General features: G+C 49.5%; 1 protein-coding gene across 1 annotated transcript; it reads left to right on the top strand.

Moving 5' to 3' along the window:
* The first annotated feature begins 6779 nt into the window (after window positions 1-6779).
* Window positions 6780-43108, top strand: USP31 (ubiquitin specific peptidase 31). Its single transcript, XM_058157714.1, has 16 exons — window positions 6780-7169; window positions 27040-27180; window positions 27570-27658; window positions 28214-28306; window positions 28471-28606; window positions 29297-29441; window positions 29668-29851; window positions 32495-32606; window positions 33491-33585; window positions 33858-33935; window positions 34541-34670; window positions 35054-35173; window positions 35298-35523; window positions 35800-35958; window positions 36251-36403; window positions 36604-43108. The coding sequence occupies exons 1-16, from the start codon at window positions 6780-6782 to the stop codon at window positions 38088-38090; spliced, it is 3738 nt and encodes a 1245-aa protein (XP_058013697.1). The 3' UTR covers window positions 38091-43108.
* Window positions 43109-63862: the final 20754 nt, after the last annotated feature.

Genomic DNA, 63862 nt, shown 5'->3' with positions numbered 1-63862 from the left:
TCAGGGGATACAACTGTTGGGCATCAGCAGCCTGTATGTGTGAGCAGAGCCCTGAGAACAAGGCTTCTTCTCCCCCTTCTTCTCTCCTTCCCTTCCTGGCGTTTCTCTTCGGTGTGTCTTTCCTTGCCATCAGCACCTGGTGGGCTTACATGGTGGCTGCCCCCTGACCCAGGAGCCTCCCAGCTGATTCTTGGGAGGAAACAGTCAACTTGTTGAGGGCTGTAAGAAACCTTGCAGGTCAACGTTAAGCTGCTGATTCAGTGGGACGCAAGTAAAGAAAAACAGACAATTCTCTAAAGATACCATAGAAAGTAATAGAAAAAGTAGAGTTATTTATAAATATCTATTATTCTTGTTTTATTTATTAAAAATTTGGACCATCATGGTACAATCAGAATGCTTCAAGGAAGATTGCTTATTCAGGGGTAAAATATATGGTATACTCCTGATGTAAAAATTAAGTAGGGAAATTTTTAACAGCTGAAAAATAAAGTATGTATGTATGCATGCATGTATGTATGTATTTATTTATCATGTTTCTAGACTGCCCATCTCCTTTAAGGAAGGGCTCTGGGCAGCAATGGTCATGGTAAACATTTTGAAAAGGAGGAAAAGTGAATAAAAGGCCAGACTGTGAGCAAGAGGGCTGAAGGTCAGAAGGAGCCTCAGGGCATGAGATGGGTAGCTCCAGAAGGATCTCCTGGCCAGAAGGTATCCTGAAAAAGGTCCACAGTAGCCAGAGGAGAAAGTGCCAGGCATGGAGGAAGGAAGACCACACAGGGAAGCCCAGAGGTGGCTCGAGAATGCAAATGATGGAAGGCTTCAAGCAGAAGAGAAACAAGAGCAACATGATGGGAAAGGCAGGTGTGAGTTCATAACTCCAGAAAAGGTGAGAGCAATGCTGGAGCCTGGAGGAGCTCAAGGTAGACGGTGCATGAAACCGCATCTCCATCTGATGGAGGGAGATGCTGCGGGGACCGTCTGAGGACTGATCCGATTGCTGAGACAGATTCAAAGAGGCTGTTTTCAAATGGGATCCCATTTCTTCAGGGAAAGATTTAAAACACGGATTAAAGAAAGTCAATATTTGGCACCCAGTTACTTCAGCCTCCATGGAAGTGGGCAGAACACAAAGAATTTAACTGGATCCTGTCTAGAAGAGTCTAGACAGTCACTTATCTGAAATAGTATGGGATTTCCTGCTTGAGCAGGACTAGAAGACCTCTGAGGTCCCTTCCAGCTCATTCGTTCTATTCATTTTAGAATCAAAAAAACATACAGTTGGGAATGATAGAGGTCAATAAGCCTCACCTCAGGGTAGGGATAAAAAACCCTTCTCTGAATTTGAACCACTTTAACAGTTCCTGGGCAGAATGTGACATCTGTATTTAAAAGAGAGATTAAAAAAGGATTTCTTTCTGGGAAAAATCAGAGAAATTATAACAGAAAGAAAGTCTAAACCAATAGAAACCAAGAGAAAAAATATACGTTAAACTGATAAACATCTAAAAGAAAAATTATCAGTGAATGAATGAATCATATTTAATAAACATAGAAAACTATACAGCTTGTTGTGTAAATTAAATAATGCATTATATATTAATGTTAAGACAAAAGCAATATAAGGCAGAGATTTGTCCAGAAATTTCTTGAGATGTCAGGGGTATTTGCAAGTTTTGGTAAAAAGAATTTTGTGTTATCATGTGTGACATGCACCTTGCATGAAGAGTTATTGCCAAAGATGCCAAGATTTGCCGAGTGAACAAAACAAAAAAGCACGACAGGTAATCTTCAACCTAACAACCTAAAGTCTCCTTTTTGTAGACTTTAGTTCAGCATTCAATACCATCATTCCAGACATTCTTCTAACTAAGCTAAACCAGCTACAGGTACCGGAACAGACTTGTAAGTGGATCACAAGCTTCCTAACAAACAGGAAGCAGCAGGTGAAGCTAAGCAAGATCACATCAAATACCTGTACAATTAGCACAGGGGCCCTCCAAGGCTGTGTGCTCTCTTCACTTCTCTCTGTATACCAATGACTGCATCTCCAATGATCCATCTGTTAAGCTACTGAAGTTCGCAGATGACACAACAATGATCAGTCTCATTCGAGACAATGGTTAATCAGCCTACAGAAGGGAGGTTGAACAACTAGCCTTGTGGTGAGACTGGAACAATCTGGAACTGAACATACTCAAAACCATAGAAATGGTGGTAGACTTTAGGAAAAACCCTTCCATACTTCCACCTCTCACAATACTAGACAACACAGTATCAACAGTAGAGATCTACAAATTTCTAGGTTCTACCATATCGCAAGATCTAAAATGGACAGCTAACATCAAAAACATCATCAAAAATGCACAACAAAGTATGTTTTTCCTGCGCCAACTCAATAAGCTCAAACTGCCCAAGGAGCTGCTGATCCAATTCTACAGAGGAATTATTGAGTCTGTCATTTGCACCTCTATAACTGTCTGGTTCAGTTCTGCAACCCAACAAGAAAAACACAGACTTCAGAGGATAATTAGAACTGCAGAAAAAATAATTGCTACCAACCTGCCTTCCATTGAGGACCTGTATACTGCACGAATCAAGAAGAGGGCCGTGAAAATATTTGCAGATCCCTCGCATCCTGGACATAAACTGTTTCAACTCCTACCCTCAAAACGACGCTATAGAGCACTGCACACCAGAACAACTAGACACAAGAACAGTTTTTTCCCGAAGGCCATCACTCTGCTAAACAAATAATTCCCTCAACATTGTCAGACTATTTACTGAATCTGCACTACTATTAATCTTCTCATAGTTCCCATCACCAATCTCTTTCCACTTATGACTGTATGATTATAACTTGTTGCTGGCAATCCTTATGATTTATATTGATATATTGACCCTCAATTGTGTTGTAAATGTTGTACCTTGATGAACGTATCTTTTCTTTTATGTACACTGAGAGCATATGCACCAAGACAAATTCCTTGTGTGTCCAATCACACTTGGCCAATAAAAAAAATTCTATTCTATTCTAACAACGGGTCATCTGGAAATCGTTCAAATTTACAAAGGCTCTGAAAAAGTGACATAACTGTTTTTCACTTATGACCACTGCAGCCTCCCTGCAGTCACATGATCAAAATTTGGATGCTTGGCAACTGATTCATACTTATGACCACTGCAGCATCCTGGGCTCATGTGATCTCCTTTTGCGACTTTCTGATAAGCAAAGTGAATGGGGAAGCCAGATTCACTTAACAACTGCACTGTCACTAAACAACTGCAGTGCTTCACTCAACAACTGTAGCAAGAAAGCTTGTAAAATGAGGCAAAATTTATTTAACAAATGTCTTGCTTAGCAACAGAAATTTTGGGCTCAGGTGTGGCTGCAAGTTGAGGACTACCTGTACCATTAAAACAACCTTCCCGAACCAGCAGACCAAATTGAACCTTTTTGAAAAGTAACCAGAAAGAGAGGAAAATGTATTCTATTCTGGCAGTGATTGATGGCATAAGTGGAGATGCACAACCAATGGCACCGACTCCTCTGGAATCCGAAGAAGCACCACTGAGTGCATTTTTTGCCTTTGTGTTTTCCTCATAATGGGCCGTGGTGGCCCAGTGGTTAGAATGCAGTACTGCAGGCTACTTCTGCTGACTGCCTGCAATTCGGCAGTTCGAATCTCACTGGCTCAAGGTTGACTCAGCCTTCCATCCTTCCGAGGCAGCGGTGGGTTGCTACCAGTTTGCCCCGGATTGGGTGAACTGGTAGTGGCAGCGGCGGGAGGCTCTGCCCACCTGCCCAGACGCTTCTGCGCATGTGCAGAAGCATTGCCCATGAGTGAACCGGTAGCAACGGGTTTTGAAACCTGCCCCTCTTCCGAGGTGGGTAAAATGAGGACCCAGATTGTTGGGGGCAAGAGGCTGACTCTGTAAGCCACTTAGAGAAGGCTGTAAAGCACTATGGAGTGGTATATAAGTCTAAGGGCTAGTGCTAGTGCTATAACCTAGATGGAAGAAGGTATGCAAAGTTGCGGGAAACACTTTGGCTTCTCCAGGTGGTTCATCCAGGCGGCTGCATGATAGAAACACAAAGTGGATTGTTGAGAATCCCAAGAACCAGGATGGAGAAGGGTAGCAAGGCCGGCATGTCCACTTGAGACACACCCAGACTGTTCCCACTTCAGTCGCCTCTATGGTGGAAGAAAATAATGCAACCACGTTCCTCAGTAAAAGAGTTGAGGAACAAATCTCTGAGAAAAAAGTAGCTATAATACAGTATGCATAAAAACTCGTTAGTTGAACAAATTCTGGACTGCCTTCAGGAACCTTAAAAAACTCTTAACAACTCAGGAATGATAAAGAGTTTTGAATTAAGGTTCATGTCATGGCAATTCTTCTTGAAATGACAGAATACTGCATTCATTCATGTATGTGTTGACTTGCAAGCTGCCTTTAAACCCATTAAAAAAAAACTCTAATGGGAAAAGTGAAATGTGTTCTTTGTTGAAGACTGAGTGGTGGTTACTTTAATACTAGTGTCATTTGCAGGTTTTGAAGTCCTGAATGGAGGATGTCAACAAAAGAAAAATGAGGAATTAATCAGCTCCGACGGGCAAAGACACGTTTCAACAAGAAATTATTTCTGGAAGTAGTTTAGCAACAAGAGAAGGGAGGGTTGATTTGTTCAGGGGCATAATTAATACAAGAAATGATGCGTTCCTCAGATCTCAGCCAGATAAGGCCAGTGGCAAAACAATGGCTTATAAGAGAGGGAGTGAAAGATATAGCAAAAGTGGTAAGGCCTTCACTCCTACCGTAGTTTTGGTGAATAAGCCAGACCAAAATATTCATTTCCTTGTAGATTGCAGGTGGTCGATGCTGCTGACTGGTTCCTGTGCCTAAGGCTTTGAATAGATGGGCTTATTAGCCACCAGGGAGGTGCAAAAGTTATTTCCATCTTTGCAAAGGGTCTTGGCAGATAGAAATCAGTTTAGAATCGACTGGAAAGACAGCGTGAGAATAACTTCTTATACTGATCGGAATGACAATAACCAAAACAGTGAGCAGATGCAGATTGCCCTTTCTTCAAAAAGATGCCAAGTTCCAGCCTGCTGCATACAAAGGAGCACCCTAAATTGTGTGCGTGGGTATATCTATGTATCATTGGGAAGTGGGGTACTCACTTGTGTTCTTCCTTCTAAGAAATGGTATTAAATCAGAGCTCTCTGGTTTGCAGACTGAGGGTGAGTCAGCCATGTTTGCTTTATAGAATGAGATGGGAGGCATATACATTTAAATAAATAAGTAACAGATTAACAGTGCTGGAAGGGACCTTATAGGCCATCTACTCCAACCCTCCCCACCCCCTCAAGTAGGAGACCCTACAGTGACTTTGCAGGAGAGCTCAATGGAACGTCAAGGCGCCTCGCGGAAGCTGAGCGTCCAGACCACGGAAGGGAACAGCTGCCCTGCCGGCCAGGCTCTGGGCACCAAAGGGATGCATTTCAGATCATCTGGAACTGGTCCAGGAAAGGGCAAGGAAGAAAACCAGAGATTAGAAACTCTGATGACCGGAGATGGAGGGAACCTTAAATGTTTATCCGTGAGAAGTGAAGGGCCAGGTAGCCAAATGACCCTCAAGACCCTCTTCCACCACTGTGTGTGTGTGTGTGTGTGTGTGTGTGTGTGTGTCAACAAACAAGGCTTTTTCAAAGTTTGCTCCCCCTCCCCCTCCCAGCCCAGCAACAAACATCTTTGCAGGAGCCCCAGCGGTGCCTGGAGACCCTCGCAGGGCTTCACATGGGCAGCCAAACTCTCCGTCTCTTTCCCAACCCCAGGCAGGCTGGCAGCCAGGAGGGGGGATGCTGGGGAGGGGGGGGCTGCCGGGGGATCCGTGCCTGGCGGAGGGGGGGATCGGGTCGGGGGATCCACCCAAGGAGGATCTGGCTGCGGCAGAGGCGGGCAGGGGCTCCTTCCCGAGAACCTCCAGGCTGCCGGGGGTTCCTGGGCCCAAAAGCCCCTCCTCGCACTCCTCCCCCCCCCCGACAGCCGATGCGAGTGCCCGCGGAGGGGGGGGTGGGGGCGTCTGTGGGAGGACCCAGGGTCGGCCATAGGAATGTGGGGGGCAGAGCGGCCGCGCGGGCCCTTTAAGGCCTGCCCGACTCCAAGATGGCGGACGCCCCGGCGGAGGGAGCGCGGCGCCCGGCCCCGGGATGGCGCGGCCGGCTTCGTGCGTGACGCCCCGCCGTGCGCGCCCCGCCCCGCCCCGCCCCTGCCGCCGCCGGAGCCCCCCCCCGCCTGCCCCGCCGGCCCGGTTGCGGCGCTGCCCCCCCTCCGCCCGCCGGGAGAGGCGCCATGGCGGGCCGGGTGAGCGGCGCGCCGGCCCCGGGCTGCCGGCGTCCGGGGCGGCGGGCGCGGGGCCGGCGGCGGCGGCGGCGGCCGGCAAGGAGAAGGAGAAGCGCTCGCTGGGGAAGCGGCTGCTCTTCCGCGGGCGCGGCGCGGGGGCTCCTCGCTGGGCGGGCTGGTGAGCCGCGTGCTGCGGACGCTCTCCACGCTCTCGCACCTGGGCGGCGAGCACGGGCCCCCGCGCCCCGCCGCCCCCGAGCAGCCGCCGCCGCAGCCGCAGCCTCAGCAGCCCCGGGCGCGCGGCGGGGAGGGCGGCCCGAGCAGGCGGCCCCCGCCGTCGGCGCCCCGCCGCGCCCTGCTGCCCCCCGTCCGGCGCGGCGCTGGTGCCCGGCGTGTCGGGGCTGCGCAACCACGGGAACACGTGCTTCATGAACGCCGTGCTGCAGTGCCTGAGCAACACGGAGCCGCTGGCCGAGTTCCTGGCGCTGGAGCAGTTCCGCGGGCCCGGCCCGCCCCCGCCGCCCCCCGAGCCCGAGCCCGAGCCCCGCGCCGGGGAGGTGACGGAGCAGCTGGCGCAGCTGGTTCGCGCCCTCTGGACCCTCCAGTACACGCCGCAGCACAGCCGCGAGTTCAAGGGGAGCCCGCCCGACGCCTCGGCCGGCCCCGCAGTGCGGAGAGCGCCTCCTGCCCTCCCGGCCGCCGCCGCCCCCGAGCCCGAGCCCGAGCCCCGCGCCGGGGAGGTGACGGAGCAGCTGGCGCAGCTGGTTCGCGCCCTCTGGACCCTCCAGTACACGCCGCAGCACAGCCGCGAGTTCAAGGTGAGCCCGCCCGACGCCTCGGCCGGCCCCGCAGTGCGGAGAGCGCCTCCTGCCCTCCCCGGCCGCCGCCGCCGCCGCCGCCGCCTCTGCCCTCGAAGCGCCTCGGAGCTGCCTGAGCGGCGCGGTTTGCGGGAGACGCTCCGTTGCCGGACTGGGAACCATCCTCGGTGCGGGGAATGCGGGGCTTTGCTGCCCGTTGATGTGCGGCCTTTTGCCCCGTGGTGGTTCTTTTCTCCTTGGTACCTCCTTCCTTGGGTCGGCGGCTTTGTCTGGGGTTAATCCCTGGCTCTCTGGGGGCTGGTAGCTGGCAAGGAGCGCTTCTGCTCTTTCTGTTGCCTTTTCAGCCGTTGCGTTGTCTCTTCTGAATAGCATCCAAGTGTGGTTTACCTCCCTGTGCCCGTTGATGGCTGAATTGGTCCGTGTGTCTCTGCCTCTCCGTCTCTGCCTTCCTTCCATCTGCTTCCCTTTTGAGGGGATTTTTCTGCAGCTCTTGTGGTTTCTTTGGTGGATGAGTCCAGCATAGGCTGAAAGGGATCCCATCTGGATCTGTTGCTCTGACTTTTTCTAAGGCTGCCCTTGTGCAAAGATAAACCAGGTTGCTAGGCCGCAGCAGCAGAAGATAGATGTGCTACGGGAGACTCTTCTGGCTGCCTTTTAATAAAATCCTAGTTTTGAGAGAGGCGGTCTGGGTCCCTGGGTTCGACCCCTTGCTCCGGGCGGGAATCCCAGGCAAAACAATCCAATAATGGCTGCACAAATCCCTCTGTTTTGAGCGCAGGATACAGAAAATGGGATTTAGCTGCAGATTCTGAGAAAACTTTAGAAAAAGCTTCCTGACAGCTCCTGCATTAGCACGTTTTTGAGAGATTTCAGCCAATTTCACGTCTGCAGTCTTCAATTTTTACCAGGTTTTGGGCTTTCCCCCTGAGATTTCTATATGCATTCTGAGATCTCACAAGATTTGGCAGTCTTTTGTGTAATGGACTGACAAAAGTGGTGCCATGATAGTGTGCCACAAATTCTGCCCCTTTGGAGCATGGTAATGTTTCTGATGAGATGTCACAATACACATAGAAGAGGATTAGGCTTCTGTTTATTGTGATGCTGCTGCTATCAGTCAGGCTCCCAAGGGTGGTCCTGTGAGGTTTGAAGCTTGGGAAATGGCATGGCATTGCAGGTGTCTGCCCGGCTGGCGAGAGAGTTTTCAGGCAGCAGCCAGTGAAAAACAAGATAAGAGCACATCTGTCTGTTGTACAAACAGAGGAGAGGTGGAAACAGGCCAGCTTGCCTGACAGTGGGTGTAGCCATGTCTGAACACTGTAATACGGAGGAATTTTCTGACAGAACCATCAACCGAAGGAACAGAAGTTGCCTTCAGAAGTTGTGGGAGCTTCATCCCTGGAAGCTTTCAAGAAGAGACTGGACTGCTATCTGTCAGAAATGGTGTAGGGTCTCCTGCTTGGGGGAGGGGATGGACTAGATGACCTTCAAAGCCCCTTCCAACTCTGTTAATCTGTTCTGGGCTTCCTAGTACACTTGTCATTTAGTTCCCGGATTACTTGTGAGCTCAAGTTGAGTGGTTCTAGTTGTGGTTGGGTGAAGGCTGGCCATTGAGTGAGCCAAGCTGTGCACTGAGTGAGCATTATGGAATGTGCAGATGGGAATGAACATGAATGCAGGTCTGTAGACCTCCATATAATGGGTTTCACACAATAGGTCACACAATGGGTTTCTTGGATTTCTTATGTCAATGACATGAGTAGGGGCAGACCTGCTGTTGGGGTCTGTATAAAGGTAAGGGCCACAATGGGGGAGGCTGCCTTCCAGCCCTTGGAATGCCTTATGCAATTGGCTTATGTTAGAAGTCTGGACAGGATGGAGAGAGTTCTGTGTGGTCAAGCTGCCTCGGCACAGCTCAGTGCCACTCTGAATGGGGTTTGGGCATCCATGGAGCAATGGTGAAATAGCGGAGCTCTACCGTTACGGGTCTCCCTGTGAGTAGTGCTTTTCTTGGTCCCATTGCAGCTCCTGCCTGATCTTCGGAAATAGTCCCAAAGAGAGACTGTTGCTGTGGGATGACACCTGAGCTTCTGCTGTGTAGGATGTAAGGATGGCTACCCACTCTTATCTCCTGGAGCCATCCGTCCGAATGGCCGGCACAGTCCTCCTTCCCTTAAGCCCATGGAACAGAGCAAGATAGTGGGATGTTGTGGCATTCAGTTGGAAGCCTTTCGTATCAAAAGGGGGGAATTGCTAACACCTTGGAAGGTAGACCCAAGATCCAGAAGGATCTTGGCAGACGTGAACACTGGGCCCTATACAATAACATTAAATTCAGTGGTGAGAAAAGCATGGTTTACATTTAGGTGAGAAAAACCAAATGCATATGTAATAGGTGGGACCTGGCTCAACAACAGCAACTGTGAGAGGGATCTAGGAGTCCTAGTGAACAATCAATTAAGTGTGAGCCAGTAGTGTGCAACAGCTGCCATAAAGGCCAGTGCAGTCCTGGGCTGCATCTACAGATGGATAGCATCAAGATCACACGAAGTGTTAGTACTGCTTTGTAATGCACTGGTAAGACCACATTTGGAACAATATGTCCAGTTCTGGTTACCACAATACCAATGTTGCAGTGAAAAGCAACAAAGATGATTAGGGGACGACTAAACTCTATGACGAACCGTTTGCAGGAACTGGCCCATGTCTAGCCCAGTGAAGACAAGGACTGAGAGTAACAAGATAACAGTCTTCAAATACTTGGGGAGCTGACACAGAGAAGAGGAGATCTAAAGTACTTGAGGGCAGGACAAAAAGTAACGGATGGAAGCTTATCAAAGAGAGATCCAACCTAGAATTAAGGAGAAATTTCCTGACACTGAGAACAATTTCATCAATGAAAAGGCTGTGGGTGCTTCATCACTGGAGGTTTTTAAGAAGAGACTGGATAGCCACTTATCTGAAATGGTACAAGGTTTCCTGCTTGAGCAGTGGGCTGGACTAGAAGACCTCCAAGGTCCCTTCCAACTGTTATTCTTTTATTCTGTTGAAAGTAGATACTAGTATTATGCAGGATTCAGAACTATTTTCCTTGCTTCATAAAAAACTCTTGGGGCCATTTTTAACAGTGTAATTGAAAATTATTTATCTTTGCAATAGTTTCTTTGCACAGTTTATAGTGATTCTGTTAGTGGCTGATCATTTCTTTTTGTTTCATTGGATGCTGAATTTGACTGTGGTTGAGTGGGCTACATTTTTTTAGGGTGTTGTGAGAGCCTGTGGGTAGAGTAGTTGGGCAATGAATTTGGGGATCCTTCAGATTGGATGGCTTTGGTTGGTATCCCTTACCAGGCCTTTGGGAGACTTGGGCAGAAAAGTTTTGAATATGGCATCAATGTTCCAGGACGGGCAGGATGTAGCTGTACTTGGGGAACATTTGGAGGCACTGCTTTGTGGTCAGTTGGTTGTGAGAAACTATTTATAGGCTTAGGAATCAACAATCCCAATTGATTTTATTGTCCCAGCCTCAGTGCTGTGTAACAAGGCTGACTCCTGGACTGGCTTGGTGGGCACTGGAGTTTCCTAGACTTATGGTCTTCAACCGCAACCTGCCTTCAACCTGTGGGTGCTGGGCAAGGTCATCTGAAAACACAGGGCAAGCTGTCAACAACTTCCTGATGATTCCCAACTTTCTGTCACTGGGTAGCTGAGTGACGCCATGGAGCTTTTGTCTGAGTGTTTGGAGTCTGGAGGGGGAAGAATACACTGAAACCCTTTCCGAGAATGAGCTGCTTTGGGTTGAGGGCTTGCTGGTTCCATCTCTTGCTCTGGATGTGGTTGCACAGGTAGCTATTGTGACTAGAAGAACCTTTGCATATGGTGTCCCCTCTGCGCCCTTCCCTGGACCAAGAGGCTCTGCTCATAGTCACCCACACCGTAGTCACCTTCCAGATGGACTACTGTAATGTGTCCTACGTAGGGCTGACCTTGAAGAGCAACTGGTACAATATGCAATGACATGAGTGATTGTGGGTGTTCATCAAGCTCTGCTTGTTACACATTTGCTTTGTGAGCTACGTTGTTTGCCAGTGTGCTTCCTAGTTAAATGCAAGGTGTTAGTGGACCTCTATAAAGCCCTTGTGGCAGGGGGCAGGTGATTTGTGGGACTCCGTCTCCCTGACTGTGTGTCCTTCCCATCAGATCTGGCAGGAGACACCAGCTATGGATCCCACCAATTCAGGGCAAAGGTCTCCCCTCTGTGCCTGCCCTGTGGGGCACCCTCCCCCAGACGTCAGATTGGCCCTGTCCCAGTTGGCATTTCATAAGGCCCTGACATGTGCTTGTGTTACTGGGCATGGGAATCAAAGTGCCAGTTTGGGATCCTGAAGTTACTGGTGCTGGTTGTCTTGCCTATTTATTCTATTTGTTTTTTTGGGAGGTTGGCTGATTTTGTTGTTGGCCACACAGAGTCACCTATTTCAGGGGTGTCAAACTTGTGATGACACGTTGTCGTCATGCGACGTATCGCAACTTTTCCCCCGTTCACTAAACCAGAGGTGGGCATGACCAGTGTGTGATGCATGTACCCTGCAGGCCGCGAGTTTGACACCTCTGACATGTTTGCTATGTGTTTGCTATATACATACATTGAGAGAAATAATAAAATTCTGAGGCTCATGACTAGGAAACAGTTTCACTCCACATCTAGTCTTTCTTCCTGTAAAGGTAGTCCTCAGTTTACAACAGTTCATTTAGTGAACATTCAAAGTTATAATGGCACTGAAAAAAGTGACTTAACAACTATTTTTCATACTTACAACTGCTACAACATCCCCATGATCACATGATCAAAATTCAGATGCTTGGCAACTGTCTCATATATATGACGGTTGCAGCATCCTGAGGTCATGTGATCCACTTTTGAGACCTTTTGCCAAGCAAAGTCAATGGGGAAGCCAGAGTGACTTAATCACCGTGTTACTAACTTAACAATTGCAGTGATTCACTTAACAACTTTGGCAAGAAAAGTCATAAAATAGGGCAAAACCCACTTAACGTTTGCCTTGCTTAGTAACAGAAATTTTGGGCTCAGTTGTGGACATAAGTGGAGGACTACCTGTGTTATAGACTAACCTTTTAATGCTTGCAGAAATCCTAATGAACAGCTGGTTTCTTTCATCCCGAGGCAGATGTGTTCTCCAGTTCTAATTCATAGTTCTCTTTGCCACTAGTAAAGTTAAGTTATCAGGGTTGCAAAGTTAACCAATACCTTTCCATCAGTTGGCACCGGATTCTTACCAGAAGAATTGCCAAAATCCAAGACACGTTTGAAAAGGGTCTGGCTGGGTTTTGTCGTCTGTTTTGGTCGCCTTGTTCTTGCTAAACTTTTGGCTACAGAAGAAATCCAGTTCCTGCCCTTCAGGGATCCCTCCTCTCTCCCTGAAGAGGTTCTGCAGCTTCCTCAGGATCAAAGGACCTAGGAAACAAGAAATGCTTCATTTTAAAAATTCTGTTCTGGTTTGTAACTTCCACAAGGTTCCTGCATGGAAAATCCTTTATAAAGGTCTGAACTGCCTAGGTTTAATCTCTATTACAAAATATTCAATTTCTCTTAGGGTGTATTTTTCTATACCCTTTGAATGGAAGTTTTGAGTCAGCAGTTGAGAACTCAAGAAATTTGTGCGGATTAGAATACAGAGATGTTGGGCATTAAATGGGCTCACGATTTGGTGCCATTTGTACAGCACGGGGTCTTAGTTGCTGTCGCTGTTCATATTTATTGCTTGCTTCCATCCATGAATAAAATCCCCAATTTCTTTTGGCAGACATTGGGGAAATCAGCTCTCCACACAGTCAGGTGTTGTTCTTCCCTAGTCCTCTTTTCTCATGCCGGCACACCAACCTTCCTTGGTGTTTCTATGCAGCATCCTTCCGAAGGTTCGCCCTGTTTTCCAAGAACCGAAAAGAAGAATTATGTAGAACAGTTGGGGAAAATGGGATTCCCTGGTTTATTGAGCTGTTTTGTCAAGCCCAAAACTCACTGAAAAAACAACAACATCTATGCAGGGTGGAATCTGCCATTGCCCCCTCCCCAAGATGTGTCAGCGCCTCCAGCAGAGAAACTGAGGCAGGTAGTGCCCATGAACAACTGATGTCCAGCCAAACTTCACTCATTTCTGTCCTCCATTAACTCTGAACCCCTCCCCATTCCCTTTGTGGTAGCCAGGGACACCGTCATCCTCTTCTCTTGGGAGCCCCCTTTCTAACTTGTTCTGCATAGATCCATTTGAACATAATTCCTCTGTGCGGAGATGAGCAGAGCAAACAAGAATTGAAGCCCTCTTCACCTGTTGCTGTCCCAGCATCTCCAAGCAGGGGTCCATCATCATCATCATCATCATCATCATCTCCTCCTCCTCCCTTTTATAGCTTCCACATCTGAAGTGGTGATCAGCATTATTGTAGGTCTGAGCCACATGAGGAATGCTGTACTGTAGCTTCATGTGGGCTGAGGGTGATGGGAGGATAAAAGGGCAACAGACTGAGTGGAGGTTGGATAGGCTGAGGTGGTGGCAAAATCTTCAGATTGAGTGCAGCTTGTGGGGTTAGATAAGATCAGCACACCGTCTTCCTCAGCCTGGTGCCCTCCTTCAGGTATTGGGTTATAGTTCTCAGTATTTATAACATTGCAGCCATTATGGCAAAACTGAGAAACCAGGAAAACTGAGTAATGGGCTGGCCAATCAGACAGTGGCAATACAGGTAGTCCTTGAGTTACGACCACAATGGACCCCAAAATTTACGTTGCTAAGTGAGAAATTTGTTAAATCGGTTTTGTCCAATTTTACGACTTTTCTTGCCACATTTATCAAGTGAATCACTGCAGTTGTTAAATTAGTAACATGGTTTCTAAGTGAATCTGACTTCCCGGTTGACTTTGCTTCTCAGAAGGTTGCAAAAGGTGATCACATGACCCCCAGGAGACACTTCAACCGTCATAAATGCGAATCAGCTGTCAAGCATCCAAATGTAAATCATGTGACCATGAGGGAGCTGCAACGGTCGTAAGCATGAAAAATGGTCATTTTTCAGTGCTGTTGTAACTTGGAACAGTCACTAAGCAAACTGTTCTAAGTCGAGGAATACCTCTATTGGATCCTTCTTGCCAGGTCAGTGTGGAGAGGAATTTGGGGGTACAAATAGGCCTGGGAATAACTGCCCTTATTGAGGAAATAGGTTTAGAATAATTTTAAGGCTGTGATAGGCTAGTATTGGTGGAATATAGAGATTTATAGAAATAAATGAATCTTTTAGAATAGAATAGAATAGAATTTTATTGGCCAAGTGTGATTGGACACACAAGGAATTTGTCTTGGTGCATATGCTCATAAAAGAAAAGATACGTTCATCAAGGTACAACATTTTGTACCTACATTTTAAAAATTATTTATTAGACGTCATTATGCTCCTATGTTAATCAACTGTATGTGCTATCCCATCTCTTTCCCATATGTCATTACTTAGCAGTGGCTATAACACAAAAGAATAATAAAGGAGAAAACTCTGCAACGAGAAGGAGGATAAGTCATGAGAATACATTTACCAGGGCCGGTCAAAGCATCATTTTGAGGTATCCAGAACTTTTCCAGCAGGAGCTCCTCTCGGAGGAAGATGGGTGGTTTAGAAACAGGAAATATAAACAAATTTTTTTTTTTTTTTTTTTATTGAAAGAGTTTTAAAAAAAACAAAAACATTTTCCCCCTTTTTTCCCCTCCTCCCAAAAAAAAAAACAAAACATCCCCTCCCTCCCCACCCCGGCTTCGGTCAATCACAAGGTAAAGTCCAATCCAAATAACCACATCCAAAGCTTTTGTCTCAACCCTCCCATTACATAAAATAACTTTCTAATTATTCAAAGGCAATCTGATATTTCTTAATCTGATATCTGTTTTGTAGATAATCAATCCATTTTTTCCATTCAATTAAATATCTTTCCTGCGTATTGTCTTTTAAAAACGCTGAGATTTTAGCCATCTCAGCCAAGTTAATAACTTTCAATATCCATTCTTCTATTGTAGGTATCTCTTCTTTCTTCCAGTATTGTCCAATCAACAGTCTTGCTGCTGTTATTAAGTTCAAAATCAGTTTAGTCTCAATCCCTGTACAATCCGTTAATAAACAAATTAAAGATACTACAGAAGTGGAAGGAGGGTCTGAGGAAGAAGCAAGAAAACTCAGGAATTCAGCCAAGAGGTTGGTAACTTCAAGGTGCATTAGTCACTGGACGTCATCCCTGCTCTGAAAACGGAAATGTCACTAGTGCTTAGTCTGCCACTTTCTCCATATTTCATGATTTTGTGTAACGTATCGCCTGAAGAAGTAAAAAACCAAAGAAAACCACACATGTGGTTTGATCATTCATGACAAAGAATTTAAAGTGGTGCTAATAAAAATATTGCCCAATTATAGAAGTTGTATACAACTTTACAAAGTTGGTTCTGGGTGTTAAGAACTGGTGTTATCTCAGTTTCTGTGTCTAGGAGAAGCCACAAGAAAGAAGTCAACTTTATCTGATGAAAAATGCTTCCTGACACAGGTGGCTTTGTGTGCCATTGACTGGAAGGATCCTCAACTGACAGGTCTCACAGAGAAACAGCCCTCTCTGGAACAGTCTGATTCCCATCGCCCGAGATGTTTGGCTGGCACAAATACTTTGCATTTAAGTCAGCTGATGCCGTGGGAATGCTGAAGTGGCGTATGAAACTGGCGATTGGCTGGGTGAAACTTGATAGTGGGAAGATGAAGATTTTTCCCAAGTTTGTTTTTCTGCTCCGATAGTTGAGAACTGGGGCTCTCAATAGCTGTTGATATGAGTCAGGCATGGTGACTTTGTGAAATGACTGGAAAGGTAGTGGAACTTAGTTTTGGGCAGTGGCTCTGGTCCTTCTTGGAAAAGCTGATTCCAGAAGATACTTCTGGGGTTATTTAGACATGGTGCCCTAAATGGCACTAGAGTGGGTTGGTCTAGTGACCACCGATATCCTCAGCAGAGACTCTGTGCAGCCATCCAGCACCAGCGATGCATTCGACACATCTCACTTGTTGAACATGCATAATGCGCATCGGTCTGGTTAATTTTATTTTTAGTTCATCTGCATTGCCTCTATGGTATTGTGTGTAATTGTACAGCCTTGGGGCTTATTGTAGAAAAGAGAGCAAGGTTTTTTTAGAAAGTTGTTTAGTGTCCATCTGTGTGGCACCAATTACAGAGAAGATGAGAGAAGGCCAGCTCCAATGGTATGGACACGTCCAGAGAGCACCACCTTCCACCGTGGCAGCCTACCAACTAGAAGTCAATGGTCAACGATCTCGTGGGTGTCCAAAACAGAGATGGCAAGACACCATCAACAAAGACCTGTGGCCTGTGCCCCGGAGATGCAGTTGACCGTGCAAAGTGGCGTTCAATGATATGAAAAGCAGACCGTGTATCTGCGGGAATATGCTAGAAAAAAGTAGTAGTAGTAGTTTAAGTGTCCATCATAGAGGGCCTGATACTGATCTTCTGACCATGTCCTTGTTTGAGCAGATTCTCTAGGAAGGGGCTGGGTATGATCCTTCCTTGGTTTTGGAAGAGGCCTTAAGCAGCAGGAAGAGAAGGAGCTTCTCAAGGAACTGAGAGAAGAACACAATTGTTCTGTCCGGTCAAGCCAGTAACTAAATCGCTCCTACTTCAATTTAATCCATCTTGAAGTTACCACTGGTGAAACAAAGTTTAAGTGGAGAAATGTACAATTGCGGCATTCTCAGTTGTTGTAAACTGAAAATTCATTGAAATGTAACACAGCCTAGACCTTGGAGGCCTCCAAGGTGTTATCTACTAGCTGGGTTGACCTGCTTTCTTCCCGTCCTTGAGAGGGAAGGGCTGTCTGTCAGTTTGCCACTCTTCAGCAGCAGGGCAGGGAGTGTTGGCTGCTGTCATAAGATGTAAACCAACACTCAGAAACTGTAAAAAAGAGAGTGGAAGAGGAGGAAGTGTTAGGTATTTCAAGGCATTTTCTTTTCTGGAGGTGTTTGGCAGCACAAGATTTAGCTGTAACTGTAAGCCTCTGGCTCTCCCCTGCCCCCCACCCCACCTTGCAAATCCCTGGCTGTTGCATCTTAGCGTGTAGGGAGGGATGGAGAAGAAGGGCTTGGCCTGGGCGCAACTTGGGTGTGGCCCACAACATAGGAAGCAAGCCTTCCCCTCAGCTGAGAGTTGAAAAGGCATAGGAAATGAACATGGGTAAAATCTCCAAGGAAGCCTATCGGCATAAGAGCTGGAAGAAGGAAGTCAGGAAAGCTAAAACAGAAAATAAATTTAGCTTGCAAGAAAAGCTAAAAGTAACAACAGGCCTTTTACCAGTAAAAGGAGGGAGGGAGGGGCCCCTTTTTCGGAAGGAAAGCTGTTTCAGTGCCCCCCAGAAGAGCAGCTGACCTGGGTAATTGCAGACTCGCACCCCAGATGCCCATGTTGGGCAGAACCTGGAACAGATCATTATATCATCAGCCTGGGAGCTTTTGTTTGAAGACGTTCCCTGGGCCTTTTTAATTATGCAGTTCTTCCTTTTATCTATGTTGTAATCTGAGTTTTAGCTTTGTTTTTAACTATAGCTTTTATATCATTTTACTGTTCTGCCTGTAAACTGCCCAGAGGCATGGAAGTGTGATGGGCAGTATAGAAATGTGGTAAATAAATAAATAAATTTAGCCGTGCTGAATGCAAAAGGGATGGCTTGGCAGAATTAAGCCATGTCAAACTGACCTGATCTACATTTATGACTGGGGGATCCGTTTCGTTGGCCAGGGAAAGTAGCAGAGGCCACGTTTTGCAAATGATACAAAGATTGGGGAAGCTAATAGGAACCTCTCAGATGGGGGAACCAAGTTTCAGGGGGATCTTGACAAGCTGGAACCATGGACAGAAAGCAGCGAGATGAATAGATGGGTCTCTTGCCTTGGGGAGGGGAGATCAAAGGCAAGAGTCTGGGGTGGGGGGAGCCCAACATGGGTGGCAGTAGATGCAGAAAGGAATTCAGGCCGAACATGAACCAAGGTGGTGATGCAGCTGCAAAACAAACAAGCAGAAAACAAAACAAAACAACAACCCCACCCACCCCGAAACCTTAGGCCGCAACAACAGAAAAATCTAATGGCAAAATTCAGAGAAGCCTTTGTTCCTCTCCCTCCTGCATTAATCAGAATTCACACACAGAGCTCAGCTCTGGGCTGTGCAACTTGGGAAGGACCCTGACAAACTGGAGCAAATTGGTAAGAATTGGCCTGGAAGGAGAAAAACCCCTGAGGAACAGTTGGGGAATGATTGGGTTTATTTAGTCAGGAGAAGAGAATATTTTAGGGTGACACAACAGCTGCTTCCAAACAGATGTAGAGTTGTTCAGAGGAGCTTTAGAAGGTGGGGCGTGAAATGGTGGGTCTAAATTGCAAGGAGGTAGATTTGGCTGGACATAAAACCAGAATCCAAACGTAAGTCCTCTTCCATGGTGACAATAGCGATAAGACCTATGTATCATTCCACAGTGCTTTACAGCTCTCTCTTAGTGGTTTACAGTCAGCATATTTCCCCCCCCCCCAACAATCTGGGTCCTCATTTTACTGACCTGGGAAGACTTGAGTCAACCTTCAGCTGGTTAGGATCAAACTGCTGGCAGTGAGCAGAGTCAACCTGCAATCCTGCATTCAAACCACTGCACTACCAGGGCTGCCCGAGGAAGCGGTGGGCTCTCTTGGCTGGAAAGAGGGACTTGGTGCCTATGTGTCCATTGGATAATATGTGTGGTAGGGGATTCTTGCAGTGGGCAGAGGGTTGAAATGGATGATTCTCACAATCCCTCCCAACTCTTAGATCCTGTGATGCTCTGAACTAGTCAGGACAATCTGGCTCTGGTGGGACATTCCTTGGCTGCATCCCTTTTGTGGCCTGCGAACGTTTTAAGTTCTCCCAGTACTGATAAGTGCCAAGTGCTAACACCCAAATCTGAGGTTACTTATATAGCTGTTAAAGTGCAGGTGAGGGGGGGACGGCTGTGATGTTGCTCTCCAAGGTAGTAGCAGTGTGTACATACACACACACACACACACACACACACCCCTGTTCATTTTAAGGCCTTGTAGAATGTCCCTTCCGTGGCTCTGGGTCTGGGGTCTTTCAGCCATTCCTCCCACAGTGAGTCCATGAGGGCTCCCTGGGAGCTCTTGGAAGAAGGTGCAATTGGGAAATCAATGTCACAGAAGGGAGCATGGATAAGGTTGGGGGAGACCATGCCTGCCATTCTTCTCTTAATCCTTCATCTCCCCCCCCCTTCCTCCCCCCCCCCCGCCACTGAAAGGCCTTTCTATGCCAAAGCCAGCCATTATGAGCATCATCAATACTTGCTAAAGAAAAGCTCTTCAGTGCTTGCGAAGAGCGTTTTTGTTTCCATAACCTAAGAAGAGGTTCTGGGTATTTTAACAGTTTCTGACCCTGTTTAAGCTGGCATGTCAACAGCTTCTTCCTTTGAAAATCAAGTGTTGCCTGGTTCACAAGCAGGCGGCTTATATTTATCCCAATGCAACAGCTCAGTGCGGAAGGAAGAGAGGCTGCTGTGGGAGGGCAAAACGGAGGGTTTCAGGCAGACACAGCCAGACCTTCTCGTCCTTGTCTTCATGGAGGGTGGGAGCTTTTTTAGTCTTTGTGTCCCTAGAAAACCTTTTTGCATATGCATGGCCCCTCTCCAACCACCACGGGGAGAGAAGGCCCGGACAATCTCAGTCTAGTGCAAAGGTCTCCAACCTTGGCAACTTTAAGACTTGTGGACTTCAACTCCGCTGGCTGAGGAACTCTGGGAGTTGAGGTCCACAAGTCTTAAAGTTGCCAAGGTTAGAGGCCCCTGGACTTAAAAACGTGCCTTCCTGCCCTCTCTTTCAGAAAGGAAGCATGCTGCCTTGTTGGCAGCGCATGTTCACCCTTGCCCTATTATAGGCACCCTGATGGAGCCCATCTTGGTTGGGTCAGGGGAGCCTCAGGCTTTCTGAGCTGGGCCTTAGGGGACCACCCAAAGCCTTGCAGAAGTTTTAATTCCCAATGTTTTGCTTTCTCCCTGTGAAGTTTACAAGTGCCTCTGTCCATGACTGTGGAGTTGTACTATGGACAGTCTCCACAGCTGGATACACACACACACACACACACACACACACACACACACAGAGTATTGGAGACCGGATCCATCACAGACCCACTGGACTAGTCGGGACAGATGCAACAGAAGGAAGGGTGCCCTGTTGTTCTTCCAAAGACTGAAAGCCAAGCAAGCCCCCTCCAAGGGGGCTCCAGCAGCTGCAGAAGGGGAGGTTGGGCAAGGATGGCGGTTGACCCGCTTGTTCTTCCCCTCTCGTGCAGTCATGGCGGACCTTTTGTGTCAAAATCCAGGAAATGCCCAACTTGATCCTGCTGGCATATTACAACCCCATAAAAGGGAAACAATGCTCTGTCTCCCCCTCCCATATCTAGGCCACCCCGAATGGCGGCACTTGGTGGAAAGTCCATATAGGCCAGGCAAGAGGACACACCCCGTTTTCATGTGGCATCCACAACCTCTAAAACTGTCATTGGTCTACTCTCGCTGCTCTAGAGGCACCCACAAATGCTAGGTTGGTGCATCTTCACTTCTCTCTTGTAATGATATTGGCTGAGCAATGAAAGCCCAGTTAAGAAAAGCAGTGAAAGATTATTGGATTTTCCATCAGAAATAACAAATGTCTGGGGAATCTTTTTTTTTTTGTCTGTGAAAGAAATAGGTTATGAAATATTTTCATCCCCCACCAAATAGTTAAGAAAATAGTTAAGAAAAGCACTTCTACAGTGGATCTTAGGCCCAGGACTCTTCAGTGTCTTCATAAATGAGGGAATTGAAGGGGAACTCATCAAATTTGCAGATGACACTAAACTGGCAGGAATAATCAACCCCCCCCCCCCGAAGACAAGCTCAGGATCCAAAAAGATCTTGACAGACTTGAGCAATGGGCCCCATCCAACAAAATAAAATTTAATGTGGAGAAAAGCAAGGATTTACACCTGGGCAGGAAAAACCAAAGGTACAAGTACAGATCAGGTGGAACCTGGCTCAAAACCAGGAACTCTGACTGGTTGCTCTGCCCAGCGGACAAAGGATGTTTTCAGAAGAAAAGGGTGGATTTTTCTTCCTCTTTCTCTCAGTTTCAAATTCTCGCCTTCTCTGGCTGTTCAAATGGGGGGGGGGATCATGAGGGCCCCCGGGGCCTTTCTCTTTCCCATAATAACCTCACCTTTTGCCTTCCATTGACTCACTCCACATGACAGCACCGTCAAAACCTAGAGACGCCCCATTTTGAGAGCTCCGAACCAGCAGTCAAGAGAGCCCCGGTGCCAACCGTGTTCAAAAATGCCAAAATTGGCAGATGTCCATTACAAGCCAGGAGGCCCATGTGAATTTCCCTTTCACCCGAAGGCCGATTCCATTGAATTCCTGCTGCTGCAAACGGAGCGATCTTTGCATAAGATTTTTCACCCAATCTGAAGTCTCAGATCAGATCCGAACTCTGGATTTGTTTGCGGCTCTTTGAGGATGATTCAGAATTTCACTGGACTTTCTGGTTGTGTGTGCAGCCGTGGCTTTGTTCTCCCAGCTTACCTGCCACGTGTGGATGGTGCCGAAGGGAGGGTGGTGTGCTGAGAGGGGCCTGGGGTGCTGGGAGGCCTCATTGGCAATTGGGAGCTTGGTGTTGGGTGCTGTTTGTGTCTCGCTCTTCTGCCACTGTTTCTTCAGGCAGATTCACCAGAAGGGAGAGAAGTCACTCCGGATGCTCTAGTAATGCTTTTCTGAATGGGGGAGTGGATTATGGGGGGCGGGGTCATTTCTGATGTTTGGGGTGGGCAGTGCTTCACCTCTCCACTTTGCTTCACTTCTCACCAGAGCCCCTCTGGTTTCATGGGAGGCCTGGCAGCAGGAAAGAGCCATGTTTGGGGCCTGGGTGAGCAGCCCAGCCTTTCCTCCAGAAGCCCCGAGGGGGTCCTGAGCAGATGGGGCTGTGTTGGCTGAGGCGATGGGCAAGGCATAGAGCCTTGTGGCGAGGAGGTTGCTGTGCAACCTGGCAGAAGAAATGACCGACGCCAGGCGATGTGGCCCCGACAGATGTTTCCATGCCAAGTTGGCCTCAAGGCAGCTTTGGTGGCTCTAGAGGAGTCTCTCTCTTGCTGGTGGTGCCTGCTAGGGCTGCTTAAGGAGGTGGTAGCCGGGCCCTGCACTGGGTTGTGTAGTGTCACACTGGCACAACTTGCTTGAATTTGGGAGCCTTGTTTAAAATACCAGAAATCTGTTCTTGGAAAGCACAAGATGCCCTATTTGGCTTTTCCTAACTTGCATTTTCCTGCCTCTCAGTGCCGGCTTCTCATCCTGCTACAACAGTTGAAGCAAGAGAGGAAAATGCCATTTCCTTGGGGAGCGGGGATGGGGTGGGGGAGGGCAGTAGTGTAAAGGTGGGGAGATGAATAAGCAGCTAGGCAGGTCCTGTATCCCTTTCTCAATTACCCCTTTGATTTCTGGGGAGTCAAAAGGGACATTCAGCACCTCGTAAATCTGCTGCTTGGTTTGCAAGAAAAAGCATGGCTGCTGTGGGGCTCCTCTTTCACTACAGTTTGACCTAGCAACCAGTTTGCCTGTCACATTTGTCTTGATCATGCTAGCTTACACGTTGCATGGATGTGCTCCTGGGCTGAGTTCACACACGGGGCATGTGTCCGCACGGCTCCACTTCATGGCACTGAGCGTGTTCACCCAAGCGCAGAGCAAACGAGTCGCATTCTTCCATTATTCCTTGGGCTTTCAGGGGGTCCCGGCTCCTCCTGGCTGAGAGGCTGTGTTGGGCCTCTCTTCTCCCGGGGAAGCAGGTGAGTCTCCTGCCTGCCAGCTGGCAAAGGTTCCCCTCCTTCAGATGGCTTTTATTTTTACCCAGAAGAGTCTCCAGTGTTGCGTATCTTAAAAAATGGACTAAGTTCGTTTTGTTTTCAAACAATTGCATGCCTGGTCAATACGTGGAGACAGAGCTGAGAATCCAATTCCAGGTTCTTCTAGATCCAACCTAGAACTAAGCAAAACCTACCTAACAGTGAGAACAATTAACCAGTGGAACAGCTTGCCACCAGAAGTTGTGGGTGCTCCATCACGGGAGGCTTTTAAGAAGAGACTTGACAGCCATTTGTCTAAAATGGTATAGGGTCTCCTGCCTGAGCAGGGGGTTGGACTAGAAAATCTCCAAAGTCTCTTCCAACTCTGATAATCTATGTTCTGTTTTTCAATAGCTGCAGATCAGCCCTTCATGCATGTCCAGAAGAGCTTAATCTAAAACAGTCCTGTCTGTGGCCTCTCCTTTGGGAAGTGGTGCCTTTGCGGCCCTTGTCTGGGCTGTTCCCCCAGGAGAGCTCATCCGTCCAAGGCATCCTGGGAGGGGGCTGTTGGATGCTAGCCCCCTTCTCTGCTTGCTCGGCAGGGTGCAAAGCAGGGGGCCTCCCCAGATGCTCGTGCTTATTCCCTTTGCCTGCTTGTAAGGGAGGTGCAGTTTGTGCGTTGTGTGGCTCTTCCTGGGCTGCATGCAGATCTTTTGCCTTCATCATCAGCCACCTGTTTGCAGACTCCTCCCCCCCACCCTGCCCCTCCCCCATCTTGGCTTTGTTTGCTGTTTTGTCTGATGAAAACTTCAACCTAAATTGCAATTTGAGCTTTGCTTCCTGGGGAGTTTTGTGTGTTTCTGCTCTGTGGCTTAAGTTTTCACAGCACAGATGTGGGTCAACAGCAGATGAAGAGGGGTGGCCAGTCAAGGGACCCTCCATGGTGGTCCATGGGAGGAGGCAACTGGGCCCCCCTCCCACCTCTCTTCCCACAGCTGAGCTGACACTGGAGTTCAGTGCCCTGACATTCATCTTCTCTTGCCAGCTGATTATTGGATGACACACACACACACAAGCACCCCTAGCTCAGCTGAGCACCCACGGCTGATGGGCTGGCAGGCTTGGAAAAGGAGTGGGTGGCAGTGGGTGATTTTGGGCCTGGGTGCAGACAGGCAGTCAGAGGCCCTCCAGCCGTTGAGCAAGCCAGGATCAACTCTGGGCCCTGCACAGTCAGGCACCCCAGCATCAGTTGGCATTTGGGAAATGAGAGCAAGGGAAGCAGCCTCATAAGATTCTACAGGTAGTCCTTAACTTACGACTGGTCACTTAGTTTGAAGTTACGACCAACCTAAAAAAGGGAATTTATGACCTGGATTTGAAATTCCGATCGTTGGCAGACTGAACTTCAGATGTTTGGCAACACAACCGCATTTTTGACGGTTTTCAGCATCCGGCAATCACATGACAACCTTTTACAATGGTTTTGTAAAAACAGGACATTGCGGTTTTCGGCAAAACTACGTCCATAATGAACCATTGGTTCACTTAATGACTGCACCCAAAATATCCTAAAATCATGTGATTTCCTGTTTTATGACCATCGTGACCTACAACCGCAATGGGCAAGTTCCATTACTGCCTTATGTTGAGGACTACCCATACTTCAGTTTAGTAGATTTAATAATTTAGGGATAGAAATTTTCTTGTTTCAGTTTCTCTCGTCTCTTGTCTCGCTGCCCTTTCCTGTTGCTGGTCATGTATTTAATCATTTTCTTCCTCTTGGATCTTCCCCCTTATTTTCCATCTTCAAAGTGACCGGAAATGTTGGTTCTCCCAGTGGTGCAGGGACCCTTTCCTCGCCAGGCAGGAGCTGAGAGGAAACACGCCCAGTTTTTTCCTTTTAAAGGCACCTGTCTTACTGAAATGCTGCAAAGGCTTCATAGCGCTAGAAAGGATTCACGCCACAGATTCATAATTAATGACTATGCCATTCTCTCTGAGTGCAAATGCATTATAAATAAGTTATAATAGTAATGAAACAGACAATGGGGGGGGGAGCATTTCTGCCCTGGATGCAGTTCCCTGGGGATGCATGTTGGTGGTGAGAGAAGGGAGGAGCTTTGTTGGCATTGGCATCAAGCTGGTTCCAAAGCCCATCCCTGCCCTGCCCCACCTCTCGATGGATCGGTGCGTTTGCCCATTTTCTCTTGTTTTGTCCATTGGCCGTCAGGCTCAAAAGACCAGGACCCACACATAAAGTTCCAGTTAAACTGATTTACTACTCAACATGCCTATGTACAAGAATCTACTCAGCTAATGGTTAGCAAGAGAATTCAGGAGGGGCTACTCTATTTGTGGCTACCTAGAGATGCTAGGCTGAATCCTCTTTTGACTCCGCCCCCAGGCTCTGCCCGTTCTCCTCCTCCATGAGCTGGTTTTTGCTAAACCTGGGAACACACAGTCAGCCTGGTGAGCTCCGTAGAGCTTTACAGCGCTCGCTGGGTGGTTTACAAATGTCAGCACATTGTCCCCAACAATTTGGGTCCTCAGAAGGGTGGAAGGCTGAGTCAACCTTGAGCCAGTCAGGATCAAACTCTTGGCTGTAGGAAGGGATCTGCCTGCAATGCTGCATTCTAACCACTGTGCCACCAGGGCCCTATGCAGGCAGCCCAGTACAAGAATAGGGACTTCCTGACAGTCCCTGTACCGGTATGTTTTGGGGGAAAGATCAGTAGCAATCTGATGGGGATCAGGATCAGGACAGAGACGGGGTGGGGGGGGGAGGCTTCCCCCTTGCCTGCATCCTCTGCTCTGTCCCTGCTCTGTGTTTGCCTGGAGGGCCCCTGCTTTTGCCAGCCTGCTGCAGCTGTTGGTCTCCCTGCCTTAAGTGGGATTTTAACAGCCAGTCACCCCAAGCTCTTTTGGCTTCACCAACCCTGTCCCCCCCTACCCCCTGACTTCAAACTGTTGCTTTCCTGTTCCCTGCCCCTTTCTGGGGGTGCTGCAGGTGGGAGCTTCTCCATTTCCATAATGGTTTAGTTGTGCCAGATCTTCCTACTAAAAGAGGCTTCCTCTGTAGGGGACCATTGCTGTGTTTTTGATGAAGATCCCCCAGCCTGGCTTCCTTGGCTGGCTGGAGTTGCTGTCCAGCAGCCTGACCCTTGGGGGCTGGCAGGGGAGATGGGCAGCAGCTCCAAAGTCTGCAAGGGGAAACTTGGCTTTGTCCTGTTTCTTTTAGCCCTTGGGAAGAGTCTGGATTGGCCCCTGGTTTAGGGTGAGGGTTACGGTCACTCTGCCACCGCTGGAGCACATCTGCCTGTGGCTGTCCTTGGTGGTGGGAAGGGCCAAGGGGCTTCCCTAAAAGGCATACGGGGGCCAGTGGGGCAGGTTCTGCAGGAGGGTCTGCTGCTTTGGCCTGCACTAGTTGCAGGGGGAAAAGGGTGTTTTTTGCTTTGACCCTGACTTCACAAGGCCTTCTGGTCACTTACAATAATCCATAAAACAAATTGATGGAAACAGATTGTACAGTTAGGCAATCATCGGTCCCCCCTGGTGTTTCCAAGTCTAACAGTGTCCTAGATATTGGGAGCTGTTCCATCAATCCTGAAGGTCATCAGTAGTGGCGGGGGGGTCATTTGAATGTTTAGGGATCCATATGGATGGATCAGAGCCCTCCCCCAAATCCATGCCTGGTCTCCCCCATCCCAGTCTCATGGCGGCCCCCAATGTTTCAACTCTGGAAGGGAGAACTGGGCTGGTGGGTTGGCCTGAAGGAGTGTTGGGATGATACCTTTTGCAGGAATGCCGCCTGAGGGTTTCTGGTGGTCTGATGGGAAGCATCCTGAAAGTGGGGTGGGGGGGGCTGGGTCCCCAGGGTGGGGCTCCCTCAACCTCTCTGCTCTTTCTCCACAGAGCATCGTTTCCAAGAATGCTTTGCAGTTCCGGGGGAGCTCACAGCACGACGCGCAGGAGTTCCTGCTCTGGCTTCTCGACCGAGTGCATGAAGATCTCCACAATTTAGTGAAGAACAGTGATGGAAGAGCACCTGTGAAGGTGAGGCCCTCTGCTTTGGAGCCATTGGCTTCTGGCTTGGCTGCAAAGGGAGCCCCGTGGAGAGAACGACGGGAAGCCATAAGATGAATTGCACCACTGGATTGAGTTTACTGGGTTGTCTAGGGCAGGAGTCTCCAACCTTGGTCCCTTTAAAACTTGTGGACTTCAACTCCCAGAGTCCCTCAGCCAGCTGAGGGACTCTGGGAGTTGAAGTCCACAAGTCTTAAAGGGACCAAGGTTAGAGACCCCTGGTCTAGGGCCTTCGGGGTTTTTGGTTCCCCCAGTGTTATTCTTGTGGATGTTCAGAGTCTTGGCTTTCAGGTTGTCCTTGGGGTTCATGTTACTGAATCCCAGACTGACCGGCCTTCCTTGAATCCCTTTTGTTTCAGCCACCGTTAGAAGAAGATTCCCTAATTGAGGGGAGCCTTTTGCCGGTCAACAGCACTTTTGTCCAGGAACTCTTCCAAGCTCAGTACAGGTAAGATGCCCTCCTGCTTTCTGCTCACCTGGCTTCACCCCGAAGGAAGAGCATGGGTGGAGTTCCTCAGAGGCAGTCAGTAGGGCTGTTCCTGGTCTGCTCTGTCCTTGGTTCAGCCCGCCCGCCCTGGGACTTGCCAGCTGGAAGGCCACTTGGGCTCTGAGACAGAGCGGGCGGAGGTGGGGGGGCTTGGTTTCCTGAGTATCCTCTAATTCCCACCACCGGAAGCTGAGGGTCGGCTCTCCTGGCTCTGCCTGTCAGGCATCTAATAGGAGACGATGCTCCTGTGTAGAAAAGGAGGCTTCCGGGTGGAAATGCCAGTAGAAACACCCGCTTGGATCATCTTCTTAATTTAATTTTTTAATGAATTGATCTCCTTATTCTTTTGGTTTGGTATTTTACTTCCCTTCCACTTTCAGAGGTTAATTGAACTGTTGGCCACGGGTGATGGTGGGGTTGGGGGTTGGGAGGGGTTCTCACCAGCGGGGCTCCCCTCCCCCACCCCCTCTCTGGCTTTACTGCATGGGGTCAAAAAGAGGGCTTTTCCTCTTCCAGGTCATCCTTGACATGTCCTCATTGCCAGAAGCAGAGCAACACTTTCGATCCTTTCCTTTGCATTTCTCTGCCGATCCCGCTGCCCCATACACGGTAGGAGATGAGTTCGTAAAACAAGGCAGAAGCCTGGCATGAGAAGCTCTGGGGGGACTGAGGGGAGAGGGCTGGTCTTTCCCTCCCCCCTCTGGGTGGTCTGAGGGTTGGACCCCTTCTGGTGTGGGAGGGGCCCTCTCAGCAGCCTCTTTGGCTCTTTGCAGCCCGCTCTATGTTACCGTGGTCTATCGAGGGAAGTGCTCCCACTGCATGCGCATTGGAGTGGCCGTGCCTTTATCCGGAACAGTCGCCCAGCTGAGGGAAGCGGTGGCCAGAGAAACCAAAATACCTGCCAAACAGGTAAGCGAGGGGTGGGTCCCTATGGGTGGCTCTCCCTCCCAACCAGACTGCTCTCCCCTGACTGTTGAGCTGCCCTTTCCGCCTGCTCGGGAGGGGGAAGCCACTCTGAGCGCTTTCCAGGAGATAATTCTGGGTCTCCCTAGGAAAGGAATGGAAATTAGGTGCCCTGTTCATGATGCCTTTGTGCCTGGAGCCATCCAAGGTAGTCCATGACCACCAACAATGTTGGCTTAATTATGGTTTGAGACTATAGCAATAACAATACACCTGGGTGGTTTACAATGAAGAAGCGTTATTTGCATATTGCCCCCCCACCCACAATTTGGGTCATTTTACCGGCCTCGAAGGATGGAAGACTGAGTCAAACTTGAACCAGTCAGGATCGAACTGCTGGCTGTGGGCAAAGTCAGCCTGCAATGCTGCATTTTAAGTACTGTGCCACCAGACAAATTCTTAGAAGAGGCACCACAGCCATCTCCAAAACTGGGGCCGCAATAGAGCACAAGGCCTGAGAGGCTGGACTAACTGGGCCTTTGGTCAGGCCAATCTAAGCCAAGCGCTGAGTCTTGGTGCCTCTAGTGGGAGGTGCTGGAGGAGGCGAGCCTGAGGTCCTGCCGCACTCCTTTGCCCTGGGCTGCTCGGCTGGGCCACGTTGCAAGAGAGAGACGGCTGTCCTCTGGGCTTCTGCAGATTGTGCTCACGGAGATGTATTACGATGGCTTCCATCGCTCTTTCTCTGACGTGGATGACCTGGACACGGTGCAAGAGAGCGACTGTATCTTCGCCTTTGAGACCCCGGAGATCTTCTGGCCAGAAGGGATCCTAAGCCAGAGAGGTAGGTTGACTTGTGGGATCTCCGGGCAAGCCCTTTGATGGTTGGGAGGGCTGGGTGGGGGCCCTCCTGCTTTGGCCTGTGGTTTGGCCTTGGACCTTCGGACTTCTGTTTGTCTTGGCCTGCCATCTTATCACTTAAGCTTTTTCTGTCCGGTCCAAATTTGGGAAATAGAGCTGGGTCTTCCGCTCTGGGCATCTCTGCTGGAAGTCTCCTTGCTCTCTTCCAGGAATCCACGCCAACAGCAATCTGAACCACTTGAAATACAGCCTCGACCATGCCAAGTCGGCCACTTACGCCCAGGCGAGGCTGGAGAGTGGCAGTGCCCGGACAATGGCAGCAGCTGCTGCCCTGAGTGATAAGCTGGTCATCTTGGTGTGTAACAGAGCCTGCAGTGGACAGCAGGGAAAGAGGTAAGCCTGGGGGCCTGGCTCTCACCTGGCACTCCCTTCTTTACCTTGGTCTGAACCTGTTGAAGGTGACACAGGGCCTGATCACTGACAGTCCCTGCCCAGCCAGTCCTCTCCAGCAGGATTGGCACACACCGGGTCCCTTTGATTAAACAAGTGCCACCCATTGGGACTCTGGAAATGCGGCTTCTCTCTTGCATCACCTGCCCTCTGGAATGAAGTCCCACCTATCAGATTTGATTGACACCCCCCCCACACACACTCTGCTGGTGTTTCAAAGGGGCCTGAAGGCCTTTGGTGACCCCCCCCTCCCCCTTTTCTCCTTTTCATTTTTTCTCCTTTGACTTTATCATTCCTACCATCTTTATTCTCTTTTGCTTCGTGGTTTCTTTCTTTTTGAAATGTTTTTAGCTATTTATAAACTCTCCAGAATGTTGTCAATGTCTTGTTATAAATTTGCTGAAAATGCTCATCAGTGGGGCTAGTCCTCATCACGAGGGGCAGAGTCCTGATCCTGGATTCTTTTGGCATGTGGGGCAGATCAGATTCCCTGGAGGAGGACAGAAGGGACTTTTTGCCCGGAAGGGGCTGAGATGGTTCAGCTGCAGTGGACGAAGCCGTCAGAAAGTCGATGGGTTGTGGGTTGCATTAATAGAAGCATCAAAACGGGCTGGGCCATGGAGGGAGTTGTATGTCAGGTTCTGGGTGACACTTTTAAAAGGTACATTGCCAGACCAGCCCATACTCAGAAGAGTTGAGCCAGGATGGACAGGTAGGCCTTGACTTACCATGGTTGCTTAGCAACCATTCACAGTTACAACGGACCCCGACCTGGTTTCAGAGTTCTGATCTCTGGGAACCCTCTGCGATCACATGACTGCATTTTGGCAACTGGCCCAAATTTATGGCTCTTTGTGCCGTCCATCAAGCCATGTGACTGTCATTTACAACACTTTTTCCAGAAATCGGTTCCCATAGAGATCAACGGGTTTGTTTAACAACTGTGGCATTTGCTTAACAACCACTGCAAAAGGGTCATAAAATCGGGGGTGAGCGGGCGTAGGGGTGGTCATGTGACGACCCACTTTATGACGCTCATGATTTAAAGCCAAGCAGCTTCTGTACCTTTTGGTGCCAGCCAGTTGTTCTGGCAGGGACTGGGGTGGGAGGGGGCAGCCCCATTTCCTCCAGGGAGGCTGGAGATCTGTTATGTCCTGCACCGGCAGTGGCGGCCCCTAGTGGTGGAGATGGTTTCTTGTTCTGTTCTGATTGGCTCCCGCTTTTGGACAGCTGAATATAAAAGGGCTGTCAAAGCAGGCCTGCTCTCCTGGTTGTTGCTGGTCTCTGTGAGTTAAAATAAACGTTATGTGTGAACATCTGTGGAGCCTCAATTATTACGGAACCCACAGAATATAATAAGATCTTTGGCCAGGGCCTTAGGATTTGCTTCTGGGGTGGGAGTGGGTGGTGGGGCACAACTTTCCACTGCTAAACATGCTTTATAAAAACGTATTCATTCATTCATTCATTCATTCATTCATTCATTCATTCATTCATTCATTCATTCAGTTTGAATAGCCTTTCATCTCAATCAGTGACTCTGGGTTGTGAACAGAAATTTAAAATTAATAAAATTCAATTCAAGCCAGCCCCGCGCGAATGAAAAGATGTGTCTTCAGTTCGCGACGGAATGTCCGAAGGTCAGGTATTTGGCGTAAACCCGGGGGAAGCTCGTTCCAGAGTGTGGGAGCCCCCACAGAGAAGGACCTTCCCCTGGGGGCCGCCAGCCGACATTGCTTGGCGGACGGCACCCTGAGAAGTCCCTCTCTGTGAGAGCGTACGGGTCGGTGGGAGGCATGTGGTAACAGCAGGCGGTCCCGTAAGTACCCAGGCCCTAAGCCATGGAGCGCTTTAAAGGTAGTAACCAACACCTTAAAGTGCACTCGAAAGGCCACAGGTAGCCAGTGCAGTCTGCGCAGGAGCGGAGTTATATGGGAGCTACGCGGAGCTCCCTCTATCACCCGCGCAGCTGCATTCTGGACTAGCTGAAGCCTCCGAGTGCACCTCAAGGGGAGCCCCATGTAGAGAGCATTACAATAATCCAAGCGAGAGGTAACGAGTGCATGAGTGACTGTGCACAAGGCATCCCGATCAAGGAAGGGGCGCAACTGCCGAACCAGGCGAACCTGGTGGAAGGCCCCCCTGGAGACGGCCGTCAAATGATCTTCAAACGACAGCCGATCAGTTAAACAACCCCCCCCCAAAAAAAAAATTAAAAACAGCAAGCAACGGATATTACACAGTAGTCCTCGACTTACAACAATTTGTTTACTGACAATTTGAACTTACTATGGTACTGAAAGTGACTTCTGACCATTTTTCACACTTACAACCATTGCCGCATCTCCATGGTCACAAGATCGAAATTCAGATTCCTGGCAACTGGTTCATATAATACATGACGGGTTGCATCAATCCACTCAGAAAGTCACAAGGGCAGCAGTGACTGTGAGCAGGAATAGGCACAATTGGCACACAACCTGGAAGTGTGCGAAGGCCCTCCAGGCCATGGCTGCCCCTCCTCTTCTGGCAGGAACCAGGAGGATCCCCGGATTGCACATGGTCTTCATTCTGCTCCTTTCTCAGGTTTGGCCAGCCCTTCGTGCTCCATTTGGAGAAGACCATCCCTTGGGACCTTCTGCAGAAGGAGATCTTGGAGAAGATGCAGTATTTTCTGCGCCCCTCAGCCTGCATTCAGGTATGGGGCAACCTCCCTTGGGCCTCGGGCAAGCTGGTCTCGTGGTCACTGACTAAATGCAACATGATTGTTAATAGTTTTTGTTGGCATTACTAAAACCCCTCCCTCCCTCCCCCTCCCTCCCTTCTCATTTCAATCTCCTTCCTTCCTTCCTTCCTTCCTTCCTTCCTTCCTTCCTTCCTTCCTTCCTTCCTTCCTTCCTTCCTTCCTTCCTTTCTCCCTCCCTCCCTCCCTCCCTCCCTCCCTCCCTCCCTCCCTTTTTCTCAGCAACAATCATGATAAGTTGTTCCAATCAAAATACAAAAGAACAAAAAATTCATAACAAAATGTTGGGTGGAGATTCTGTAAGATATTGTTAGAAACCACAATGGTGGGAAGGCTTAAGATTTCTGCCCTTCTTGCTCAATGCTTACAAGGCATGTAGAGGCCCCGAAAGGAAAGAAGCTTTCTTACACAGTGAAATTGCAAAACATGGGGAGGTGCGTGCAGGTGATCCTTCACTGGCCACTGCAATTGAGCCTGGCAATTTTTGCTGGGACCTCAAATTAAATGCCGGTTTCTGGCAAAAACCTGGTGAAGCGTGTTGTCTGATTGCAGAATGTTGCAAACGGCCATACATTTGGGCGGGTTGCAAGCGCCCAAAAACTGGTCATGCGACTGCGGGGTGTGTGTGTGTCCTCATTGAAAACATTGAAAACTCATTGGAACTTTGAAACCGGGTTGTGAGTCGCTTTTGGGGGTTCTGTGCTAACTTTAACCGGTTGTAAGCTGAGAACCCCCTGTGCTTTTTGGAGGGCCTCTCAAGTCAATATTCTGACCATTTAGCTTTGGGGCGTGTGCCCAGGGATGACCACTCTGCCTGCCCTCTCCTCCCTTCCGCGCAGGTGTGTCCGTTCAGCTTGCGAGTGGTCAGTGCTGTGGGCATCACGTACCTCTTGCCTCAGGAGGAGCGGCCTCTCTGCCACCTGATGGTGGAACGGTGAGCAGGACGGAGCTCTTGCCAAGGAGCTGCTCCTTCTCCACGGGGAGAAAGTGGCTCTCGTGGCTGCAAAGGGGGGGGCTGCTGAGGGCTTTGCCATCCCCCGTCTTTGGAGGAGCAGGGTCTCTGGGGTGGCAACAGCATAGAGCCCAGCTGCTTCTCCAAAGGGCACCTGCCCTCTTCCCTCTAGTTCCGGGAGGGTGGCACCCATGGAAGGGGCTGAGCCTGGCAGGTGTGGGGGGCTCCTCTCTTACATTCTGTTCCCTTTGCAGAACCTTGAAGTCTTGTGGGACAGGTGGAACCCCCCACGTGAAGTTGGTGGTCGAATGGGACAAGGAGACGAAAGACTAGTAAGGAAGGGCAGGGCCTTTTTTGGGGAGGGGGCTTACTGCAGGCTCTGATCAAGGGACCCAGATCAGTACTGCTCCTGCTCCCCAAAGCAGGGGTGAAATCCAGCAGGTTCTGACAGGTTCTGGAGAACCGGTAGTGGAAATTTTGAGTAGTTCAGAGAACCGATAAATACCACCTCTGGCTGGCCCCAGAGTGGGGTGGGAATGGGGATTTTGCAGTGTCCTTCCCCTGCCATGCCCACCAAGCCACACCCACAGAACCGGTAGTAAAAAAAATTGGATTTCACCAGTGCCCCAAAGCGGCTGCTGGGAGGGGCAGTGAGGCAGGGGGCCCGTCTGGGAGGCATCAGGCAGCCTTTCAGATGATGCTCAGAGGAGTCCTTGGGCCTTTTGGGTGGCGGCCCCTGCCCTTTGGACCAAGCTACCCAATACACCATTGGCCCTGATCCTGCGGGCAGAGAATCGTCCGTTCCTGCCCTGATTGCCATTGAATTCTTTTGGGCTGCCTGGCTGGCATGGGCTGATTTCCTTTCTCTCGGCTGCCCGGAGTGTCGCTCTTTTCAGCTGGGCGGACAAATTCCCCCTTTTCCTCCTGCATGTTGCAGCTTGTTCATCAACACGGAGGAGGAGTACATCCCTGACGCCGAGAGTGTCCGCCAGCAGAGGGCGCTGCACCAGCAGCCGCAGTCCTGCACCTTAGCCCAGTGTTTCCAGCTCTACACCAAAGAGGAGCAGGTCAGTGGCCTTGCGGGTCATTTGTCCCCCCTTCTCCCGCTGAAGGGAAGGATGCAGCTCTCTCCGTTTGAAGTTAGGGAGCATGGTGCCTACCCCTCCTCCCAAAGCTTCCTCTTCTCTGCTTTCTCTGAATTGCTGTAATAATAATCTGAAATAATCTGTGCTTTGCAGCCTGGATAAAATAGGAGGGGGCGGCCAGGAGGAGGACGGCCTGTTTCTTACTCCAAAGGGTCCCCCATCTCCTCTAGAGGGCTGGGAGAAACACGGCAGGGTTGCAGGAAGGGGCTGGGGTCGCTCTCTGCCTCCTGACTGGCCACTCACTCTGCCTTGCTTGGAGGAAGGGCTCCTGCTGAGCCTCTGACCACCTCCACCCACGCTTCTAGCTGGCCCCCGACGATGCCTGGCGCTGCCCCCACTGCAAGCAGCTGCAGCAAGGAAGCATCAGCCTGAGCCTCTGGACGCTGCCTGACGTGCTCATCATTCACTTGAAGCGCTTCCGACAGGTATGGGGGAGGGGGCTTCCTCGGGCCTCCTCTATAACCAGGGCCAATCGGGGGGGGGCTTCCCCAGGTCTGCCTCGTGCAGGGCTGGCTGGTGATGCCCACCCCCCTTCTCCCTTTTCACCAGGAAGGAGACCGGCGCATGAAGCTGCAGAACATGGTCCGGTTTCCCCTGACTGGCCTTGACATGACCCCTCACGTGGTCAAGCGAAGCCAGAGCAGCTGGAGCCTGCCCTCCCACTGGTCCCCCTGGAGGCGCCCCTATGGCTTGGGCAGAGACCCAGAGGACTTCATCTACGACCTGTACGCGGTGTGCAACCACCATGGCACCATGCAGGGGGGGCATTACACAGGTGACTGAGCTGCTGCAGCCCTTTGTCTCTTCCCCTGGGGGGGCCTTCAGCTGTCAGGGCCTCTTCCCCCCCCTCCTGCCAGCTAGATCTTGCTCGGATCCCTTTGATTCCCAGCAGAGCCTTTCAAGGGCCCTCCCAGGGGGGGAGGGGGAGGGGGTCCTTTCTAAAGCGGGGTGCTCCTCCTCGGCTCCTTTACTCCCCCCGATTTGGGGGGGCTGTGGCAGGTCACGTTGCCCCTTGGAGCCGACTGTCCCTGATGCAGACCCTCTCCTGCAGCCTACTGCAAGAACTCTGTGGATGGCCTCTGGTACTGCTTTGATGACAGTGAGGTCCAGCAGCTGGCCGAGAACGAGGTGTGCAAGCCCACTGCCTACATCCTCTTCTACCAGCGGCGGACGGCCATTCCTGCCTGGTCAGCCAACAGTTCTGTGGCAGGTAAGAGCAGGAGCTGCTGTTGCTCTTCCCAGCCTTCCTTGTGGGTCAGATGGTCAGAAGCCTTCCTTCTAGTTCTCATAAAGGCTTCGGCCCTTTGTTCTCCTGCCTGACCCTCCATTCCCAGCCAACCAAGGGACTCAAAGGGGGCCCTGCAAGAAGAGCCGGTCATCGGCTGCTTGAGTCAGCGGTCCCATTTGGACCCTTGCGCTGACCCCAAAGCAAGGTGGCATCTCTTGAACTGTGGCCCCTTGAGCTGTCCCCTATCTGACCGGCTGGCCTTTCCTTCTGGCAGGTTCTACCAGCTCCTCCTTGTGTGAGCACTGGGTGAGTCGGTTGCCGGGCAGCAAACCGCCCAGCGTGACCTCAGCGGCCTCCTCCAGGCGCACCTCCTTGGCTTCCCTCTCGGAGTCGGTGGAACTGATGGGGGAGCGGAGTGAGGATGACGGTGCGTACACGGGAGTGGGGAGGGGGGTCTTGGAGACTTGCACCCTTCCCAGCCCTGGGATGCGAGCCTTTCGCCCCTGCTGCTTAGCCCTCAGCAAGGGAACGGTGCTGGCCGGAGGGGTCCAGGAGGACGAGGAACCACCTGGCCCCTGCGTGGGGGAGGCCAAGGCGACGTGGTGACTTTGTCTTTGTGCCTCGCAGGAGGGTTTTCGACCCGGCCCTTTGTGAGGAGCGTCCAGCGCCAGAACTTGTCTTCCAGATCCTCAGTGACCAGCCCTTTGGCCACCAATGAAAACGGGATCCGTCCATCGTGGTCCCTCTCCGCCAAGCTGCAGATGCGCTCCAGCTCAGCTTCTCCTGTCCACGGCTCCTCTGGCACTCTGGAGAGAATTGGAGAGTCGGCCGATGACCGCGTGGCCACCTCCTGCTTTGGCAGCCGGCGGAGTCTCTCCGGCAGCCCCCTGGAGCCCAGGGCAGCAGGAGGCGGCCACCGTGGCCAGCAGGACTCTCGGACACTTGGCAGGGCCCCCCTGGCAGTCATGGAAGGGGTCTTCAGAGAAGATGGCCCAGCGTGGAAAGCCTCAGGCAAGACAGGCCCAAACAGCTCCCCTCTGGGCCCCTTTGACAACAACAACCAGATTGCCTTCGTTGACCAGAGTGACTCTGTGGAAAGCTCTCCGGTCAAGGACGGTCAGAACTTTGGCTGGGCGGCCAAGCCGGAGGGTGGCAGCCCCCTCCAAGCCCCTCCCTCCCAAGACAGCCTTGGGCCAGGCAGCAGCTTGAACTCAGAGCGGGCAATCTTGTCCAGCCAGGATTCCCTGACATCTCACCGGTCGGTCGCATCCCCCCCTCCCTCCAAAGCCTTGCCGAAGGCGTCCCGTTCCCGGAGCAAGCTGGAGTCGTGCAGGGCCAGTGGGCGCCCTGGTTCTCCTGCAGCCAGGCCGGGCAAGAAAGAGGCTGGCGCGAAGGGCCCTGAGGCCGCCTCTGCCACCTCCACCCAGCCGAAGCACCGGCCGGTTTCCTCGCCGTCTTCCTCTGCGGCGGCCAGAAGGAGCTCCTCTGGGGGCTCTGTGCGGGGACACCCCCCCTCAGGCAAGAGCAGGACTTCAGAGCGCGGCCTCAGCAGGGAGGGCTCCAAGCTGAGCATGAGCTCAGAGAAGACGAGTGGGGCTGCTAGCCCGCGCACAAACTCTCCCCGGCTGGGCCAGGCACGTGGGGAGGGCAGGACCCCCGAGAGCAAACACGTGCGCAGCACCTCCCTGGCCAGCCTACGCTCACCTGGCCCTGGTCCCCGGTCCAGCCTGAAGAGGGACAGCAAGTCAGAGGAGAAAGGCTTGTCCTTCTTCAAATCCGCCCTCCGCCAGAAGGAGACCCGCCGGTCAGCTGACCTGGGCAAGACCAGCCTGCTGGCCAAAAAGGTGGGGGGTGGCTCCTGTAAGGCTGCGGGGAAGACCCTCTCGGAGGAGAAGCTTCCGGAGAAGGCAACGCTACCCAATGCCAGCATGGCTGCCAAAGACCCCCTCATACCCGGCAAACGCTCCTTGCTGACCGCTTGCAAATTGCAGTCTTCCCAGCCGGAGGGCAGCCCCAAGTCCCCCGGAGGGGGAAGGCCGGCCATCAACAAGGCTCTGCCCAGGCTCCCACCGGGGGTCTCCTCCTCCACCCGCACATCTTCCGTGTCACCGTGATCCGCTGCTACTCGGCTGCTGCTCTTCAGCTGCCCCGGAGGGGCAGACCCTTCCTTGTTTTCCGTGGATGGGGGAACCTCGCTGCTCAGGCCCCTCCCAGTTCTGTCCTCGTGCCAGGTCGCCGTGGGCATTTGCAGAGTTGCCCAGGGACCCCCCCCCCCCAGCCTGGAGCCCTCCTGGAGTGCATGACTGCCAGCCGGGAGGTCTTGCCAGGTGTGCTCTCCTGGGGCCGGCCAGGGCAGGTGGTGGCCCAGCTCTGTGAGCTGAGAAGGCCCACGGAGGGAGCCCGGGGCACAAATGGCCCCCTGGTCCTGCTTCTCCCTCCTTGTCTCCCCATGTCACAAGCTTCCCCCAGGGCAATATCTCAGCGCTTACATTATTTCTCAGGTAAATGCTCAGCCAGAACTAGGAGGAACCGAAGACTCTGAGAAAGGTGCCTTCTCTCTCTCTCTCTCTCTGTCTCTCTCTGTCTCTCTCCTCTCTTTTCACATTCTCTTCATTCTGAAAGGTTTCTGTTGCTGTCTTTATGGCCTGTCCTGCCTGGGGCCTCCTTTGTCCCTCCTTATCCTTCTGAGCAAGGGAGGGAAGGGGAGCTGGGAAGGTGGCTGGGAAGGCAGCTTTGTGCTGCCCCTGGAAGGATGGCCCAACTCCAGCCCCTTCAGGGCTTCTGGCGGGAGGGGTGCTCTGCTTTGGGGGGCCCAACCAGACCAGGCTGTTTCTGTTCTTGCTGCTTCTCCTGTGGGGTGGCTTGGCTTTTCAGCCCAAGACCCCCATCTTGCCCCAGCTCTCTCTGGAACCAGGACTGTGTCTTCCTCCCCATGTTTTTCATCATATTTCCCTGGCGGTCCTGGGTGCTCTGAACTTCTGACACCCGCCTTGTTCTTTCTTGCTCAGCTCTTCCCAAACATCCTCCGTGTCCGCTGGCTGGGTACGGACATGCAGAAAGGAAGGATGCCTTAGATCCTCTCGTATTCTAGATGGCAGGTGGGCCCCCTCCCCGTGCAGAGTAGCAGCAGGACCTGCGGTTTTCTTGCTGCCTCTGCTTTGCAGGTCCCGTCCCTCCCCCCGATGAACTGAGCCCCCCGCCCTCTGTGGCTGACACTCTAAGCTCCTCTTTGGCTGCTCTGCGGGGGGCTCGGTCTTCTCCCTGGCAGCTCTAGGAGGAAGCTTTTGCCCCCTGCTCAGTCTTGGGTTAAATCCCTGTAAGCAAGAGTGTTAAGGAGCCACTCACTTGCTCCACCCCCTTGGAAAGCAAGAGGGAGCTCCCTTCACATGTTTTACGGAACGTCCAGGAAGCTTCTCCAACTAGCTCCATCCAAAAACATTGGGATCGAATTCCCAGAATTCCTAGCTCCCATGCTGGGGCCTTTTGGAAGTCACGGTCTTATCATATTCGGGAAGCACCGGTTGGAGAAATGGGCTTCTGTTGAAATGAGGATGAACTTTGATGCTTCAGTTTGGAGAAGAGCAGCTGGCTCCTGGGTGGGGGGCAAAGCATTGCAGGCTGGTCTCTTGTCTACGTGAGGCACAACGTGTGTGTGTGCGTGTGTGCGTGTGTGCGTGCATGTATTTGCTGTAGCAGCAGTTCATGCAGCAAGGAGGAAGAGAGCCGGTGAGAATAGGAGTCCACCTGACCCTTGAGGCGTCTGTCCCCTGTTCAGACTTTCTTTTTTGTGGAGTAAGACCAGCTTGCTTGGAGCAGCCTTCTAAAGCTCTCTGTGGCCGAGTCTCTTACGGTGGGGGCTCCCTCTTGGTTCTCCCTTGTCCCATGGAGCTCCTCTCAGTGAGAGAAACGGGCCGTTGGTTCCTGAGCTCCTCCGTTGCCAACACTGTCACCTAGGGCTCAGGGGGCATCTGAACAAGTTGGCCTCAGAATCAAGGTGTTGTGATGCCAGACTATCCTCTCTAGAAGCTTCTTGAGTTCTTGGGGTTGGGTAGGGTGGGGGTGGGGACTGGTAGTAACTAATTCTGGCATCCTTCAAAGAGGATGGGAACCACATTCATCCTCCGCAGGCATCTTTCTTCCTTGTGTGATCATCCTTCTAGTACAGAAGAGTCCAATTCCTCATCCCAGAAGGCTTTTCTTCTTTCTTTCTTTCTTTCTTTCTTTCTTTCTTTCTTTCTTTCTTTCTTTCTTTCTTTCTTTCTTTCTTTCTTTTTCTTTTTTTTTTCTGATTCGGTTGGTGTTAATTTGTACCTTGTTCTGTTCAGAAGAGGTTACACCTTGAACACTTCACATTACTTGTCCTCAATACGCCACACGAAGCCTTTGCAACTTAACTTTGCAGCCCTTGCTTTAAGTCCGTGTCTTTACACACAGATGAGGCTCAGCTCAGCTCAGAGAAGGACAGGGAAGTTCCACACTCCAGGAGTGACTTAATTCTGCAGACAGTTTTGTGCTTGGCAATCACATCTGGAATGCTGAGCATGGCCAGTTACTTTCCCCCTACTATCGAAGTTCAATTTGCATGGTACCGCTCAGCTGTTCCCTATGCATGCCCATATTAAGTACGCAAACAGCTCTTGCAAGCTACAGTAGGATACACCATGGGAAGGATAAGCTCCCCATTTCCCTTCTGAGGTTTCTAAGTTGCAGCTCCCAGCATCCCTCGCTGTGGGCCGTGTCCCCTCAGGATGGCGGAGTGCCGTCTGGAGGCTGCAGCTCAGGGATCCTGGGCTGGGTTGCAAGAATTCTGGATGGGGGTCTTTGTCCGAGCTGCACTGGATGCGTCTGAGGAGCCCCCGGCCTTTGTTCCTTACTTTGGTAGACCCCCCAAAGCTTCCTGTCTGTGATCTTTGGTTGACTTCTGTGGATATAAAACTTAGCTGTGAAGTACTTCAAAGAAGGCAGGCAGTTTTTCTTATTGTCAGCTATGTTTGTCTTTCGAAGCAAGAGAATCTATGCAGCTTTTACCCCAGAGCCCTCCTGACCCACTTTTCGTCACGTGGCTTCGTGAACATTGTCAGCTCCTGGACTGGGAATACCAGCCACCTCCCCACGGCCCAGGAAGGCAGAGCTTCGTCCTGGCCAGGGGGAGCTGGCTGTTGGCCTACGGCCTGCAGAGTCGCTTAGGAGGGGCCCTAGAAACGGCCCCAGGCAGGCCCATTGGGCCCCTCTGCCCAGGACAGGCCTGGTCTGACTTGTTCAGTGCCTTCCGCTTAGCCATTCCGGAGACCCTCAGGGGGCCAGAAGGCGTTTGCGCTTGGAAATTCCAGCTGGAATTACATTTGTGGGAAAATCTTTTTTTTGCTCATTTCCCAATTAATCTGCTGATGGGTCCAACATAACCGCACAAGCAACTAAGATTTAGTTTTAATCTTTGGTGAGTTGACGTGAAGGTTTTTCTTCACTGACCCGAGAGCCAAACTCAAGAGACCTAAAGAGGAGAACAGAGTTTGCCAGACGTGAAAATTGTGGAAACTTCTGAGGGCCCCGGAAGCGTCTCTGAGCTCGGCCTCGGATTCCGCCATCACCGGAAGGGGCAGCCAGAGAATCCAGCGCCATGGAGCCCCTGCTCACCTTTGGCTAAAACTAGATGCTCAACCCGACGAGTCAACCGTGGCGACCTGAGTTGCGTGTGAGGAGCTGCATGCTTCCCTTCCCTTCCCCGCTGCTGACTTTGATACGTGATCAGAGTTTCCATCTTTTTTTTAAATCTCTACAATCCGCTGGGGGGGGAGGCTGTGTCTCCTTCCCAGGAGGGGTTTTAACTTATTTCAGAGCAAGTGCATGAGAGTGTGTCAATGCCTTTTATTTATTTGTATGCACTTTTAATATGCAGAATTTATATTTTTATGTTTTGAAAATAATTTCCTTTCCTGAAGAAGGGTTTGGATACAAGGGATTGGATGATTAACAGTGAAAAATGTAATAATAGTTCAATAAATTTACAGTGTACAAGGACTTGCATGAGGGAAAGCGTTTTTCTTCAAACTTCAACCCTCTCCCCCATCCCATCAAAAGGTGTTTTTTTTTTAAATTTGAATTTATATCCCACCCTTCTCCGAAGACTCAGGGCGGCTTACACTGTGTTAAGCAATAGTCTTCATCCATTTGTATATTATATACAAAGTCAACTTTTATTGCCCCCAACAATCTGGGTCCTCATTTTACCTACCTTATAAAGGATGGAAGGCTGAGTCAACCTTGGGCCTTGTGGGACTTGAACCTGCAGTAATTGCAAGTAGCTGCTGTTAATAACAGACAGACTTAGTCTGCTGAGCCACCAGAGGCCCTGTAATGGCAAAATCTCCCTCAAGTGGAGCTAGAATTTGGTCATAGCACAGATACATCCAGGTCTTGCTTTTAGCAATAATATGAAAATGATTTACCACTGTTTCCTTTGGATGCAGTTTTTCAAATCCCCAGTCCCAAAATCGCCAAACTGCAGAACATTTGGCTGGGAGCAACTGGGGGCCAGTTCAATCCATCTCCATACCCAGTGCAGCCCTGGGACATCCGCCTGAGGCTTCATTCCCTCCAAGATCAAACCCAGTTTCTCCTGGGCTGCCCAAATCCCTGAGACCCTCAGGGTAAAAGGTGATGATTTCTCTCCACCGTAGCTCTTCTTCTTAAGCAAGATAGCTGATGATAATGAGCAGAATGTGTCAGATTTCCCAGAATTCCCCTGGAGAAATGGATTGTTGTTCTACCATGTCTAAAAAGATGAGAAGTGCTCTCTCTCTCACTCTCTTTCTGCTGTGTCCTCCTGCCTTTGCTCTTTGCTCAGGGCAGAGAACCTGCAACCAGCACATCACAGAAGTTAACAGAATAATAGAGCGGGAAGAGAACTTGGAGATCTTCTAGTCCAGCCCCCTGCTCAAGCAGGAGACCTTATATCATTTCAGACAAGTGGCTGTCCAATCACCAATTGGTGACTCTGCTGAGTCACTTGAATAGAATAGAATAGAATAGAATTTAGAATAGAATAGAATAGAATAGAATAGAATAGAATAGAATAGAATAGAATAGAATAGAATTTAGAATAAAATTTTTATTGGCCAAGTGTAATTGGACACACAAGGAATTTGTCTTGGTGCATACGCTCTCAGGGTACATAAAAGAAAAGATACATTTGTCAAGAATCATAGAATAGAATAGAATTTTTTTTATTGGCCAAGTGTGATTGGACACACAAGGAATTTGTCTTGGTGCATATGCTCTCAGTGTACATAAAAGAAAAGATACGTTCATCAAGGTACAACATTTACAACACAATTGATGGTCAGTATATCAATATAAATCATAAGGATTGCCAGCAACAAGTTACAGTTATACAGTCATAAGTGGAATAATTAATTAATAATTAATTAATTATTAAATTAATAGTAAAAGATTAATAGTAATGCAGATTGAAGAAGCAAAGCCCAGGGTGCCTTTCAGCCAAAACAAAATCTGGAGAGATTCAGGGAGGATCTCAGAAGCAGGTTGGGCAAGGATTGGTTGCCTCTCCTCCTCCTCCTCTGCTGGCCTGCCCCCCACCTCTTCTCAGCACTTTCCCCCCTTCCCTGCCCTCTCCAGCATCCCACTCAGCTCGGTATTCTTCCCACCTTTCAAAGCCTGCTGGTTTCTGCAGAGGAAGCAGGGATACCTTGATTTGGGCACAGCAACCGCTCTGGGCACGCAGGGCTTTCCGTCTCTGGTAGAGTTTCTCCAACGCTCTTTGCGGTCGTTGGCTCTTTTTACGTTTCTGCTGCATAAGCAGGTTCCAGAATTCCGGGGAAGATCCTGTCTTCAAGCTCCAAGCCAAGATTATGCCTGTGAAAACACTAATTTCCTGTGACAATTTCCATGATTGTAAAACCACACACAAACACACACTTTTTAAAACCTCTTGGTATTAAAATAGACTCATGTAGTGCACAGGATTTTCCTTTCTTTCATATTGCAACAAGAGATTATGGAATACAACGGTGTTTTTTTTTTTCTTGGAATTTCTAAGGGTGGTTTCTTGTTTCTAGGGGTGAGTTTTCTTCCACATTTTATTGTCCATCTCTCAGTAGAATGCCTTTCTTTCCTCCATGAGGAAGTACCAGGGTTTGCTTAGCATTTTAATAATGTATTGAATATTCTACAGATAAAACTAGCACTATCTAGATCAGGGGTCTCCAAACTTGGTCCCTTTAAGACTTGTGGACTTCAACTCCCAGTTGGTCCACAAGTCTTAAAGGGACTAAGGTTGGAGACCCCTGATCTAGAGCAGGGGTGTCAAACTCAAGGCCCGTGGGGCACGAGGTTTAAATCTGGCCCACGGGCTGGAAAGATCAAAGGATCAGCCCACGGGGCCTCTGCTGCCCAAAAAGGGCCACGGGGGTTGCATCCACTGCTGCGCAGCCTGTTTTCAGGCTCCTTGGCCTCCAGCATGGCCATGCCCACCTGGCCCTCTGAGGTCAAACACAGCCCTGAGACAGCCCTCGATGGAATCGAGTTTGACACCTCTGGTCTAGAGCAGGGGTCTCCAACGTTGACAACTTTAAGCCTAGCGGACTTCAACTCCCAGCTTTGCTGGCTGGGGAATTCTGGGAGTTGAAGTCCGCCAGGCTTAAAGTTGTCAATGCTGGAGACCCCTGATCTATAGAGAGTTTAAAATACATAAAAGAAAAATTGTTAAAATGGAAAAACTTTCCCTTCCTCACCAACAAGTATAATCAACAACTTATTGCTATCTCTGAAAGTAAAACCAAGCAGCGTTTCATCCCATTCCTCACACAATTCTATTTAACCAATCTCTAAAACTTTAGCTCGCCATATTAATCAGTAAAAATCCATTGAGGGTTATAAGAAATAATACAAAGTACAAGCTATATCTATTAAAACCAATTGGAATTCTTCTTTTTTATATTTTATCTTCCTTTCTATTTAAATGTACTCTTCCCCCAGTTCCTCTTCAAATAAAATCTTTAAAGCATCCAATCAACAAACCATTAAACATTTCCAGAAATTGCAACCCTTTTATTTTAATATTGATCAAATAAACTGATTTTATAGTTTTCTTCAGCAGTCTTTTAGATCTCTGAAACATCTTTATCCTGCACTCTTTGTCTCTTCTCTCTGAATCCTTGGTGTCTTTGTCAAGTTCCTTGTATAATTTCCAACAGAAAAAAAATCACCCATGTCACTTAATATTTTCACAGTCTCTTCTCAAAAAAATTTGATTGATGTAACAAGTCCCTTCTGTAAATCCAATGTAGCGAAATTATCCACATCACTCTTAATATTTGTATGTGTTTTTAAAGTACTAAGTCATCCAATTTCATCCATTATTTCCATCTATTTCTTATAGGCTATCACATTCAAAACAATTTCCATTTTAATCAGTGGGGCTTCTTTTCAGTAACACCTAAGTTGTCTTAGTGTAGTAATAACTTTATAATTTTCCGAGCCCATTCATTGTACAATTACTCTTTTTGATGCATTAATTCATGCATTTATTTCCTTTTAGTGCCCTCTAGTGTCCAACTTCAAAGTCATCAGTTGTTTCCAAATATAAACATAAGACATTTTCCATGGAAAGGATTCTTTCAATTAACTTCAAAGTCTTAAATCAAGTCCAGCTAAGCTCTTAATCAATTTAAATTTTTTAGAAGCCAACACCAATCATCCTAAAATGATAAGGCCCGTGGTGGCACAGTGGTTAGAATGCAGCATTGCAGGCTAATTTGGCTGGCTGGCTGCTTTCCTTTAAACCTGTGTTACTAACTCTGCGTATGGTAGCTGCAGCCCATTGAGAAAATACATCCTCTCTCTGGCATCCCCCCCCCCCGCATAATCTCAGGAGAGAAGTGGCAGCAGATGCTAAGAGAACTAAGCAAGAGACTGATCCCCAACATCCTCTGAACAGACATGTGCACCAAGCCCACTGACTCAGATCTAGGAATAACTGTGGTAAGAACAAATATTCTTGAGGGTACATAAGAACAAAATCAAATTGGGGAAGAACAAGCTTCAGCTCAACCCATCCAAGACAGAGTGGCTGTGGATGCCAGCATCCCGGTACAGCCAGCTTACACCATTGCTGACTGTTGGGGGCGAATCATTGGGAGGGTTCGTAACTTAGGCGTTCTCCTGGGCGATCGGCTGTCCCTAGAAGAACATTTGACGGCTGTCGCCAGGGGAGCTTTTTATCAGGTTCGCCTGATTTGCCAGTTTTTTTTTTTTGTTTACATTTATACCCCGCCCTTCTCCGAAGACTCAGGGCGGCTTACAATGTATAAGGCAAGTTGCGTCCCTTTCTCGACTGGGATTCCCTTCGCATGGTCACTCATGCCCTTGTCACTTTCCGCCTGGACTACTGCAATGACTGCAATGACTTTACATGGGGCTCCCCTTGAAGAGCACCAGGAGGCTCCAACTGGTCCAGAATGCGGCTGCGTGGGTAATAGAAGGGGCACCGCGATGCTCCCATATAACACTGCTCCTGCGCAGCCTGCACTGGTTACCGGTGGTCTTCCGGGTGCAATTCAAGGTACTGGTCATCATCTTTAAAGTGCTCCATGGCACAGGACTGGGTTACCTTCGGGACTGCCTACTGCCGCCTATAGCCTCCCATCGACCTGTGCGCTCCCATAGGGAGGGCCTCCTCAGGGTGCCGTCAGTCAAACAATGTCGACTGGCGGCCCCCAGGGGGAGGGCCTTTTCTGTGGGGGCTCCAGCCCTATGGAATGAGTTGCCTCCGGGGCTGTGTCAACGCCCCGACCTCCGGTCTTTTAAACGCGAGCTCAAGACTTTTCTATTCCACCGTGTGGGGCTAGCTTGAGGGAATTTTAAGATGGGTTTTAGGACTGTTTATTTTAAGTGCTAATTTGAAATTTGGCCTGTTTATAATCAGTTTTTAATATGTTTTTAAACTTATTTATGTATTAGTTGTTTTTATTTGGCTGTTCACCGCCCTGAGTCCTTCGGGAGAAGGGCGGTATAAAAATCTAAATAAATAAATAAATAAATAAATAAATAAAATTAAAAGATGGAGGAAGGAGACCATCAAGCAAGGAATAATATGAAAGGATATGGCTGAAAGATTTGACCTCCCTTATATTACTTGGAGGACCCTGAATAGGTTGAGTCCCTAAATGTGAAACCAGTACGCTCAAGTGGAGGTTCTTAGCACATAACAACATGCTGGGCAGGTTCTGGAGAACCGGGAGTGGAAATTTCGAGTAGTTTGGAGAACCGGCAAATGTCACCTCTGGCTGGCCCCAGAGGGGGGTGGGAATGGAGATTTTGTAATATCCTCCCCGGAGTGGGGAAGGAATGGGGATTTTGCAGTATCCTTCCCCTGGAATGGGGTGGAAATGGAGATTTTGCAGTAACCTTCCCCTTGCCACACACACCAAGCCCACCAAGCCATTCCCACAGAACTGGTAGTAAAAAAATTTGAATTTCACCACTGATGCTGGGTGAATTTGGAGAGACATAGAGCCTGGCCCATCTGCTGGTATGTCAGCTACTACCAGAAACATGTTCTGATAAGGACTTATTTTTGGCCAACGACTAAGTCAAGCAGGTGGCTTCACTCTGATAAAGTTTGATCTAGACACCGACGAAGAAGCAACAGAGGCACCCATGGGCAATTAAGTTACCTGGGAAAGTGCCTCGCTGACACTGTTCACTTCTTTCCAGCATCTCAGCTCCAAGGACAGGATGGGATAGGAGACCTCTACTTTGATCGCCCTTATTATTTCTGCATGGAAATAGTCACAACAGATGTGCTGTTAAAGCATGAGGTCATCACTCATTCATCGGCAATTGGATTACCACTCTATTAATCTTGCCTTAGGCTATGCCAGATTAGATAATGTGCATTGTTATTTGTCACAGAGGTCAATATTTCCCCAATTTTGGAACGCTTTTATGTCCGTTTATTGGATTGGAAATCGCTGGTGGAATGAGAGGATCCCAAGAAGGCCCCTGAGGACCTTTGAGTTGCATCCCGATCTGACAGATGTCGTTTCATGAATGTGGCGGTGGGGTTGACAAGAACAAATAGGTCACGCGGAAGGCTGAGCATTGATTGCAATGGAACAGCTGTGCAGCTGCAACAGTGAAGCTTCTTGCAAATAGGACAGGGTGTCCCAACCTTGGTAACTTTAAGGCTTGTGGACTTCACGACTGGTCAGGGAATTCTGGGAATTGAAGTCCACAAGTCTTAAAGTTGTCAAGATTGGGAAACCCTAAAATAGGACTTGATCCCACCACTGCTTTTAGCAGGTGACTGTCAGTTCCTTGCTGGGGATAAGGATTGGCATCTTTCCTCTGGAAACAGCTGTTCTGGGTTTCCACCAGCGCCCACGCCCCTTTTTTGTGGTCAGCCCCCTTTCATCCCGCCCCCCTGTTCCTTCACCCTCTTTTTTTCCCACTGCATAATGAAACTACCAGTTCATTTTCTCTTGACTCATCCAGCCTTCGCTTCCATAATATATATTATGGAATTATACACTGCTCAAAAAAACAAAGGGAACACAAAATTTCTGTAAGATATCCTAGGTCTGAAGGAATGAAATATTCTTATTAAATACAGTACATTGTGTTGTTTAGGTGTTCCCTTTATTTTTTTGAGCAATATATATTCCATTATGTCCACATTTGCACATCTTGAAGTTTCTCAATCCACATTTTTCCCATCTTTAGTAAAGATTTTACCAAGATTTGTGTGTTGCATCAGCCTGCTGTGGTGTTTTGCCCCTTACATATAACTTGCAACTGTCTTTTTCTGCTGTTCAACACAAATGCCTTAGTCCTTAAGACATTGACATTTGGCTGTTTCTTGTGTTGTGCTGTCTCTTCTGCTGCAGCTGGGAAACCACACATATATAAAGACATGCACTTTTACTGTAATGTAAAGCATCTGTTGTGTTTAACTACAAATGCACATCCTTGTCTTATTCTCTGCTCAGTGTTGAATTTGCTAAGTAAGCATCCATGTAACTTCATAGGAGCATGATGGCCCATGTGGTTAGGATGCCGAGGTGGAAGTTGGCAAGCCCGCGTTTGAGACCCAAGTGCTGCAGTGGGCAAGATGAGCTCTTGTCCTTTGCTCCAGCTCCTGCCAGGGACATGAAGGGAGCCCCCGAATGGCTGTCCACCCCCTGGGCAATGGTGATGTCACTGGTTAATCTTTTCAACCTAGAAAGGCCTGGAGGCTTCTGACACAAATGCGATGAAACTCCATCATATTGTACAAGGCTTTTATTGCATTCAGCAACCAATTTTCAACTCCCCCCAACAACTTCAAAATGTTGATTGGTCAAACTTTCCTACATTCATCCATTCCTCAATGACTTGCAGAAGAGGAAAATAAATACCCAGTCTGCCTTTTTCTTGACAGGCACAAAGCTGTACACAATGTTCGTTCCTTAAGACACAAACTGTTTGCAACAAAAATTCAGTAGTGTCAACCTGGTTGACTCAGTGGTTGAGACAGCAAAAGAGACTCCTGGGACATCTTTTTTACCTAGAGCAGAGGGGTTCAACTCAAGGTCTGGGGGGCCAGTTCTGGCCCATGGGGTACTTAGATCTGGCCCACAGGGTCACTCTGGAAACAGTGAAGGAGCGGTCCGTGGTGCTTCTGCCAGTGAAAACTGGCTCCCAAGCTCCATTTTTGGCTGTCATGGCCTCCTGCAACCCTCTGCCAGTGAAAACAGAGCTCAGGAGGGCTGCGTGTGAGCTCCATTTTCACTGGAAGAGGGTTGCAGGAGCCTGTTGTCACTGGCAGAGCGCTCAGGGCCCACAGATGCCCCCGACATGAGTGGAGTCAAGCTGGCCACGCCCACCTGGCCACACCCATTGCAGCCCCCCCAAGGTCAAACAACCCTGAAAAGCCAATTCTAAAAATTCTGTGCACCAACAGCATAAGAAACAGTCCCTTTCGCCCCTGGTCCTCCCATTGTCGATTTGTCTAGCCAATCAGTCACATTTGCGTTGTTTTGGGAACCGTCTCTCCGCCTCAGGACTTTCCCAGCCGATGACCTTGGGATGCAGGATTTGTCTCAGGCTTCAAGCCAGGAAACTTGCATTCCTTTGCCTTCCCCGATACCCTCCTTGCATTCCCATGCATTCCCTCCCCCTCCCATTGTGGATGTCTGGTTGCAAGTGGGGTTTGTGTAGAAAGCCGACCATGACAAGTAGTTTGTTAACACACACATTTGAAATCTTGCTCCCTGTCATCCTTTGGGAATACTACTTCCATTTCCTCTTTCCAGTTTTATTCCAAATAATTCAATGCTTTCATTTTTATTCCCACTCACTCTGCAGGAGACTGCTTGGCAGCTTTTCACTCAGTGCCAAAACTGTTCTCTTATTTTTTTTTCTCATCCATCTTATACCTCCCATTAACAGACCTCAACTTGTTTACTGTTCCAAAGAGTGTCCAGTTTTCTTAGATCCATTTATGGTTGATTTTTGGGAGATTAATCTGTATTCACATACATTTTCTTCCTGTAAGTTTATGCCCTTGTACCTTTCAATTGTGCTTTTGGGCTACTCTTCACTCCTTTGACGTGTGTGTCTATGTGTACACACACAAATACACGAATGGACTTTCAAACCACTTGCAAATTCCCATTCTCATCCAATGTTTGGTCTCTGGGGCTAATTTCTTCTCTGCTCTTGTCTTTTTGTCCTCGCCCACTGATTCATGTCACCTAGCAGAATAATTTTCCCCTGGATTGTGTTAGAGTCAGAACATTGCAAATTTCTTCCCCCTCAAAATTGATCTTCCAACAGTCACTAGAACATACTGTGCTGCTCTACCAACCTCTGATTCCCACTTCCCTTCACACTCATAACAATCTAGATGTCACTAAATGAAGCTCTAATGGGAAAAGCTGTCTAGCCATGGACCAGTAATGCAACTGCAAGTAACTGGATCAAGTCAGACAAGTGTTTTAGACATTAAGAGAGCCAACTTCAAAGAGCTAAGATAGAGATTTAGGAGGATTCAATGGAGGAAGTCCTAAAAGGAAAAACAGTTCAAGGTACTTGGGAGATCCTGACAAATGAGATAATGAGGGTCCAAGGAAAAATAATACACAGAGAAAGAAAAACAAAAGACCAGCATGGTTGCACAAAGAGCTCTCTAACAAATTAAGGGACAGAATAGTACTAAGGCTTATATACTGCTTCACTGTGCTTTCCAGCCCTCTCTAAGAGGTTTACCGAGTCAGCATGTTGCCCCCAACAATCTGGGGCCTCATTTTACCCACCTCAGAAGGATGGAAGGCTGAGTCAACCTTGAGCTAGTGAGACCCGAATTGCCAAACTGCTGGCAGCTGGCAGTCAGCAGAAGTAGCTTGCAGTATTGTATTCTAACCACTGCACCACCGCAGATCAAATATAAAAAAATGGAAAGAGGGGCACATAACTGAAACAGAGTATCAGCAGACAACCTGAATCTGCAAGGAAAGAGTCAGGAAAGCTAAGACCCAGAATGAGTTAGGGCTGGCAACAAATGCCAAAAAATAACAACAAAAAGCTTCTTTCGGTATGTAAGGAACAAGAAGAAAGTCAAGGAAATGATAGGTCCACTAATGTGAGCAGATGGCAAGAAAATGACAGGTAGCAAGTTTAAAGCAGAATTGTTTAATTCCTTCTTTGCATCTTTGTATGCAAAAGAAAGAGGGGAAAAAACTCAACCTGTCAAAAGCAAGAGAGACAGAATAGGTATACAAGTCAAAATAGGCAAGGAATTAGTAAGAGAATATCTGTTCACCCTGGATGAGTACAAGTCACCTGGACTAGAAGGTGCACATCCGAGGGCTCTGAAGGAGCTGGCAGATCTGATCTCGAAGCCACTGAATATAATCTTTCAAAACTCCTCTAGCACAGGGGACTAAAAAAGAACTGATGTGGGAGCAATCGACAAAAAGGGGAAAGATGGATCCAGGAAATTAGAAGCCAATCAGCTTGACATTAATATCAGAAAATCCTGGAAAAGATAATCAAGCAAAGGATTTGTGAGCATCTAGAAATGAACAAGGCCAGCATGATTGGTTAAAACAGTGCCTTCTTTAATAAAGCAATTCAATTAGTAGGCCAGTGAAATGCTGTGGACTTTGGTGAAGAATCTGACAAAGTAGACCACAGCCTACTTCTTAGTAAGTTAGAAAAATGTGGGTTAGAAACCACACTCAATGTGTAGTCCTCAATGGAATTATATTTACATGGAGGGAAGTATACACTGGGGTCCTCTCCCGAGGTTCTGTCTTGGACCCAATGCTCTTCTACATGGCTGATATAAATGAGGGAATAGAAGGGGAACTCAACACATTTTCAGATAGCAACAGCATTTAGACTTATATACCGCTTCACAGTGCTTTGCAGCCCTCTCTAAGATGTTTACCGAGTCAGCATGTTGCCCCCAACAATCTGGGGCCTCATTTTACCCACCTCAGAAGGATGGAAGGCTGAGTCAACCTTGAGCTAGTGAGACCCGAATTGCCAAACTGCTGGCAGCTGGCAGTCAGCAGAAGTAGCTTGCAGTATTGTATTCTAACCACTGCACCACCGCAGATCAAATATAAAAAAATGGAAAGAGGGGCACATAACTGAAACAGAGTATCAGCAGACAACCTGAATCTGCAAGGAAAGAGTCAGGAAAGCTAAGACCCAGAATGAGTTAGGGCTGGCAACAAATGCCAAAAAATAACAACAAAAAGCTTCTTTCGGTATGTAAGGAACAAGAAGAAAGTCAAGGAAATGATAGGTCCACTAATGTGAGCAGATGGCAAGAAAATGACAGGTAGCAAGTTTAAAGCAGAATTGTTTAATTCCTTCTTTGCATCTTTGTATGCAAAAGAAAGAGGGGAAAAAACTCAACCTGTCAAAAGCAAGAGAGACAGAATAGGTATACAAGTCAAAATAGGCAAGGAATTAGTAAGAGAATATCTGTTCACCCTGGATGAGTACAAGTCACCTGGACTAGAAGGTGCACATCCGAGGGCTCTGAAGGAGCTGGCAGATCTGATCTCGAAGCCACTGAATATAATCTTTCAAAACTCCTCTAGCACAGGGGACTAAAAAAGAACTGATGTGGGAGCAATCGACAAAAAGGGGAAAGATGGATCCAGGAAATTAGAAGCCAATCAGCTTGACATTAATATCAGAAAATCCTGGAAAAGATAATCAAGCAAAGGATTTGTGAGCATCTAGAAATGAACAAGGCCAGCATGATTGGTTAAAACAGTGCCTTCTTTAATAAAGCAATTCAATTAGTAGGCCAGTGAAATGCTGTGGACTTTGGTGAAGAATCTGACAAAGTAGACCACAGCCTACTTCTTAGTAAGTTAGAAAAATGTGGGTTAGAAACCACACTCAATGTGTAGTCCTCAATGGAATTATATTTACATGGAGGGAAGTATACACTGGGGTCCTCTCCCGAGGTTCTGTCTTGGACCCAATGCTCTTCTACATGGCTGATATAAATGAGGGAATAGAAGGGGAACTCAACACATTTTCAGATAGCAACAGCATTTAGACTTATATACCGCTTCACAGTGCTTTGCAGCCCTCTCTAAGATGTTTACAAGTTAGCATATTGCCCTCAACAATGTGGCTCCTCCTTTTACCGACTTCGGAAAGGGTGAGATGCAAACTGCTGGCAGTCAGCAGAAATAGCTTGCAGTACTGCATTCTAACCAGTGGGCCACCACGGCTCTTGACACCAAACTGAAGGGAATTGCCAAGGGAATTTGGAAGATAGTTTAGCAAGGTCACACTTGGAATACTGCATCCAGTTCTGGTCCCCATGATACAAAACAAGATGTTGGGACCCCAGAAAAAAATGCAAAGAGCAACAGACGATCAGAATCTGGAGGCTAAATTATATGATGAATAGCTAAGGGAACTAGCTACGTCTAGTCTAATGAACACAAGGACTAGGGGTGACATCCCTTCCAATATCTGAGGGGCGGTCACAGAGAAGATGGAGTCAACTTATTCTCCAAAGCACCCGAGGGCAGGACAAGATGCAACAGCTTGGAGCTAGTCAGATAGAGATTCAACCTGGAAATAAGGAGGAATTGCCTGACAGCTGAGAACTATTAATCAGAAAAAAGTTGGCCTCCCGAAGTTCTGGATGCTCCATAGCTGGAAGTTTTCAAGAAAAGTTTGGACAGCCATTTCCCTGCGACTCCTGCCTTGGGAAGGGGTTGGACTAGATTACCTCCAAGTTGCCTTGCATCCCTCTATGTTCTATGTCCCATTTAGCCACAAAGTTGATCCCCGCGCGCGCCCTGGTCCCACCGGAGGAGGGGGAAGCTGTAGCTCTGCGTCTCTTGATCTCCTGCCCCGCCTCGTGGCTGCGCAACCGATACAACCGACCCGCCCGCCTCTCCCGGGGCTTTGCCGGTCTCTGGCGGGCGGGGGCTGCGCCGGGGAGGCGGCCGTCATCCGCCCTAGAGCTGCGGGCGAAGGAGCGGCCGGTGCTCGGCCCGGCCAAGATCGGCTGGACTCGGCTGTTCCCGGCTCCGGTTGCCGAACCTTCGGGCCGCCCACGCGCCTCATCCCGCACGCGAAGGCGCCGCTCCCCGCCTGGTGGGCAGGAGCTTCAGCTGTGCTGTCGGCCAGGTTGGCCCGCGGCAACCGCGCCCCTCCCCTCCCCTCCCCTCCCCCGGCCCGGCCCCGGGGCGCCAGAAGCGGGAGACCGAGCCGCCGGCCGCCGCCCATCCCCCAAGCTCCCGGTCCTGCCCCCGCGGGCTTCGGGCACCAAAGGCGGCAGGCGAGGTTACACCGACGTCCGCCGCCCTGCCCGGCTCCCGCGACGGAGGGCGAGAGAGAAGCGGCGCCCGGAACGAGGTCCTGCGCTGTCCCCGAGGGCCTTGCCCTGGCTTCCTGCGACCCTTCCCCGGAGGATCCCGGGACGGGGGTCCCTCCTTCGGCTCCGCTGTTTCTGGGGGACGCAGCCGCAGAGCTCTGGGGGAGCCGATTCCGGGAGGGGGGTCGCGGGAGTCTTTGGGTTCCTCCCGGCTTTTTGTGGTGGGAGATGACTGGGTCCGAGGGCGGAGCTTCCCTCGGCCCGGCCCGGCCCCGCGGGAGCTCCCCCGACCTGAGCCCGACGCCCCTCGAGCTGGGTGGGGTGGGGTGGGGTGGGTGAGGCGGTTGCTGAGGAAGCCCCGCAAAGGCTCCAGAGGGGCCCCGAGTGACGCCCGCTCTTATATTGCCTTCCTCTGCCGCTCCTCCTTTCCCCTTTCCTGCCGCCCCCTTTTCTCACACTTCCACGCAGAGCTGGTGCTCGCAGGCAGCAGAAGGGGCTGAGTGTGTGTTTGTGTGTGTGAGAGAGACAGAGAAGCTTGTGCGCTGCAGCTACATTGGAAAAGATTCCCATCTTCCCAAGAAGTCCCTGGGGGCTGGGCGGTGGGTGGGAGACGCGGTCTCGAAGGTCCAGTCGTGGAGGCTGGGCGGAGGAGCTGCCACCCTGCACCCTCCTGGCTGCCTGCTTCAGGCCTGCCAGTTTCTGCCCAAAAAATCCGCAGTAACCCCCAGAGCGCTTGGATTAAGCCCAGCCTGAAATCCGAAGGTGTTGCCAGGCAGGCCGGCCGGCCGACTTAAGCCCAGCCAGGTGCATTTCAGCCCTGGCAGCAGAACTCCTTCCAGAGGGCGGAGCCAGTGGCAGGTGCAGCAGGTGCCCAGATTCAATTTGGAGGGAAAGGGCCAAGATGGGGATTGGAGAAAAGGGAAGATGGGTCTGCAAAAGAAGCAGCAAGGGTCCCCCTGCTTTTCTTTACTGCCCTCCCCTCCCCTCCCCCACCCCTGAATCTTAAACCCCCTCAATAAAACCAAAGTCCCCCACGGCTGCTGGAATATCTTCCGGAGTGTCCTGGAGCACCAGTCTGAGGGGCCTGAAGTATGAGCCCCTCCAGAAAGCAAGAACAGTGGAGGAGCCATATGGGCTTGGTGACAAGGGGAGGGGAGGGGAGGGGAGGCTGATGGGGATTCTGGTGGGCCTGGCCTGGGCCTCCTTTGGGAGCTGCTCTGCTTCTCTGTTGGCTTGCAGGAAAAGATTTGCCTCCCCCCTCCTGCATTTTAGGCTGCCCAGAGCAGCCTCTGTTGCTGATGGAAAGATTTGAGTGCCCGAATGTTCCTCAGCCTGTTTATCGGCTGCACAACAAATGCAGCTGTCAAGGGCTCCATTTTAAAAACCTAATTCCTCCTGTGAGCGGTTGAGGGAGGCACAGGTGCTGCGGCTTCAAAGCTGGCCTCATCATTTTTTAATGCGTTGCAGTCTTGTGGAATATTGATGCCGCGCTCTTCTGGATCAAACACGCCAAGCGCCTTGGCAGGAGACAGCTGGCTAAGACCTTCCCCAGGAGCAGCCAGGACCCTTCCCTTCCCCTGACCCCCACCCCACCCACGCTCTCCCTCTTGGCATGCTGGTGCTGCTTGTTAGATGCTCTAGGTAGGACAGGTGTGGAGGTAGGACAGGTGTGGTGGCCTCGGCTGCTGCCAGAGCCAAGAAAGTCCGGTCTTGCTTCACACCTTTTTCACCAGAAGGACCCACAGCTGGAGCTGACATTGGGGAGGCCAGCCAGGTGCATTTCAGCCCTCTGGGTCTGGCAATGGCAGTTAGCAGTTAGCAATAACGCTTAGACTTGTATACCACTCCACAGTGCTTTACACTGTCAGCATAATGCCTCCAACAATCTGAGTCCTCATTTTACCGACTTCGGAAAGACAAACGGCTGAGTCAACTTTGAGCTGGCTGGGATCGAATGCTAGGCTGTGGGCAGAGTCAGCCTGCAATGCTGCATTCTAATCAATGTGCCACCAGGGCTCTTAAGTCTCAAGATGGCAGGTGATGCCTTGGATATGGTGTAGCTGGCTTGCTTCTCTGTGACTCCAAAGGCCAAACAGGCTGTTCCTTCTCGGGGGGGAATTTGGTTCTTCAAAAAAACCTATTTTGAAAACATGAGTATCTAAATTTAGATGGCTGCTGTCTTAACGAGAAAACTCTGGGTGGCTAACAAGACTTCGAAACAATAATGATGTTAGATGAAACCAATTGCCTTATACATTGTAAGCCGCCCTGAGTTTTCGGAGAAGGGCGGGGTATAAATGTAAACAAAAAAAAAAAATTAACTTTCAATCCATGGCCAACAAAGTGCACAACCTCACACTTGCACCCTGGCTGTAACGCCTGAGTGGAGGACCAAGGCTTTTGTGCCTTCTGCAAGGCCAGTGAAGCCTTGACCAGCTGGACCTCAGGACTGAGTGGCTGCCACAGAGAAAGCATACTTGGACTGTAATGTTCATTGTCTCGGTTGTTGCATATATTTATTTTGGGTGTTTTTATTCTTTCACTGTTTTTATATTTTTAAAACTGTAAGCCCCCCAAACTCACTGGTTGAAATGGGCATCTAGAGACACTGAATAAATAAAGGCAGACTTAACTCCTGGGTCCCATCCTGCAGAAGGCCCTGGACTGGAGCTGGTGGGATGGGCAGACCCCACCAGGCAGGCCTTCCTGGGCTTTTGTCAAGCTTCTCCGCCCAGAGAACAGAAGTCCTCGGAGGGGCAGGAACTGGACCGTGATAGAAACCAGCTCTGGAAAGAACAAGGACCTATGGGGTCAGATTAACACCCCTCCCCCACTCCGAGGTTAGTGTGTGCGTGCAAAGAGGCCCTTACCTGCATGCTCAGCCTCTCCTTTCCGCTCAGAGAGCCAAAGGCCATCTGGCATCCATTTTTCAGAGCTCAGGAGCATTTTCCAGCATTCTAATATTTATTTCTTTATTTATTTACATATTGTGCTGGCTGGTGTCATTTTTTCCCCCTGGGAACGTTAAGAGCCTCTGTAATGTTAAAGCCACACATCATAAACTGAGAGTGGTGTTAAAGGCTTTTGGCAAAATGCCTGCTCGCTGAAGCCAGTTTTAAACCTTGGAATATTTCCTCCCGAGGTTTCTCTTTGGTAATGAGCTGATGATAAACTCTTCTTGAAGCATATGGATTATCTGTTAATGGCAGTCCTGGGAGAAGCCTTCACAAAGGACTTATTGCAAGAAACAGATTTAATTATGCTTAATGGGAGAAGTTAGTGCCTCCAAAATGCTGGTAGAGCCAGCCAGCTGGAGGGGGCTTCTGTCAACAGGCACACTGGACAAGGGTGGTGGGTTTCAGCTCAAGACCATCCCAAGGGCTGAAATAAGAAGCAGAGGAGAGCCTGCCAGAAAGTTTCCACATTCTCTCTGCACATTCTTCAGCAACTGGACTCTGTTCTGGGACTCTCTCTTTTTATTTTTAATTTAATTTAATTTATTTTTTGGGGGGCCACTATAGATGCACACACACAGAGCTCTGCTGCTACGATCCAATGTAGGTTGCGGCTTCTCACAAGCCAGGTGTTGTGTTGTGACGCACGAAACTTCAGGATGCTGTCTTTGGCTGGGACCAAATTAAAATATTATAGTGCAGCCGTGAGCATTTTTTAATGAATTCCTTCCTTCCTTCTTTCCTGTCTCCGTCTCCTTCCTTCTTTCCTCCCTCCATTCTTTCTTACCTTCTCTCCTTCCTCCCATTCTGTACTCCCTCCCTCCCTTCCTTCTCTCTTATCCTTTCTTCCCCATTCAATCTTCCTTCCTTCTTTCCTCTCTCCGTTCTTATACCTTCCCTCCTTCCCTTCCTTCTGTCCTTCCTTCGTTCCTTCTGTCCTTCCTTCCTTCCTTCCTTCCTTCCTTCCTTCCTTCCTTCCTTCCTTCCTTCCTTCCTTCCTTCCTTCCTTCTTCTTTCTCTCTTATCCTTCCTTCCCCCTCCAATCTTCCTTCTTTCTTTCTCTCTTTGTGTGTGTGTGTGTGTGTGAGGCAATAGGTGCCTGCTTTGGGGGGCTTGAGAGCAGCACAACAGGAAGTGTTAACCAGAAGTTGGACTGCCCCTACATGCTGGCCCCACCCCTCCTCCCCCTCCTTGATGAAAGCCATGAATAAAGATGACCTCCCCACCCTATGCTATATTAAAAGACCTGAAAGATTCAAGCTTACTAACTTTTAGGCTTCATTTCAGTTTTAAAAAGCAACTGTTTCAGTCTACTCCCTGCTTAATTTTTAAATAAACTAGGAATTGAAATTCTATTTTGTTCAATTTAGTTTGGACTTGCCTAGACCAGGGGATGGATTTTACTTGTACCACATGGCTCACTGAGTGATAATCTGTTTTATTTTTTACAAAGAGATTAACAGAAAATTTTGGTAACTGGATTTATCTCGAGATATGGACCTGCCTCCCTAGGGCCATAACCTGGGATTCTGGTGTCTGCAAGGTGGGTGGTGATATATCCACAACCAAGATGGTCTGCCAGCCTTCTCAGAGTCGGGGGCAGACTCCTCCTGGGTCTTTCCTCTCCCCATTTCAGAAGCCAGCAAGCTACCCAGGAGCTAAAGAATTCTGCTTTACTTCCCCAGCACAGACACCCATCTACTTTCTGGGACGGGACGACAGAAGCAGCTACGTGGCAATGGCTCTTCCGGCGTTTCCAGACTCACAGTAAAGGCCTCGGAGAGTACAAATGGGTCACTGCCTGGAGCCATGAGAACCCTCGACCGAGGCTTCTACAGCCAAGGACTCTATCAGCCCTGAAGCTGACCTGACTGAAGCCGCCTTGGAGCTTCAGTGTTGTCACACTGGACCTGAGGGATGGGGTGGTGGGAACTGAGATAGTTGGGACTCTAGCCAAAACAAAATACTTTCTCTTGGGAATCAAGGACATTCTCACACCTGGTTGGAAGAAGGAGGGGGACCAGTCTGCATCGTGATTGGACCATTGTTTTGAGAAAGTGGAAAAAGTTTTATTTTTAATTAGATGAAAATCGCAGGAACCCTCAGAGTCAGTTTTAACCAGATATTTGCCAATATGATCTTTCCATATTTCCTCTTTGAGGAATCCATCTGCCTCGGAGTTTTGCTTACTGTGGGTCAATTACTTGGAACCCTGACAGGCTCACCTTGGACTCTCTGTGGGAGATCAACAGCTGTTTCCCCAACATCCACATGCAGCCCACAGGCCTGGGCAAGGGGGTGGGCAGGCTGGGCAAGCCACAGAGTGCCGGTCCTTAGGAATATTGGTAGGAGGCTGCTGGGAGGCTGCTTTGAGGGTGAGGGGTGGGAATCAATGGCCAGGGATAACATTTCTGTCCAGGGCAAACGGTGTGACAAACAGGTTGTTTATTTTTATTTATTTATTTATTTTGTCACAACAGTATACACAAACAAATGTCATAGATAAAATAACATGTCTTGAAGAAAATATATATTAATTTGATATAATAAAGGGAACAATAGGACAGGAACGGTAGGCACTATTGTCCTCTTATGCATGCCCCTTATAATCGCCCTGCCAGGCCTGGAAACCATACTAGACTTTAGGGTTCCAGATGCTGCCACATTTTTCCCCTGAGGGGAAGAAGGGGGGGCTGAGGGGTATGTTAACATTCTTCAAGCGGTCAAGGTCGGATGGTGTTCACATCTGCAGGAAGAGTGGCAAGAAGATATTTGAATGAACTAGGAGAACGTGGGACCATGTGACCATCAAAGGGGTCAGGGGGGTGGGACTCTTGGGGTTTGCATAACTGGGAAAAGAATCTGGAAATTCAGTTTTGGAATTTCACTCATCGTGTGCCAGTTTCCTCATGCTAGTAAAGAACTCGGGAAAACAATGGCTTCTGAGTTTTTTTTTATTGCAGAAGAGGTTTTTCTGGAACCTTGACATTATTCCAAAACTCCTAACTTTCTTTTGCTAACGGTACCCTCTCCTCCGCTCAGAGGGGGCCCGTTAGGGGGGTGCTGGGCCCCAGCCTCCGCAACCTCCACAGCGGTGCAAAGACCCAGCGAAGATGGAAGAGCAGCAAGCTGAAAGCATGGATGCAGCACAGAAGCTTGATGATTTAGTTGAAATCACCTACTTCCCATCGGAAGATATGACTCAAAAACCCGAAGTGGTAGAGCCTGCTTGTCAGCTTGGAGCACGGCCCAAAGACTCCGATTCATGGGTAAGCTGTCGTTCGGGAGAAAACATTTCCCCGGGGTGGAATGGAGAGCCCCCTCCCTCTTCTCAACCTCACTGGAGGACAGTAAAACCCAGAGAATCTGGAGAGTCACTGGATTGGGACCTGAGAAACCCCCTGAAATCCCAGTCCCTATTAGACCTCCCTGAAACTTTTGAGCGTTTAGAAGTGAGGCCTCGTATAAGCTCAGCTCACCCACCTCGAGAGCCTTTAGCTCAGCCTAAATTCACCTTCCCTCCCACCAGAGAGGGAGAAATTACTGAAGCTCAAAGCCGTTCCGATGAATGCCGGAGGACCTCCCTTCCCTCCTTCAGACAGCAGGGAGTTCAGGCAGCACCAGGGACTTGGGGGGAATCGCAACTCCCCCCTCCAATTGACTTTTCCCGCCAACAGAGGCCTACGCTGCCTCCAGCTGCTTCTATTCCTCCTGGTTGGGCATTTTATCCTGGACAAGGGTGGATCCAGTACCAATGGCAACCAGCCAGTTCAGCACCTTTCTTTCCTGGGGGCCCCAGGCTGAATTTTGCCTCGTCAGCTGAAGCATTTCAAGGACTTCCTTCTCAGCAGCCAGGGGGAATTCCACCCCCCTTCACAACTCAGCAACCAGCCACAACAGCAACGGCCGTCCCCCAAATCCCTCTTCAACCGCAAGCAGGCCAGCTAAACCCACCTGCACCCCCTCACTCAGCCCCTCCCCCTTTCAAACCAACCTTTGATGGGAATCCACACCACCTGGCTTACTTTCTCAGCAGAATTGAGGCTTACGTTGAACAATATAGACATCAATACCCATCAGAAAGAAGCCTAATCAACGCCATCTCGGATGGTATGAACGTGGGGCTAGCCTCAGAATGGATAGCTCAACTACACAATGAATGTGCACCAGAACTAAACGATGTTCACGGATTCATGGCACTGCTTCGCAACCGGTTTCAAGATGATGACCTAATTGCAGAATGTGAAACCACCTTAAAAACGATGAAGCAAGGTAACAAACCTCTAAAACAATTTGTATGGGATTTCAGAAGGGTTGCTGGCAATCTTAGACATTGGCCAGAACGCATCATCCTCCACTACTTCAAAGAGGTGATTGATCAAAACATCAGAAAAGCCTGCTCCACCAGAGGAATCCCAGAACAACTAAATGACTGGTACAACGTGTCCATCGCTCTGGACAGAGAATTCAACCCCCTCCAAAGCCAATTCCACAACGACCACCTACAAGACCCTCCCTCTTAAGACCAACCACACCCTCCACCTTTCAGCCTTCAACAATAATCAAATGCTACTGTTGTGGAAAACTAGGACATCGGGCGTCAGTTTGCCTAGCCCCAATACCCCTCCCACAGTATCGCCCACCAACTGCTACCCAACCACGCAGGCCCCCTCGAAGAAATCCGAATACCAGTCGCTTTGCGAGACAAGCCATAAACCTCCCTACTGACCTTCTGTCATCTGATTCACCTCCTGATGACTCAAACCAAGCAGAAAACGACCCAATGGTGAGTGCACCCATTCCTCCATTTGCTATCAAAGTAAACTTAGTAATTCCAGGGGGAGGGGCCAAAAAAGATTTAGAGGCTATTGTGGACACAGGATGCACCAGATGCCTAATTTCAACCTCTACGGTCGCCCAACTCCATATAAAAACATTTCCCTTAAAACACCCAATTAAATTCCACCAAGTAGATGGAACCTTGATTGGTGGCGTTCCAGCGACCCAAATCACACAACTGGTTCGCTTAGAAATTGGAGCCCATCATGAACTTATAAGATTCATAGTAATTCCAAGATGGAATGGAGGGCCCCCTCCCTCTTCTCAACCTCACTTGAGGACAGTAAAACCCGGAGAATCGGGAGAGTCATTGGATTGGGACCTGAGAAACCCCCTGAAATCCCAGTCCCTATTAGACCTCCCTGAAACTTTTGAGCGTTTAGAAGTGAGGCCTCGTATAAGCTCAGCTCACCCACCTCGAGAGCCTTTAGCTCAGCCTAAATTCACCTTCCCTCCCACCAGAGAGGGAGAAATTACTGAAGCTCAAAGTCGTTCCGATGAATGCCGGAGGACCTCCCTTCCCTCCTTCAGACGGCAGGGAGTTCAGGCAACACCAGGGACTTGGGGGGAATCGCAACTCCCCCCTCCAATTGACTTTTCCCACCAACAGAGGCCTACGCTGCCTCCAGCTGCTTCTATTCCTCCTGGTTGGGCATTTTATCCTGGACAAGGGTGGATCCAGTACCAATGGCAACCAGCCAGTTCAGCACCTTTCTTTCCTGGGGGCCCCAGGCCGAGTTTTGCCTCGTCAGCTGAAGCATTTCAAGGACTTCCTTCTCAGCAGCCAGGGGGAATTCCACCCCCCTTCACAACTCAGCAACCAGCCACAACAGCAATGGCCGTCCCCCAAATCCCTCTTCAACCGCAAGCAGGCCAGCTAAACCCACCTGCACCCCCTCACCCAGCCCCTCCCCCTTTCAAACCAACCTTTGATGGGAATCCACACCACCTGGCTTACTTTCTCAGCAGAATTGAGGCTTACGTTGAACAATATAGACATCAATACCCATCAGAAAGAAGCCTAATCAACACCATCTCGGATGGTATGAACGTGGGGCTAGCCTCAGAATGGATAGCTCAACTACACAATGAACGTGCACCAGAACTAAACGATGTTCACGGATTCATGGCACTGCTTCGCAACCGGTTTCAAGATGTTGACCTAATTGCAGAATGTGAAACCACCTTAAAAACGATGAAGCAAGGTAACAAACCTCTAAAACAATTTGTA

Source organism: Ahaetulla prasina, chromosome 14 (genome assembly GCF_028640845.1).
Source record: "Ahaetulla prasina isolate Xishuangbanna chromosome 14, ASM2864084v1, whole genome shotgun sequence".
NCBI classification, from domain to species: domain Eukaryota; kingdom Metazoa; phylum Chordata; class Lepidosauria; order Squamata; family Colubridae; genus Ahaetulla; species Ahaetulla prasina.
The sequence above is the reverse complement of the archived record's forward strand: the minus strand, read 5'-3'. Positions and strand labels throughout refer to the sequence as shown.

Excerpts from the sequence above, each read along its gene's own strand:
- USP31 (XM_058157714.1), top strand. The coding sequence starts at position 6,780 with ATGAACGCCGTGCTGCAGTGCCTGAGCAACACGGAGCCGCTGGCCGAG. Across the intron at positions 7,170-27,039 it reads AGCACAGCCGCGAGTTCAAG|AGCATCGTTTCCAAGAATGC; the intron begins GTGAGCCCGCCC and ends CTTTCTCCACAG. Across the intron at positions 28,607-29,296 it reads CCAAAATACCTGCCAAACAG|ATTGTGCTCACGGAGATGTA; the intron begins GTAAGCGAGGGG and ends GGGCTTCTGCAG.